Consider the following 64357-nt stretch of genomic DNA (forward strand, 5'->3'; position numbering starts at 1 on the left):
TTCATTGAAGATATGAAATGAAGCACAACTGGTCATTCTATTTTATATTCTGGCAACCATACACATAACCAAACTTTTAATTTGTTTATGGGGGAGTGTTCTCTGTGGGGAAGTGCAGGACTATGCAAGTAGCAGTTAATGAGAACGCACGTACTGACATCTCGGGGACGGAAGTTCCGCCTTTCATTTGGGGGGTGGGGCGACACATTCAGAGAGAGAATATTTTCCCTTTTTATTGTTTATTTCCCTTATACTTCCCTTATCTTACATTGTAGTACTTAATGTGAGTAAAGCCTTGGTGTCATTATTATTATTTTATATAAACAACAATTGCCAACTATTAATATAAGACATGATTATGGCTTAAGTCTAGGGTTCTGTTAACCTTATAATATAAATTAATTAATATCACTCTGAACCCGGCCATATGCAATTTAAAAATGAAATATTTCTCCTTAATCCATGTAAGAACTGTCCAGATTGCATGGTGAAGGAAGTCAATTAAGAGGGTTGCAGATTGAGGTTAAATTAAGTTGGAGAAGGAAAAAAGGCACATGAGGATACCCTAATTGGCCCTAACTCATCTATAAAATACTAGGATCGAGTTGCTTACGTTGGTAACCTGAAAATTAGAAACTTATAACTAGACACTTTTAGCCTGGAACCAGATTGCAGAACTAGATTTATATAGTATTAGTTGTCCCAAATTAAGTAGTTGGGAATCTCAAATCTAATTAAGTACTTAAAGTTAAATTAATCTGTTCCATTTTCAGTATAATTAAGATGATCGACCGTTTATTTTATCCTTACTCCTTAGTTGGACAAGATTAGAATGTCCAAAGTCTAGACCCTAAACAAATTTGGGTTAATTATTTACCCAAAAACAGAAAATCTTAATTAATTTTCTTTAGGAGAAAGTTCCCCATGCTGCCATTGGGAGGGAGGGGAATGAAATCTCCCATGCCATATAAATCACAGCAACGAAAATAATTTCATCAATAAGGGCTAGGGGTGCAAGTTTGACATGGCAAGCCTAAGCCCACCCTGAGTCCAACAAGGCCTCTTGGGTTAGGCTTTTCAGCCCACGGGCGGAGTTAGGGTTGAGATTTCCAGACCCGGCCAGTCTGCCCCTATATAAAGCAATAGGTAATTTATAATAATAAATAATAATATCATACATTCGATTAAAAAAAAAAACAGCCAAACAGGGCTAGCTCGACCTAGTTTAGCCCTAAAATGTTAAAAATAGGGACTGTCAGGGTCAATTAGGGTCAACCCAAACCAATAAGGGTCAATCAAGGCTGAGGTAAGTTGGATTGAGCCTGGACTGCAATATCTTAGCCTGACCTAGGGCTGGGCTGTGCCTAGGTTAAGCTAAGGGGACCTAAGGTTGAGTTAGAGTTTCAAAAAATCTGGCCCAACCCAGCCCGACACGTGATCATAGAAAAGATGGAAATTGTTTGTATAGGATCCACATGGTCAATATGTGAAAATCGCGAAAAAACATCTCCATATTTTTGCGTGGGAATCAATATCTTTTTTCTTAATTCATGATCATCAAGTCATCTTCCTTAGTTTACCATTAAAAAAAAATAATCTTCTTCTCTCTATACAGTCTCGTTATTTGTATAAGCCAAGCCTCTTGTTTCAAAGAATGAGTTATGAAGTAAAGGTGGTACCTTGCACATAAAGGATGTGAAGAAGTAAATCACCTAAGACTTTGTTATTCAGTTAGGTCTTAGGTGGCCCTGAACCTAGTTTATGTTTGTAGAAAGCCCACCTTTCTATTTTTAAATTCAAAGGGACCATTCATGAATATAAGGGGGCAAATGAACTTTTTAAATTGGCAAGTTTAGGTCACCAACCTCTAACGAAAGATGGAAAAGGATTCACAAAAAAAGTCAATGGCTTAAAGCTTTGTAAATGATATCTTCCTTTCGACAAGTTTCTACTATCTCCCCTTTGATTAGTAGAGTTTTTAACCTCTGTAACTGTTGGAAATATTACTTGATGGAGGTTAGGCAACGTCCGAATCTTTAGAAGGATCGGATCGATCTCCTCTTAGATACGAACTTTACAAATTAAAAGTAACGGAAAGATACAAGTTATTTTTAGAATCGCAATTGAAGTTCCTCCACGCAAACTTAGCTCTTTTATACTCAAGTAATCGAAGGTACTTGCACGCAAGACTTGCGTTCTTCAGGAAAACTTCAAACAAACACTCTCATCATCTAAGGTTTCAAAACCCTAATTTCACAATCTATGAGAGGGAGAAAGAGAATTAGATGGAAGGGGGGACTGCTAAAATTGTGCTCGAGTCGAGTCTCCTCCCTATTTATTGTCTTTGGTCACCTACTGAGTAGTCAACCTTGTCTGAGTTAGTTTGGGATTTGCAATCCTTGTCTGGCTCAGGTCGGTGAGTCCCTTTAGTGACAAGTGTCATTGTTTCTACTACACTAGTGGGAAGAGATAGGATCCCATTGGGAATATTACCTAATCCAAATACTTTATATTTTTCATTAATCTAATTACTAATAATTATAAAATAACAGTATCTAGATAAGTTAATATCATTATCTCCCCTAAATAATAAACGATTCACAAATTAATCCTTTTAATTGCATATTAATCCCTCCACTAAAACATTATCACATAATGGATTATAGGACATGTAATTGTATAACTGTCAAACCCTAGTCCATTGAACATGTCAATGTAGAAATTTTATGTCAATAATTGCACGAAAACATTTGTTAAATTAATTAATAAAATAATATTAATTTTAAAAGCCATTTGTAAACATTTTACAAAAAGAACACTAGATCCGGGTTTATGTCCAATCATGCACAGACAATTCTCTCTCCTTGATATATATTGTCACGCCCCCATCCCAACAAGGGATAAAATACATTATAAGGGGTGACTAGGACAACGCTTGTCATCCTACTAAGCTGCCAGGATCACTGACACAATGTCCCAACGCACAGTCATAACTAATATTAAAACAATATGATATCAGAGTGCGGAAAGGGAAATATTACATTCCAAATGATCAGTAGTTTTGCGGAAGCGTATAAAATCAATAGTTACAAGATGATCAAAGCCTAGATGATAAATAGTGTAGTTAATCCATTTTTCATTACCATCTAATAATGATTAACAAGGGTATAACAGTAAATGTTTTTACATGGGCCTACGCCCTAAAATAAACAAAAGGGGAACAAGTCCCTAGAGTTCTCACGGCTCGTAGGCGCAATCGTCACAAGGACACCCGTTGCCATGTTCCTCTAACAGACTTAGCTCCTCCTCTGACTGCATCATAATCTAAAAATTGTGTACACGAGGGGTTAGCTCTCCACCGAGCCAGTGAGGGGATGGGGATGCACAAACACACAATTCACATAGTCCAATGATGCATGCATATGTTAAGTAATTTTTCCACCTAACATCACAACTAAGTCAATGGCATATCTTCTTGTGACAACTCGGGAGACACTGTGGGTCACTTAACTTATCGCCACAATGAAACCTCAATTGTCACCTGGGACCTACGCCGATCGAAGCCTCCAAGACCACTCAATGGCGACCCACGATAACCAATACTACCATGATGGCCTCTCCCACCTCCACAGAATCCGGTGTCGATTACCCAACACCTAAACCCCTATTGGTAAGGGTCGTAGCATAACGGTGTAAAATCCTAGCCACAACTACATGCAAGTCCTATCGCCCGAGAGGTAATCCGGCGCATCAACTTTTCATCGGTTTAGTGCCCGGTTACACAGCACGGCACGCGCATCTGATTCAACATGACATTCAACATAATTTCTTTATAAATATATATAGTATCCAGGGTTTAGCACGCACCCACCGCACCGAGACCCATCAAAGTAAAGCATCTCCAATTAACATCATAACATTCATATATAAAAGTATGCAATATGCGCAAGCATGCTTAATAATTTATAATGATGACATAATATACAATGCAATAATAATATCAAACCCAAACAACCAAACCCACTGACAACGTATACGCCAAGCACCAAGATTATCAGTTGTCGTCTCGATCAAGCAATAAGCCACAAGATGAATATATTAACCTAAACAAAGAGTGAAATAAGGTTAAACGAGCGAAGGGAAAGGATCCCCAAAAGGTCTCCCATAATCACTTAAGTATAAGGTTTCAGAAACAAAGTGGTTGCAGGAGTGGTTTCATGCCCAAATTCTCGCAACCACATGTAAATCCTAGGAAACCGGGGTTCGGACGTTTTAGTCAAGGTCTTGCAGATGTGGTTTCAAAACAAAGTAAATCTAGAAACCGGGGTTCGGTGACAGTTTAGTCAAGGTTTAGATGTGGTTTCAAAAACTCGAAACCGAGTGTAAATCCTAGGAAACCAGGGGTTCAGGACAGTTTTAGTCAAGGTCGGTTGCAGATGTGGTTTCAGAAAACTGAAACCGAGTGTAAATCCGAGCTTCACAGGGGCCTTCTCGGGAAGGTAATTTCAGGGTGCTTTCTTGCAGGTCTAAAACCACATGTAAATCCTAGCTAACCAGGGGCTTAGGAAGGTCTCTGCCAAGGGTGGTTGCAGGTGTGGTTTCTCAGGTCTGAAACCACATGTAAAACCACATACCTGCAGAATCGAAAATTGAAGGGTTTCTTGCTAGGGATTCATTTTCCAAGGGGTTTAAAGGTAGGGAGGCTTCAAGAAAGCTTCCTCCTAGGTCCATTAGGGTTCTAAGACCTCATTAGGTCCATGTAATCCCATAGATTTAAGAGGAAAAACAAAGAGAACCTAAATTAGGACATAATAGGGTAGAAACCTTAAATTTCTTAAATGGAAAGAGATTACTTAGGCTTAGGGCTTGTAATGGAGTGAAATAACTCCACCATAGTCTAGGTTTAGAGGTTCCATCGATTCCTTGGGTTCCAAGAGAACCCTAGGTCGAATCTCTCCCATTTCCCAAACCTCAAAACTCAAAATAGATGAAGAGATGTGAGTTTCAATGGCTTACCTTCCCCAATGTAGAAAAGCTCCACGTAGAGGGCTCCACAAGGTGAGGTTCCAAGCCTTCAACCAAGCTTTTCCATTCCTCCTTCTCCTTTTCTCCTTCCTTCTTTCTTCTTTCCTTCTTTCTTCTTTCTTCTTTCTCCTTTCTCTCCTCTTTCTCTCCTCTTTCTCTCCTCCACGATTTAGGTTAGATGGGAGAAGAAATGAAAATGAATGCTTCTCCCCCCCCCTTTGTCTTATTTATAAAAATGGGCTTGGGTCCTTTAAGTTAAATGGGTCAAATAGCTAAATGGGTACTTTAAGTTAAATGGGTCAAATAGCTAAATGGGTGGATCCAAGATAAATGGGTCAAGAGGGCTTAATGGGTTGACCCATGGTCTTATTTAGGGTAAAGGAATGGGTTAACCCATCTTTGGGTCAAATAGAGTCAAATGGGCCCTCAAGTTGAATGGGCCTCTTAACTAAATGGGTCTGCCCACAGGTTTCAAATAGAAAAGAACCCACTTGGGGATGGGTCCATCCACCATGGGATTATAAGCCCATCACACGCTCCCTTAAATAAGTGGGACCCACAAATAGAATATTCTCAACTCAACTAAAATAGCCCGGGCGGTCCAAATCTTGATCCGCACTTCGAGGGCATCGAGGGAAAGGGTAAATAAATAAACTTAAGGGCTAGAACTTACTATTTCCTTGTCATGGTTTGTCCCCCATGACCCCGAATAGTTTCCTCCACAGGTAAACCCGCACTGTGGTCAATAATTTTGTAGCTGGGTTTGACCACTAGTGAGAACAGCTCACCAGCATACGTGGCAGTGATAACCACACGTCACGGGGAAAAACAAAAATTAATTATGATCCGGGGTGCGGGTATAACATCCTCCCCACCTTACAAGAAATTTCGTCCCCGAAATTTGAGGCAGCTAGGGTCTCAAGTGAGAAGGGCTGTTGGATAACAACATCCCAAGTCACCCACATCTTGAACTAAGTCAAAGGTCGGGTCAAGATGAGGCAGTGCCTACGTGGCACAGCAAGTCAGGTTCCACAATTCTCTTTTCCTTACAGGGTCGCATTACCACAGGGGTGTGGTTCACAATAACCCTAGAAAAACAGGGTTCCAACTACTAAGTTAAGTCTCAAGGAACAGAGTTCCCTAAATCTTCCAGATCAGGTGATACCATTCTAGCCTTCACTACTCTGGTCAGTCTTGGGTTACAGGATTTAACCTGTCTATGTCCCAACATAGGGTTCACATTCTGAAGGCTTTCACATCTGGTTGTCTCATTACCTAACCCAACTTTAGAATGATTTGGAATATTGATGGAATCTCCTATTGTTCACTCCCAGTACGGAGGGAACGCATTTGGTGATCCATTACCCCATTCATATCTGTCGTTGGAGAAGGTCTTGTTACATCCTTCAGTTTTAGCTTTCACAACCTTTAAACCTACTACACAGTTATCCCACAGGAAAGAGTCCACATCAGTCCTCTTTCGAGAACCAACAACCTTTACTAGCTTTTGTCCAAGTTAACTCTTCAAGCAGTCTCCTTAATTTAACCTATCCGGTCATTAAATTCATTATTCATTACCCTAAGGTTTGGTCAATCAAGGTCAGCGCTCCAGCTAGTTTCACAGCAAGGTCGAGGTAAGTCATACTTGTAGTACCAGAGAATCACTCGTCACACAAGTCCAAGGTTCTAAGGGATATCTATATATATTTATCACACCAATATGTAGGCATAGATTCAATAATTACATTCAAATCCCTATGGACATATCTGTCATCTAGGTCAATCCACAAGAACAAGAAGTTCTCAGGTACGGTTCACTAAGTCTCTTTTTTTTTTTTTTTTTTTTTTTTTGTTGGAAAGTCAAATCACGGTGTAGGACTTTCTCTATGAGTCTAAACAAGGTTTGGATGGACCAAGTAAAGTTCAAATAGAGTCGTCACTAGCTTGAGGTGTTATGAATGACTTCCAAATACACGTGACCTTCATGGCTTACTCAAATAAACCAGTCTATTACTTTCCTTTCCTACGCACCCCATTGAGGGTCTCTACCCGTATAGGTTTAGGTTTCTCTATCCATAAGGTTCGGGTCTTTAAATTCATAGGATCGAAGGTCTTTATCCTCAAAGGTAACTCTTCTTCCTTTATGTAAGAGAGGAGTCACAGCGGTTACCAATGCCTGCTACTTTTTATTAGCTGGCCCAGTCGGGTACAAGTCCTAACCTCTTTCAATTCAAGGTATTGACTAGACTTAGGTGGTTCCCACAAATGGGTCACACAACGGGGTGTCCGATCTAGGATATAGGCACATAATCATCACATATAAGTGTAGTCAAAGGTCTCCAAAATAAGCTAAAAATCCTAACAGAAATCGGGTGGACTCACGAGCGGTGTCAGTACTCTGGGTCCGTTCGTGGCTCCTCCGCGAAAATAGGGAGAGCAGACTAACGGGCGGATGTGGAATGCGAATCCGTTCGTTTGTCCAATCTCAAAAGTCTCAATGGCCGAGAGGGTTTAAGTCAAACGGATTTACGGACGGATGCATGAGTGTGGATCCGTTCGTTGATCCGCACAGATTTATAATGATAATTTCAAGTTTTATGCGGAGCGGATTCACGATAAGTGGATTCGCTCGTTCGTTCATTTGCAGAAATTTAACATAACAGAGCCGCGAGTTTTAAAACTCACTTTTGGCTCCAAAGAAAGGAACATAACCGCAGGGAGATAAAGCTCTACAGGGACTTCCGTTCAAGCTTCCCTCGGGTGGTTTTCTTGTAATCTTAAGCCTCAAGGTTTAACTCTCACTTGTTCAAGATATGGTTTTCTTCCCATTTCTACTTTCTCTTTTCTTAGATTTGGGATGAATCATCTTAAGTTGTGATCATGTCTTGATTTTGCTTGTAATCCCATAGCCATGTACACCAAATCCATACCAAAATTGATTGGCCGAAACTAGGATTTTTGGGTGTAATCAAGTCCTATTTGATCGATGGCACTAAGTTGTTGGATCCTTGTTTGATTATTGCATCTTTTATAAATTTCAAGTCTTTGCAAGTAGTTTAGAGATTATTGCTAGGTTTATCATATATAGTTGAATTTTACTTGGATTATGTTCAAGTTTTGGTTGTAGTAAAGTCCTCAATTCACAGTATTTTGGGAAAACTCACCAAGTTCAAATCTAATTCTTTTACATGTTATAAAATCTCATAGAAAATTATCACATTGTCTTATCTTCAAGCATATTCTCTTGTATACATGATTGTTGATAAAATCCTTAGAATCTTTCCTCTTTTCCTCAAATAAATAATTCTTGTCTCTTGTTGGGGTATTTTCATCCAATAACTTGCTTGTTTGATATTGGTTGGGATGTAAAGTAGCCAAAAGTATATGTTGTTCACATTGATCTCATTATTCACATCCACGCATTAGGAATCTCACATGGATTTTTACATCTGCATTGATCTTATTCATTTCTCTTCACTCCAAACATCTTCCTATGGTTATCGTGTCTCATTTTCCCTTATATGCTCTTGTCACAATATAATTTTCACATCTTGTAGGCATTTCACTTCTATACTTTTATTTGTCAAGCATAAAGCTTCAATTACCAGGGTAAGATATGCCACAAGAGGGGCGAGGGAAACATCAAATGGAGGTAATAAAAGCCTAACATAGGTTGGTTCATCAAGACAGGGCAAGAAAACCCTTCTGGCTTGGGCGGTTTTAGGTGTGGTTTCAGTAAGTTGCAACCACAGGTAAATCCGAGCTTTTACAGAACCAAATTTTGTTCTCAGAAATTCGTGGATTCTCAATGGGTTTCACAAAATTGAATCCGCGGGTGAAACCGCATGGCCCAAAAATTAAAATTTTAAAACCCGCAACTTAGGGGTTTATTTCCCTCCTTCGAAACACAATCCTAATACATTTGAAGAACCAAAAGCCGTGATCGTTCTTGCTCTCTCTTCCCTCCTCGGTGGATTTTAGTGCTCCAATTTACTCCTTAACTACATCCAATCGCATTCAGGTAAGATCTCTCTTTCTCCCATCGATTTCTCTCAAGGAGAAACCCCAAAATCGATTTCAGGTTTATAAAACTTGGGGTTTTTGTTTCCTTTTTGCTCGGTAGGCTACTCACAGCCTAATCTTAACCATTTTCTCATCATAAGCAACCTATACCAAGGCTTGCATACAATCTTGGCATCTAACTCAAGGATTTAGGTTGGATTTTGGAAAAACCAAAACCTACTCGAATTTTCCTCTTCTCTTTTGCCATGTATGAATCGGTCTTACTAGATAGGGCTTAGCTTACATTCTCTGAGTTGTCACAAACCAACTTTACTTGTTTCTCAATATTCAACTTCCAACCACAAAATCTGAAAATTCTTTTTGAAGCCCAAGGCATGCTCCATGATCGAACAAGTCTACTTCTTGTTTGAACTTACTACTTTGTATAAAATATCATGTCCTAGGCATAATATGACCATGAATCTTCATTATTTATCATGTCATTCACATAATGGCCATGCCTTTCCTTCTTCTTCTTTTTTTTTTTTTTTTTTCTCCAACTTCTTAGATCACAATTGGATAAAAATCAGAATTTTCTAGCCTAAGAATTCTGCTGTAATTTAATTTGCTTTGAAAGAAAAATCAAGGGCTAGGTTTTGAACTTCACAACCTTACATTGATCATCTACTTAGGCCTGAGCATCCAAGGTACTAATTTGCTATCATTCTTGGCTTTTGGATGCAAGTTAAAACAATCAATGGCTCCAAGAACACAGCGTGCATGCGTTAAACAAGTTGCACCAACTGTCCTAGATCCATTATGGTTTCAAAAGATAGAGGACCAAGAGCTTTACCAAGACTACTGCCACTTCAAAAATATAGTGGAAGGGCGGGATGTAGTGTTGGATGATCTCAAAGCTTACATGGGGGGGCAGAGATTCGAGGCATTGGGGTGGACCAACATTCTCAACCTTCCTAAACCATACTACCGAAACTCATTCGCCATTTCTATGCAAATCTGGACATTGGGAACCCGGGCACACAAAACTATCGGGTTGTTTCATGTGTCAAGGGGTTCCTATAGCCTTCATTGCAAGCACGGTTGGCGGCGTTATTCAACGTGTCCATTGGAGGAGCAAGGACCTATTGTTCACTTAGAAGGAATCCTTATACCTTAATCAAGTGGGAGGTATTGACATTCTGACGACCATCAGGCGGCTGAACCTGCTAGTGGTGGATGGCTTCGATGAGGTCACGAAGCAACTCTCCAATCAGACTTGGCGCCTAGAGGGTATCGAGAGAGGGGTAGGTGACATCGACACCTTTCTTGGTCGCGGTGGTGGCGGTGGTGCAAATGACTAGCCCAGCTTTCTCTCAACAAATTGAAGTTATCTCGGATCAGTTCTTCTAGTTTTTGTCTTAGGGTGCACAACTGAGAACTTTTTGAAATGGTAGACTTGTATATTTAATCTGAGATGAACAGAATCAAATGTTTTGAGTTGGAACAGATGAGATCTTGCATTTTGAGTTGGGAAAGACACAGTTATGCCGAAGCAGAGAATCTGGAACAATCATGGTGTTTAGATTAGTATCTTTTGATTGAGCAGGATAGAATCGTATGTTTTTGTTGGAATAGATAAAATCATGAATATTGAAATAAGAAGAATATGGTTGCCTTCTGGGAAGATTTGGAACAACTTGACATTTCTAATTAATCTTATATATATCTTTATGTACTTGCTTAATTCTCTCTTGTTTAAATCATTGTTGATAATTATGCTTGGTTATAATTGGTTCATTATTATTTATGAATTTTAACATATAGTTACTCATTTATGACCTACTTAAGGCTCAACCAAGCAATTTCAAAGTTGTAGCTTAACAGCCTATGGTTCAAGTCCTAAGTGCCATGTTGCCTATTATCTTCTAAGTTCTTGTTTCACCACAATCAGTCTTCTCCTATGTTTGCACCCAATCATTTATGTTCTTGAAGATTTTTAGTTTAGAACCTAATTGTGGAGAGTAAATCAAGAGTCCGCGAGACTGTGGTCGGTGCAGAGCATCATGGCTCTGATACCACTCTGTCACGCCCCTATCCCAACAAGGGATAAAATACATTATAAGGGGTGACTAGGACAACGCTTGTCATCCTACTAAGCTGCCAGGATCACTGACACAGTGTCCCAACGCACAGTCATAACTAATATTAAAACAATATGATATCAGAGTGCGGAAAGGGAAATATTACATTCCAAATGATCAGTAGTTTTGCGAAAGCGTATAAAATCAATAGTTACAAGATGATCAAAGCCTAGATGATAAATAGTGTAGTTAATCCATTTTTCATTACCATCTACTAATGATTAACAAGGGTATAATAGTAAATGTTTTTACATGGGCCTACGCCCTAAAATAAACAAAAGGGGAACAAGTCCCTAGAGTTCTCACGGCTCGTAGGCGCAATCGTCACAAGGACACCCGTTGCCATGTTCCTCTAACACAGCTTCCGGCTCCTCTGTACCTGCATCATAATCTAAAAATTGTGTACACGAGGGGGTTAGCTCTCCACTGAGCCAGTGAGGGGATGGGGATGCACAAACACACAATTCACATAGTCCAATGATGCATGCATATGTTAAGTAATTTTTCCACCTAACATCACAACTAAGTCAATGGCATATGCTGCTGTGACAACTCGGGAGACACTGTGGGTCACTTAACTTATCGCCACAATGAAACCTCAATTGTCACCTGGGACCTACGCCGATCGAAGCCTCGAAGACCACTCAGTGGCAGACCCCTGATAACCAATACTACCATGACTGGCCTCTCCCACCTCCACAGAATCCGATGTACTGATTACCCAACACCTAAACCCCTGTTGGTAAGGGTCGTAGCATAACGGTGTAAAATCCTAGCCACAACTACATGCAAGTCCTATCGTCCCGAGAGGTAATCCGGGCGCATCAACTTTTCATCTGGTTTAGTGCCCGGTTACCAGCACGGCACGGCGCATACAGTTCAACATGACATTCAACATAATTTCTTCATAAATATATATAGTATATGGGGTTTTGACACGGTACCCACCGGCACGAGACCCATCAAAGTAAAGCATCTCCAATTAACATCATAACATTCATATATAAAAGTATGCAATATCATAAGCATGCTTAATAATTTATAATGATGACATAATATACAATGCAATAATAATATCAAACCCAAACAACCAAACCCACTGACAACGTATACGCCAAGCACCAAGATTATCAGTTGTCGTCTCGATCAAGCAATAAGCTACAAGATGAATATATTAACCTAAACAAAGAGTGAAATAAGGTTAAACGAGCGAAGGGAAAGGATCCCCAAAAGGTCTCCCATAATCACTTAAGTATAAGGTTTCGAAACAAAGTGGTTGCAGGAGTGGTTTCATGCCCAAATTCCGCAACCACATGTAAATCCTAGAAACCGGGGTTCAGGACAGTTTTAGTCAAGGTCGGTTGCAGATGTGGTTTCAGAAAATTGAAACCGAGTGTAAATCCTAGGAAACCAGGGGTTCAGGACAGTTTTAGTCAAGGTCGATTGCAGATGTGGTTTCAGAAAACTGAAACCGAGTGTAAATCCGAGCTTCACAGGGGCCTTCTCGGGAAGGTAATTTCAGGGTGCTTTCTTGCAGGTCTAAAACCACATGTAAATCCTAGCTAACCAGGGGCTTAGGAAGGTCTCTGCCAAGGGTGGTTGCAGGTGTGATTTCTTAGGTCTGAAACCACATGTAAAACCACATACCTGCAGAATCGAAAATTGAAGGGTTTCTTGCTAGGGATTCATTTTCCAAGGGGTTTAAAGGTAGGGAGGCTTCAAGAAAGCTTCCTCCTAGGTCCATTAGGGTTCTAAGACCTCATTAGGTCCATGTAATCCCATAGATTTAAGAGGAAAAACAAAGAGAACCTAAATTAGGACATAATAGGGTAGAAACCTTAAATTTCTTAAATGGAAAGAGATTACTTAGGCTTAGGGCTTGTAATGGAGTGAAATAACTCCACCATAGTCTAGGTTTAGAGGTTCCATCGATTCCTTGGGTTCCAAGAGAACCCTAGGTCGAATCTCTCCCATTTCCCAAACCTCAAAACTCAAAATAGATGAAGAGATGTGAGTTTCAATGGCTTACCTTCCCCAATGTAGAAAAGCTCCACGTAGAGGGCTCCACAAGGTGAGGTTCCAAGCCTTCAACCAAGCTTTTCCATTCCTCCTTCTCCTTTTCTCCTTCCTTCTTTCTTCTTTCCTTCTTTCTTCTTTCTTCTTTCTCCTTTCTCTCCTCTTTCTCTCCTCCACGATTTAGGTTAGATGGGAGAAGAAATGAAAATGAATGCTTCTCCCCCCCCCCCCTTTGTCTTATTTATAAAAATGGGCTTGGGTCCTTTAAGTTAAATGGGTCAAATAGCTAAATGGGTACTTTAAGTTAAATGGGTCAAATAGCTAAATGGGTGGATCCAAGATAAATGGGTCAAGAGGGCTTAATGGGTTGACCCATGGTCTTATTTAGGGTAAAGGAATGGGTTAACCCATCTTTGGGTCAAATAGAGTCAAATGGGCCCTCAAGTTGAATGGGCCTCTTAACTAAATGGGTCTGCCCACAGGTTTCAAATAGAAAAGAACCCACTTGGGGATGGGTCCATCCACCATGGGATTATAAGCCCATCACACGCTCCCTTAAATAAGTGGGACCCACAAATAGAATATTCTCAACTCAACTAAAATAGCCCGGGCGGTCCAAATCTTGATCCGCACTTCGAGGGCATCGAGGGAAAGGGTAAATAAATAAACTTAAGGGCTAGAACTTACTATTTCCTTGTCATGGTTTGTCCCCCATGACCCCGAATAGTTTTCTCCACAGGTAAACCCGCACTGTGGTCAATAATTTTGTAGCTGGGTTTGACCACTAGTGAGAACAGCTCACCAGCATACGTGGCAGTGATAACCACACGTCACGGGGAAAAACAAAAATTAATTATGATCCGGGGTGCGGGTATAACATATATTCCCCAGAAGAGCAGTGGATTCCATGTTGAATGACTCTTTTATTCATGATCAAACACCGTGAATTCAGTATATTGATTTATAGTCTGAAAGGCATCAACCATTGGTGCGCCAAAATCTACGTTGTGTAACCGCAATGACAAGGACCTCTTAGGTCAAGAGATCAATCGAATTCTATCAACTGGCACTAATACATTAAAGATTCTCACGTGATCTTGTACAATCCGCACATGCGTACAATGTATTTGCACTCACACATATGTCTTGGAGTCAACATTCCAAAGAACATATATATGATGTAAGAAGAACAAAATTCCAGTCATATCCGTCGAGTACATTTTACTTGAAAACCTAAGGACAACCATAGCCCGTTTAAGATCATACAAATTAAAAGAAATAACTATTAAGATAAATTTCAGATTTGATGGACACATATACAACAATCTTTTACTTGTACATAAAAATCAATCTCCCATATATTTTACATTCATGTTCTCAACATGTTTCTCAAATCAATAGGTGACAAACTCTTTTTCATAGGATTAGATAAGTTATCTAAATGGTATACCTTGGTGACAGCAACATCACCACGTTGATTAATCTCTCTAATGAGATAATACTTGCACTCCACATACATGTTTGTTCTTCTGATGTGTCTTAGGTTCTTTAGATTGCATTATCGCTCTCCTGTTGTCACAATATAATGGTATGGGGTGCTTGACGAACTCAGAAACAACACCCAGATCCGTCAAGAACTTCTCCAGCCAAACTGCTCTTTTGGCTACTTCACCAACTACTAAATACCTAGCCTTTGTAGTAGAGTCAGTAGTTGACTTTTGTTTGGCACCATTCTTCCAAATTATCATTCCGTATACATGCCCAACATAAAGACCATGCCAAACGCAGATTTTTTGTCATCTTTGTGTGTCTGAAAATCTGACTCTGCATAATCCATGATTGCCAATTGGTTTAAATTAATCGTATAAAAGAAAATAAGCATTGGTCCTCCTCCAATACTTAAGGATGTTCGTAAATGCAGTCCAATAATCTTGTCTAGTGTTAGACTGATATTTACTCACAATCCTTACTGCATAGCAAATGTCAGACTTAATATACGAAATGACATATTTGAAGCTCCTTACTGCTGAAGCATAGAAATTCTCTTTATAGTCTCAATATCCTCCGCAATATGAAGACATTGCAACTTTGAGAGGGTAATTCCATGTCTAAGACATTGTAACTTCTCTTAGCTAGGCAAGCATTGATGGGTTAGGGCCTACGTAGAACTTCCCATAGGCTAAGGTCACCTATGTAGGCCATGCTTGGGAGGACCAAGATTGGATACCAAGCAAAGTGCTCATTCTTGACATGATTCCCTTGGACCCTTTCTTTTGAAATTCCTCCATTATACATGGTAGTTTACCATTGAGGTTCCATCTGCTACTTGGTTTTGGTGGCAGTGGGAATTGAGTTCATTCCCTGGAAATTTTCAATACACTTGACCAGGTTACTAGACCAGGTTTATGCCTTGAAGAATTCAAGGTACGTACGTGGCTCAGATTTGAACAAATAGAATCACTTCATCAGATCCTAGGCTTAGTTTACTTTAATTATCTATTAATGGGCAACACAAACACACACACACACACAGATTGATGTAATTAATTAAGAAGGAATATAAAATTCATGAGAGAGAGATGAAAAATTATCTCCTCTAGCTTCCTGCTCGGCCCAGTTTCCGGTTTCTCTAATAGGGGGTGGTGGATCCCACTCGGGCAGAGTGTTGGGGCAGGGGCAGGGTGGTCATTGAATTGTGCCCCCCTTGTTAGGGGGACTGGGGATTTGGGCCGGATAGAAAATGGAGGGGATAAGGATCCGAGAGAGATAGATATAGATGGGATCGATCAAACTCCAGCATAGGTCTCAAGAGCGTTCTTTTAAGATGATGTTGTTGGAGTTGAAATAGTTGACATAATCGAGGTATTTGAAAGGTCGGAAGAGAAGAGAAGAGGGGGAGATCTTCATCCACCAGCTCACTCACTACCCACCTCAATCCCGTCCACCCCCCACCCATCCTTAATTTGGTATTGCAAACAATGCATGATTAGGATTAAAGTTATTGTGACCCATTGGGACTCGAACTCTCCATCATTACAGGGCTGCCCCAAAAAGATTAGTGACTCTCCATATAAGGTAATTTTCGTTTTTCGTCTCCTACTAGGAATCAGAATTCTCCATCACCCATCCTATAAATAAGAAGATAAGGTAAAAACAGGTAAAACACACATGAGTACTCTCTCAAACTCGTGTTCTTTCAGTTTTCCAGTTCTTAGTACTATTGCTCATATATCTTAAGCATCGGAGAGTCATTTCCGACCCTTTTTTTTTTTTTTTTTTTTTTTTTTTTTTTTTAATCTCCAATTCTTCGTTGTTGATGCACAGGTCTCCCCACGGCACGACGATTCAGATTCCAACAGCAATACCCACTAACTCACTCTAGATTGCTAAACCTGGATTTGTTATTTATTTGTGTAATTTTTGGGTCCCCTTCCCTTAACAGGAGGGTATTGGGTCTCCATCCTCTCTACACTAAGAGCCAAAGGTGCCAATTAATTGCTCGTGTTTGTTTAGAGACACGTTTCTAACTTTGGTAATTGAGTTCAGTAGAGGTTTGTCTCATCTCTCTAATTTACTTGCTTTAATACTAATCGTTTTCCTTTTCTTTAATATTGGTGTCCTATCATTGAACAAATAAATTAAAATGAAATGAAGCACAACAACTGGCCGGAGGTTTATATAAAGAAAGAAACATTAATGTCATTAATGCAAATTAAAATTGAGATTCTAGCTAACCATATTGGAACTGTCCAGATTACATGGTGAAGTCAAGGGAATTCCAATCTTTTGGAGTGATATTATCCATTGGTAAGTCATCTCAATAGATACTAATCTGTTAAGTAAATCATCTGCAACCTAATGCACAGATTTGTAATTGAGTCAAGTTTTAGATCCATTTTTCACCAAAAAAAAAAAAAAAAAAAAAAAAAAAAAAAAATTTTGATCTTTGTAATTGTATGGGGATTAATGTTTATAAGGTTTCTTACATATAGTCTCAGGTTCTCTTGAGTGGATGTAGGTATTAGTGTCGAATCACATTAAATTTCTCGTGTTGTGCGTGATTGTTTGTTTGATTTATTCATCGTAATTACGCATTCATACCCAACAAATGGTATCACATAGAGGTTCGGCAGATTGTTGCAAAATGTGCACAAAAATCTAAGAAAAAGGTGATGCTCTAACAGAGCGGAAGAAGGTACAATAATACTTGGATCTTTTTTTCCTTTAGAGGGCGGATCTGATTTTCTTTTATGACGTTTGTTATCATCTAAAAGAGGAAGAAAGAGGTTGCCACGGTGAAGGGGAAAAAAAAGGAGAAGGGGAAGAGTTCGTACAAGGGAGAACGAAGTTTGTGCAGGGAAGAAAAGAAAACGGGGGGAAATGATGAAAAAAAAAGAGGAAGGTGACGTCTGGAGTACGTTTTTTCTCTCTTGGTAAAGGAAACAGGGGGTTTTGGAATTTTTATCACTGTACGTATTTGACCGTCAAGTACATCTAATAGAGGGAGGTGGATCCCACCTCGGGCAGTGTGTTCGGACAGGGGGTAGGATAGTCATTTCTGCCTCCTCTGTTAGATGTACTTGAGTCAAGTACAGGCAGTGTAATTGAGAGGATAAAGATCTTGTACAATACACCTTGATTGAGAGAGAGAGAGAATGTTTCTAAGTCAGTTTTGTATGGGTTTGGGTCTTGTACGAAAAATCTCATTTCATAGAAAAGATGCAGTATGGAGGTTCAACACAAATCTTCTACAGCGCGCTGCCCTGTCTTACCTGTGCTGCGTAGACACAGGGCCACGTGCAATGACCACCTTACCCCCCTCGGGCAAGGCTCTCGGCCAGGGGTAAGACGGTCAATGCATGCCACCTTGTGTCTACGCACGGCAAGATGGGAAGCCTTCATCATAGAAAATCTGGAGGCCTTCTTAAGGTTTTTTGGTGTTTCGGACTTAGTGAAAGAGATGGTTCAGGTACATTTAGCTCTGTTGGTAAAGATCGTGTAGGTTCGTTCAACATCAACAATAATTAGGTAGTTTAAGGTTGATGGCAGGTATGAAGGGCACTGATTGGGTAAATCAAATGATAGTGACAGGTGCAAGCTTCTCCATAAAATGCTTCAATGATCATAGTGACTTCACCTTGTAGCAACAACGGGTGAAGAATATTTTTATGCAGGAGAGGACAATCAAAGCTCTCAAGAAGAAATCGAGAAATTAGAGAAGATGAACGAAGATGAGTGGCAAAAATGAGGGATCCAACAAACAGCGAGATCCAGTTGTATCTTGCGGATGACACTCTTCGTAAGGTAATTGGATTGGCGGATCCATAGAAAGTCTAGGCAAAGCTGGAGAGTAGGTACAACTCAGGTTGTTTATAAACTGGCTGTTTTTTTTTTTAAGAAACAACTATATGGTCTTCGGTTTTCAGAGGGAGCAAAATTTTAGATACACTTAGATGAGTTCAACAAGATATTAACGGAATTGTCGACTCTAAATGCTAAGATTGAATATGAGGACAAGGCACTTCTCATTTTGGCGTCATTACCTCCATTTGATCATATTGTGACTATACTATTTTTTTGGTAAGGATTCTCTTAAACTTGACGAAGTTATTGCTACTTTGTTCATGAATGAGACACTGCGAAAAAATAGAAGTGAGAGGGTGTAAAAGAAGAGTAATGTCTTGGTTGCAAGTGGTGGTTAGGGAAGAGGCAGATCAAATGAAATACTGGAGGAGTTTAGCAAGTACAAGGGTCGCTCCAAGTATAAATGTTGCAAAATGACTTGCATTATTGCGAGAGGCCGGTCATATAAAGAGGAATTGTTCAAGATGTAAGAAGGATAAAAAGGAGGACGAGAAGGAGAATAGAGATAAATCATCAAATGTTATTGTTGTGGAAAGGTCTTCGAATGGTGATGGATATTTTTCTCACTACTTCATCAAGTATAGAAACTTCAGATTGCATTTTAGATTATGTGTTCAGTCAGGGACCAGTTTGCTACATATCATGCATGGTACTGTAGTATTATCAAAATGACAAATAATGTTGAAAACAATGTTTTCGGGAGTAGAACTGTACAGATTCGCATGTTTGATGGGATTATGAAAACTTTGACTAGAGTAAAGAGAAAAACAAGTGTAAGTCTGAAAAGAAACGGGTGTCTTTAACTTTGGATTTGGTGAGTGGAAATAATCTCTCCGGTCAAGTTGCAATAGTAGGAGAGGTGAAACCCCGTCACATCGTACAACGACTGTACGGAACACCTTGGGCAGAGATGTGGGCCATGCCGATTTGAGTATGCAAACAAGCAGAGACAATGGCAGAGGATGCAGAATCATCAAAATCAATCTTCTTCGAGGTGCCTTTCAAAATCCAATCCAATGTGGAAATTGTTGAATTTATGTCTTGTATTTTGTAGTGGTCATCATAATTATTATAGGGTTTGTATTGGTAATTGGTTGGGCATTGGGATCATTACATGTGTAGGGATAATATTGTAATTGTGTGGGGTTTAGGATTTTTAAGGTTTCCTATATATATCATTTTTGTAGAAAAACCCTATACACAAGCACATGAGAGATCAAATTTCTGGTATCCGCATCCATTTAGCTTTTGGACAGATTCGAATATTGCTAAACGGATACGAAAACGGACTTCAACTATTCATTTACACCCTTAGTGTAGAACCACGTTAAATTCTTTGTATTTTGTATAATCATTTGTTTGGTTTCTTCCTCATGGTTAAGCATTCATCCCCAACAAATCCATACTAAAATATTTCAAAATTGTCTTTCCTCCAATCCCAAAAATAAAGTTCCCAAATGAACTTGACCATGCAACATTAGCAAGCATGTGTTTCAAGGAACAAGTTTGGGAGATAAAAAAAGGTACTGAATTTTCCTCCAGCCACGTTGAGAATCCATTTGCCACCGTTTGAAGGATGGGCACGAGTAGGTATCAGGAAGTATTTTGGGAACATACTAAAACACTATCGACGTTTTGTGAACACTAGGATGGTGGCTGAACCTTTATTGGGCGGTGAAGGAAAACTTGGCCCCCAAAAAAAAAACATATAATTCAATTTTTCACTACTTATTTTTAAATTTATAATATTTCCTTACAAGATTTTTAGGGCAACGGTTGGGCACAACACCAGCTCCAAATAAACTAGCGGCTGTGCCCAATGGGAAGGGTGGGATGAGTGGGGAGGGAGCTTATTTCCACATGGGTGTGGTGACAGATAGACACAGGCTGACCACAACGCCCGCCCAGCCTTGAACCAAAATTTTAATATCTTCAGGCACGAATTTTTATCCTATGTTGTAATTGCACGGTGCTGTACTGCATCGTGCAGCATTGCAGAGGCTATGTGCACCATGTGGGGCCCGCTGTGCCACATGGCCTCTACAACACCGCATGATGCAGTACAACACTGTGCTGTAACAGCAGAGGATAATGATTTGGAAGACCAAAGATAATGAGGGAGGCAAATATAAGGTACAAAAAAGACAAGGAAAACTCAACCACAAAAACTTGCACTAAAAGGGCAAAAAGTAAGGTTACGAATTATTTTGAAACCTTAACATGTCAATAAGAAAAGCCCTTTAAAAATGGATAATAGATAGGTAAAGACAGGTGAGGTATGAAATTCATACCGTTCTTATGGTAGGTTGGCTTCCCTTGAAGAAAGGTGCTATGAAAATTGATCTTACTAAGAGGAAGAAGAAAAAACATGAAAACAGTATTGATACACAGTATGGTCCAAATATGAGGGAACTAATCCAGGTAAAGAATGGAACCAGGTGCTGATAATGGCCAGGCAATAAGGGAAACAAACAGAAAAAACATGGCCAACACACCTCCCCAACCCAAGATAATGGCGGGATCTTATCTCTACCACTTGCATTAACTGGCACCATCTACTGGCCTAGCCAACCCAAAAAAAAAGGGGAATCAGCTTGCCAAACCTCGCTGATGCTCCTGGATTCCATATCTTCTATTTGGCAGTCGCTAATAAAATCAGTTGGTACAACCCATCAAGGTCCACCAGTGAAGCAGTTCAACAGAAGGATATGGGTCCAAGGCTTTGACAGGCCAAATAGATCTACATCTACTATAGTAGCACAGTATCTCGAGCAAATTGACATTATGGCACAAATACATCAAGGTGTGTTGGTTTGAGATCAATGCACGAATTTTATAGAGTATGTACATCTGTTAAAACTAATTGAAGTATTTCCAAAGACTCGCATGTTAGCAAGAGAGAGTACCCAAGACAGATTTACTATGTTGCATCCCCCCTCATATTGTAATGGTATAACAGGCTGGTATCACAACTAGCTGACACTACTACGACTACCACGGTGACAATCAAGATGGTTAGTACCTGATGTGATGACTCTTCAGATGTTAGCTGGGGTTTGTAGGACTAAAAAGATGCATGGACAAGGTCTAGCAACCTTTTTCCCTGCTAGACCCACTGCAATCAAAACAACACTAACGTTAGACCTGCCAAGATTTACCAATACACAAGTAGAAGCAGTTTACCCATCAAATTACAGCAATCACTTCCAGAGCTTGACAAACTTGTCATGACTAGCAGAAGCCACCAACCCAGTCACATTTGATACTGCCAACGCAGCAATCAATCCTTCATGAGCAGACAGAGTCATTGTCTGGTTCTCGTTCATGTTCCATAGTTCCAGAGACTGTAGAAAAGGCCACAATTTCACAATATTATCAGTCAATTAATGAAATTGTATGGACCAAATTTTTATTTTTTTCCTCTCTTCAGAGTCCTGCTGGATTTATTTATGAAGCAGGGTGGGGGGGGGGGGGAGTTCAAGAAATTAATTTTTAATCTAGGACATAAAAACACATTACCTGTTTTTACATCTATTAAGAAATTTAATATACCTTTTTCTCTTTTTCTTTTTCCCTTTTTTCCTTGTACTCAAAGGCATTGGTTAAAAATTGTATATAGCAGGCATAATGATCAATCACAAGAAAATAAGACTACAATAATACCCAGAATCAAATTTCTCTTCCATATAACATCGAGGATCCAAGACATTTTTTGGGTATGAAGATCAGTATCAAGAAAACATGCTAAACCATTAAAAGAAATGAGTTACCCAAACCCTATAAATGACCTGTCAACTCTTGGTCAAAGCCCCAAAGTTTGAGTGAAAAATTCAATTTCAAATTTTAATCTGGCCCTAAAGTTTAGGTCAACTCTATATGAACAAATCTGACAAGGGTTAATTATGGACAATCCAGGTCCATCCCAACAAAAAAGAGGGAGAGGGGGAGAAGAAGAATACATTAACGGGACATTTGGTACGTCCCAGCATGGGGAAAATGTAATGTGGATACATGCATGTCTACACAACAAATATTCCTAATAGTGAATTATCAAATACTTTAGCACAGCAACAACATTTTTTCTGTCTCTTTGTAATAAGCAGCAAGAATTTTGAGTTGATAAATTAGCACGGATGGTAATAAAACTGCATGAAATACAAAAGTGGAAGTCACTTGCCTGGTAACAGCCAATCACCAACAAAGAAGGATAATTGGGATGGAAGACGCAGGAATGGAACTTGTTGCCGTTACAGCTCAACTCATGAACACACTCCCCTTCGCTCCCAGTGCCAATGTTCCATACTCTGACTGAGTCCTCACTCACAGATGCCACAAAGTCACCAGAAGGATTCCAGCAAACAGAATGAACTGGTTTTGTATGCCCCTACAATTAAAAATGGGCAAGGAAAAAAGAAAAGATCAGTTTCTCATGAAGGAAGGCAGACAAAAATGATAGCAAGGTGAGATCTACTTAATGTAACAAAAGGGATCTTTATCATATAGCGACAATTTCAGGTTTAACCTTTGGAAGAAAAGTGTTCTAAGCCAACATGAAATAAATACCCTAAATAGGGTTCGGAATCATGTGTTCAAGGGCCAATGGATAAAGGATCAGAGGAAACTGACTAGTTACTAGTCGACTAAAAAATCAACTGATGCGCCTTTCCATGCCGAAAATTTAAGGAATACCTTTTCCACCAAAAAAAAAACCACCATCGGTTCAATTAAAGTTTAAAATGCCATATCTTAGAACCTCCCAATGTAATTATGAAGAGGATAATTACTGCAGGTTTAGCTTAATAAAATGTCTTAAAGCTCCTAAAAAAATCCCCATTTAAAAAGAAATTTTAAAAAGGTATGAACCCAATACAAGCTTATGTGCAGGATATGTCAGGCCATAAGGTCCTCTTGAGAGTCAGAAGGCCAAATTGGAGGTTCACTGACAGGCTATACAGGGCTGCATAGACCAAGCCAATTGCAAAATTACACTTATTTTCTTCTGAAACTTAAGTTGCAGTATCCCAATCAGTTTTCATACTACAACTCTACAAGTGCTTACTTGCTTTCTCATGGAATAAAAGACTCTTGTTCCTCTTCCTATTCAGTGTCAAGGGTTAGCCTCATCAAGAATGAGGATGGTTCTCTCAGGCTAGCCACTAGGACTACTTAATGCATGGAAACAACATAACATAAATGGACCATTTCTATGTGTGGGAGAATTACTCTGATCATGTCCACATTCAATAAACTCCCCATTACAATTTACAAGTCTTTGTTCAGGATCCTCAAGAAAATAGTAAATACCAGCAAGCAAATTATTCACAATTTCTCTAGGAACCAGAAGATTGGAAGACATTAGATGGGAGACTGTCCATGCCATTTGAGCAAGGAGGTTTGGGGATAGGCAACCTGTATATTAGGAATTAGCTTTGCTTGGGAAATGGCCTTGGAGATTCCCAAGGGAAGAACAGGATCTTTGCCACATTATAATTAGATCTATTTATGGTTTGAGCAGCGAGGGGATAGATTCCAAACTCCCTCCTACAGTGACTTTCACAGAGCTGTTGTATAGTATTAATGATGTGCTCCGACTGTTTCTTCCTTGGTTAAGATGGTGATAAGGTCGGTTTGGAAAGAGATGTGTAGAGACTAGCCTGAAGCTCAAGGATAGATAGCCTTGACTTCACTCTATTACATGCTCCAAGAGCAAACCTGTTAGTGAGTGTGTTAATCTCTCAGATGGTGGTGTTACCTTGGATCTGGGTTCAGGCGAGGCTTTGGGAATTATGAGGTTGACCGTGTTAGGTCCCTTGTTGATTGTTTTCAGGAGGGTTTCCTTTCTGAAAATGAGCAGGACAAGAGGATTTGGTATCAGGCTCCTTTTGCGAATAGGCACAAGTTTTGTGGTGTACTTTATTGGCAGTGTGTTGGTCTCTTTAGAACCTGGGTGATCTATCCATGACCAGGCTTAAGCTTGGGTGAAACTAAGTGGAGGTTCAAACCGACTGATGTTGAAGAATCAGCTGATGAGTTGTGGTTAGGGATGAAATGCCACTCGAACCCAGAGCTAGCTGGTTCTCCGTGAAATGCATTGAGGCTTCTCATTCAGAGATGTTTTTTCTTCCCAATAAACAGTAATATGGTGACCAGGTGACCACCAAAACGGTTTATCGGGCTGGAACAAGTTATACTTCCAAGGATGTCCCTCATTGCTATTTAATTAGGGATTGAAGGATGCTTCTTTGTTGAACATTAATGGATGCCTTCAGGGAAACTGTGTCCTTCAGGAATAGGTAGAGTCATTAAAAAGTGTCAGACATGATTGACAAGGCAACTAAGTGACCCAAGGCTTGGAGGGGAGTCTAGGCAACAAGGCACCCGCCTAGGGGTTGGCTAGGTGCCCTAGGCATGCAGTATATGTGATATAGCAATGATGATTTTATATAATTATAATTATATGCATCATTGAAGCCATATCAATGCAATATGCAATAATTTTTCTAGTAATGACCTAATTCGAGAAAACCAACATATAATAAACAAAGTATAGGATATAATATACGATTATTCATTAAAAAAAAATCAAGCAATAAACATAAAGCAACATAAACTTGTGAAGTGTTAAAAAACTGATATAGTATAAGAAGTGGTGTCACAAGGACACAAGGTGAAGCCTAGGCATCCAAGGCGACACAAAGGTGTCCAAGGCGGTAGTCTTGCATCAAATAAGGCGTGTTGTCGCCTTGGACCCAAGAAGGAGCCTGGATGCTTAGACGACGCCTTGACAACTATGGTGCCAGAAGCATCATCTTGATGTACTTTGGTCCAATAGAGGAGTTATTTGGTTACACACCGGTTTAGACATTTCTAACAGGTAAAGTTACTACAATGTTAAGGTAGAGGGTGATTCTGCAATTATCATAGGATAGTTTACAAAAGGAACTGAACAACCTTTGGAGGTTTCGCATCTTAACCTTCTTACTTAGTCATTTGGTCTTATCGGTTGAAGTATCCTTTTCATTAGAAACCGAGGTCAGCTAACTCCTTGGCAGATGAGCTTGGTAGAAAAGGAGTAGTGAAACCTCATATTGTAGTTAGGGAGGATTATCCTTGGTGAGAGCTATTGTTGCTATGGTTTGTTGGCCTTGTTTGGACTTTATTATAATTATTGTTCATGTTAATGTGTTATTAGTCGTTAAGGCATGAGCTCTGAGCTTTGGTGATGTAGATAAGTCACCTAAAGGGTTTATTTTATTGAAAATAAGCTTTGGGTTGGGTCATATGTGTATCATGACTTTGATCCCATGGATTTATTTTGTAATTGGTCAATATAATGGACCTAATGATGCAAATTCATCATCGAAATGGGATTATTTCTTTAGAAATAAGTCTAGGATTGGAATTGTGCTGAAGCCGAGTTCCGTGCAATGGCACAAGGCATTTGTGAACTTCTGTGGCTTAGAGGATTATTGCAGGATATCGGTGTTGCTGTCCATCTTCCTATGATGCTTTATTGTCACAATAAAGCAGCCATTAGCATTGCTCATAACCCTGTCCAGCATGATCGTACTAAACACGTGGAGGTTGACCGACATTTCATCAAGGAGAAGCTTGAAGTTGGCCTCATTTGTATTCCCTTTGTGAAGTCTACTGATCAACTAGCTGATGTGTTCACTAAGGCACTGAGTAGCAAGCTATTTCATCCTATATTAGTCAAGTTGGGCATGCATGATATATATGCTCCAACTTGAGGGGGAGTGTTGAAATAGGTTACTTATCCCCTACCCGATTGGGGTAAGCAGTCCTAATTCTATTAGGACTGCCCCCTAACCGCTTGGGGAAGTACCCCTAGTTAGATTAGGATGTTTCCTCTTTATTCCCTTTTATTTTTCTCTTTTATTTTTCTCCTTTTTTATTGTTTATCTCCCTCAACCGAATCCTAGTTTGGTATTCCTAGTTGCACTAGGAATCCCTAATATGATTAGGACTGAGGTTGATTCCTATTTGTACTTGGATCCTTATCATTCTACTTAATATAAATACAAGGCCTGTGTGATCTAAGGATAATACGAGCCTTACCCTAATTCAATTATCTCTACAGGGATATATATATATATGTTGGACCTTTGATCCCAAGGGTTTTCTATGTAATAGGCCACTTTAATGGGCCTAAACTAGGGGTACATAGGTTGCATACGGGATTAACCCAATACTTAGTCTATTTTTATGTTTTTTAATTGAACCGGTTCAAATTGGTTGTATCCAATTGATTCAATTTAAGTGATTTTAGTTGAGTCTTTTATTTTAAGTTGCTAGGGACAATTAGGTCTTTTTACTGTTTTAAGTTATTAGCTTTTAATTGTAGCCATTCCCTTCCACAATTTATGAAGGAAGGATTTAGTTTGTACTAGGATTTGGCCATTGGCCTTATTATAAATAAAGTTAAATCGTGGGAGGCTCCCCCCCATAGTTGTCACGGCGTCTGAATATTTGAAAAAACAGAATTGTGTGAATTTGTTGCCGCCATAGTTGCTGCTGCTTCTCATTGTGAGATTGCATCCTTGTGGTTCTATCAAAGTGGAAGGGTAGGTGGATTTCCTACGACTCCTTATAAAGTGAAGGCTGGGAGGATCCTCCACAGCTGGAAGGTGGTTCTATCCTTCTATCACAGAGCTGCTGCCTCCATTGAAGACTTGCTGCAACTTCAAGTTTCTTCTTCTATCCCTCCAATCCCAACCCCCAACGATCCCCTTTGTTTTATTTTATTTTTATCACATCTGTCCTATATTAATTCTCAGTTATCCATCATTAAAAGCCATCTCAGACCCCCTCCCATTAAATCCCCCCATTGATGCCCATAAACCCTAGCATTCTTAATTCCAGCCAGCCTTCATCCTTCATCAGTTTTCATCCAAAATTCAACCACAGTCCTTTCTCCTTACCCCTCACACTCGACTGTGAGTTCTGCCCCTAATTATCATTCAAACCCTAAAATCCCCTCATTCATATAAAATCTAAAAAAACCCTAAATTCTGAATAGCCTAATTCAGCCATCAGAATTACACCATATTACAACTGAACACCCTTCCCTATCCCAAATTCCCATCCCAAACCCTAATTTCAACCTAAATTCTAAAACCCGAAACCCTAACCCTAATTTTTGAAATTTCAAATCCTTTTCTAAACCTAATCAAACCTAGCTTATTAAACTCCCTAAAACCTGCCTATCATTACCATATAAGATTTAGCTCCATTCTCATAGACCTAACCCTAATTCTGTCCTAAATTACCCAATTCTGCCCATTCAAACCAGCAGCCCCCTTTTGATCTTGTTGCTTGGCCTCTAGTAGGATCCTCTCCTATCTAGAGCTACATTACCTAAAATATGGGTAGACAATACGAAAACGGAATTTGTTTCATTAGTTTAGTTAGAGTGCTGTTTCGAGTCTGTTTTCTTTGTTATTTCACTTTCCTAATCAATTTAGGATACCTTATTAGTTAAGGGTTGGGTTAGGCATTTCCTTTTTAGTTTTAAGCCTATTTTTCAGTCTTCTATATAAGTTTGTAAGATAGGCCAGCATTGTACACGAATTTGATTAATGAATATTGACGAGCCTTTGTGAAAATCCTGAGATAGGATGGGTGAGATGCCCAGGCTGAGATAGCCGACCCCAACCTTCCCCCATCCCCTTCCATCTGTTCTTGATTCCAAACCCTAGTTTCAGTCAAATCGAGTTCAAGAGTGCTACAAGCTTTAGGGATTTCTTTCAACTGATTGTCACTTCGATTTCTTGAAGAATACCGCATCAAGATCATTGTTGCTTCAACAGGTTATTAATTATGTGGGATTCTTTCTGTTGGTTATCTTTTGAGATCTTATCATTCTTCTCCAACCAATTTTGAGATCCCATTGTTCACTTTGGGATTCCATTGCTTTCTTTCTTGTTCTTATTTTCTATTTGATCCTACCTGGGATTAGACCTATTCTGGGTCTAGTCTTACATTATTTGTCTATGTGTGTTGTTTTATCACCAACAACAACAAGAAGAAGCTCAGCCTTATCCCAAATTAATGGGGTCGGCTACATGGATCCAAACAAACAAAGTAGGTAAAACTGAGGATTATACAAAATAAGAGAATGAAGAGATAAAAAAAAAAGGGGGGGGGGGGGGAGGGAAATGAGATGAAAAGTGAAAAATTGGGAAATGACAGATGAATGATGTAAAAACCAAAGAAAAATGAAAGATAAAAGTAAGAGGAAAGAGGCACAGCCCAGGTGCCCAGCAAGTCAGGAGAATCTCAGCTAAAGAGGGTCTGCTACATGGATCCTTGCCCTCCAATAGGCTCTATCCGAGGTCATACTTGGTACAAGACCTAGAGTATGCATGTCCTTCCTCACAACTTCTTCGATGGTCAATTTAGGCCTGCCCCTTGCTTGTTTAGCTCCTTCAATCGGAATCAAATCACTACCCCTAACTGGAGCGTCTCTAGGCCTCTGTTGAACATGACCATACCCCCTCAAACGACTCTCTCGGAGCTTGTCATTGATCGGAACAACTCCCAAGTCAGCTCTAATATGATCATTCCTTACTCTATCCTTCCTTGTTTTGCCACACATCCATCTTAACATCCTCATCTCTGCCACACATAGCTTCACAATATGACACTTCTTAACTACCTAACATTCTGCCCTGTACATCATAGCTGGTTGTACGACAGTCCTATAGAACTTTCCTTTAAGCTTTAAAGGAATACGTCGGTCACATAGCACTCCGGATGCACCTTTCCACTTCATCCATCCCACTTTAATTTTGTGTGAAACATCATCTTCTATATCCCCTTCTTTATTAATGATTAACCCCAAATATCTAAAATAGTCACTTTGAAGTATCTCTCTTTCCTCAATTCGCACCATGTCAATATCCATCATAGTATGACTAAAATTACCATATCGTATAAAAACCAACAAATAGTCACTTTGTCGTTTTATCACCGTCTTCTAATAAATTTGTGTTACTTATAGCTAAAAAAAACTGCTGAAGAATAAATCAACTTATGGAGTCAAAAATCTAGTACCTATATTGAATCATTAAACTACAAGGGAGTCCGGGAGATTGATGCAGGCAGATTTACAAAACCTACAGGTAATGGCCCCAAATAGAACCATAAACAGAAGAAAAAGAAAGAACAATAGATAGAAGCTTGCTCACTAAGAACAGAGCTCGGACTTTCCCATCAAACCACTTGGAAGAAAATAGCCATGCCCAAAAGTTACCATTCTGCTCCAAATGCTTTATTTAGGAAATAACCAAACCCTTAGTTTCCTACACAAGTTTGAATTTTTGGCTCTTAAAAAATTTCTGGATAAGACTCTAATTACAATTTTTGGCAACTTCAATTGTTTCACCCCTTTCCTAAACAAACCAAAATACAAATTCAAGAAGTAAACTCAAAATAAGATTCCTCATTTGATTAGGCCTTTCTAAAATAGTATATCAGTGCATATTGACACTCCATTAGAAAGTAGAAAGTTGGACATAAGTTTCCAAATATAGCTCAGAATCGCAAGATCTTGGTCTCATTTGAAAGGTGCTTAAATAAGCACCATCAAACAGGACCAAAAACATGCAAAAAAACAAACAAATAAGTTTTGACTGTCCAAAAATAGTCCCAAAAGAAAGTGACTCAAGTCAAACTAAGCCTTATCCAACTCAATGGGATCAGCTGCAGGAATTCTGTTCCCACATTCAACTCTCTTTAAGATCATGTTACCCAAAAGAATGTGACTGCAATAACTAATTTCCGGTAATGTGTTGCTCCCAAACACCAAAACTGATCCAGTGTTCATCAATTTATAGGGATTATCCTCTAGATGCTCCCCCCCAGGCAGAGATAAGATCGAATCTTTGGCAACCTTTGCCAAAAGAAAGGGTGCCACAGGTCCAATTCTATTAATTTGTTTCATGCAAGTTCTCACTTGTGTTCCCTCTGTTCAGGTCTCAAGTGGGCTAGGAAACTAATAACAAACCTGCAGTGAATGCCGGCAAGCTTGAGTCTCAACATCCAATATGGATACAACATTCTCAGCAGCAGCTGCAAGATACCTTCCAACACGAGGTTGAAACCTCATCTGGGTTGTACCACCCTGCATCAAACACACAAAGCTTAAAAGCTAATAGGCACAAAAGTTACCAACAATCTTTTTGCCCTAAACCCCAACAAGCTAACAAGGTGCTGTTCCACGGAATTAAACTCAAAACCACCAGGTCCGCTGTTTCGTACCTTGAACACCCTAGCACAGTTACCATTGTTGATACTCCAGTATCGTATCTCACTATCTCCATCACAAGAGCAGATGAGATCCTCTTTATTCGGGTGGAAGTCCAATGACATGACGGAAGCAGAATGTCCTGTGAAGGTACGAAGTGAATAGCCTGGCTGCACAGTGGAATTATACATCGCATCAAGAGTATATTCACCATGTTACAGATCTGAAAGACACAGAAACAGAAAGGAACCAAAATGTATGTAGCATCACAATTGTTGCATCTAGAGGTAGCTTAACAAGATAATGAGTTTACAATATATAGAAAAACAGAAAGAATTTTGGTTTCAAATCGACTTCTAGAGGCACAGATAGTGTCTTGGAGTGGGGAACAAATGATAGCCCTTACATACTGGGGTCCTCAGCAGGCCTGCAGCCAAAATTAACCTGATGAACTAATAGAATTTTGGTTTCAAATCGACTTCTTGAGGCACAGATAATGTCTTGGAGTCTGAAAATATGGGGTACAAATGATAGCCCTTACATACTGGGGACCTCTGCAGGTCTGCGGCCAAAACTAACCTGATGAAGTAATTCAATAATGCTTTGAGCTATTTGCAAAGGTTTAGAGAATCTTTAACCAGAGAAAGTAAAGGAACAAAACGAGTACTTGAGATCTTTCCTTTATATAATTTTTCTTTTCATTTTCTTTTAAAGATTTCCCACTGTATAATTCAAAAATTGTAGACCGGTCACAGGACCCACTGTGTTTTGGATTCCAGCTCTTCAGATACCAACAAGGTGTCCAATGACATCTACATATCTGTACTCAAGGCAGTTTCACAAGAAGCAGCCTCTACGTCCCCTATAAACTAAGATAGAGAAACGAGTAACCTGTAACCTCTCTTATCAAGAACAATTAAAAAAGAAGAAAGAAGCGACCCCAACCTCAAAGCCAACAGGATAATTCCTCCTTCAGTTATATGCATATAAATAATGAAACGGAAACAGAATAAAGTCTCAACTTTTCCTGAAACAAGCAGAATATGTTCCATTAGGTACAATGGATATAAGCAGACTTAATTATGCCAAATCTATCCAAGCACTCTTTCTTCATCAGAAACTGATACCTCCACCCCCCAAAAAAAAATTTAAGCCTAAGATTCCAGGATCCTGGGACACCCTTTAGGATTTTATTGATTTAGATAAAAATGAACAAACAAGAAGGGATGAACGTTGGCTGACCCATTGGGGGAAAAAATCTATATTCATGACAAAACAAGAATCTTCTTTTAACTATTTAACTGTCCTATACCTAAATTATCTTCAAAAACTATGACTTTCCAATCCGAAGGGATATAAACCCAAAAAAAAACAGCTAGAACATGCTGTATTCATTTCTAAAAATCAATAGGTAGGGTCCTCACCAGAACCTCAACACAAATAAAAGATATAGAGATCTCAGTCTGTTTGAGATATTCCAACCAGATCCAAGATATTGTGCATTTATGGCATTGATCACAAAGAATGCATTAGACAATATATATTCTTCATGGATGTAATACATCAGAAACAAATTACCTGGGACTGTCAATGGAACAGACAGGTCATATACTGAGATAATATATAAATTATGAAAACCTATATGTTGTTGAAATATCAGTGAGAGGATGATTTGCTCATTTATGTGTAATAGGGATACAAGGTAAGGTTGCTCCATTATGACCAAGTGGTCACGGGTTCGAGTCCCTGGAAAAAGCCTCTCTGCGAAGCAGGGGTAAGGTTGCATACATTATGACCCTCCCCAGACCTCGTGCACTGGGTACGCTCTTTAGGGATACGAGGTATGTATTTGAGCCTTTAGGGCCACTTCCATACATTTTAAGAAACATTGTACTGAAGGTGTGTGAATTAATTAAGACTCCTAAGATTTCTCAGTATTCTCTTTCGTCTTCCCTCTTCCCTCTTCTTTTCTGCTTTCTTTCTTCTCCATGTTAGGATACTACTTCTCAAACAACTTATGGTGTCTTATGCTACCAAGGTGGCAGCCCACAAACCCTAAACCTAAACAAAGTAATTAGGGCTAAAATCAGGGAAATAGAACCAGAGCTAACACAAGACAGGTTAAGGATTTTATTAGTAACTCAACAACCAAGGCTCAAATACGGCTGAAACTCAGGTCAAACCACCCTTAAGTAACAGACAAACCAATACGAAAATATGGCTTAAAACCACCTAAGATAAAGGGGGTGGTGTGATTGTCCTGTGAATGGCTTCCTAATGGATTCAATCTAACACCATAGCAGATAGCAGAACCATAGGAACTCAAGCCAGCGGTAGGAGATCTTCAATAACTCCCAAAATAGAACTCAGATCAATCCCAAACTACTACCGAAACTAGGTCTCCCCTAGTACTCCGATCCCCAAAAGTTTGATTCCAATCCAATGGTTAGATACAGAGATATTTACAGATGTACCAATAGAAAAAAGTTTTCAGAATTAGAAGCAAAGCTATAACTTAGCAGCCTCTCATCAGATCAGCACCACAGTAGGGTCGATTCATCCATTCATTAGGTAGAACAAAATAGATGAAGCTCAAGTTAATCCAATGGACAGAAACCTTAGTTCAGCAACTACACATCAGATTTAGCAACTACCCATACATTCCTATCTGCATGTCAGATTAAGTTCATATTGGGGTCGAAGGCAGAGCTTAAATACTACGTAATAACTTCAGAAAATCTCGGCAACCAATAGGCTAGATGTAGAGATATCAGTACCTCGTGGTTGCAGTCCAATAATGGCAGAAACAGAGTACTGTAAGCATGTATTTGATCCACAGAAATTTCAGAAGTAATAAAGATACGTAGCACAGCAGTAACACCTCTTCAACAGTCTTCTAACAGTATTGAATCAAATAGAACAGTTACACTACATCCTCAGATCCACAGGAACAGATTTGAAGAAGGTTAAAACAAGGAGATAGATGAAAAAGATAAGAATGGGGGGGGATACAACAAGAGCTTCTCACTCATGCCTTATTAGTCACTCACCAGCAACCTCTAGCTTCCTACTAGGGTTTTCTGCATCTCATACAAGTTCCTGTTTCACACAAGAAAACAGCATAATAGACAGCTTTTTTAGCAGAATTGTTCGGGTAGTATGATCCCCCCTACTCCTTTATCTATAACTTCGCAACATTACAAAAAAATAGTAACCCGTCATGCACAAGCAAGAGAGTTCTATAGAAAGCTTCTAGACTACTACAAATTAGAAAATAACTACTTAATCCCATATAGGACCCAAATCCCTAATATTGGGCCTTATAGAATTGGCTCATTACAATAGAAAACTCAAAAATACTAAGCCCATAACCCATATAACCCATTGTGCACCCAAAATTAAGCCTAACTTGACCCAAGAAAGCGAATCAAACTCAAAACAACAGGCCCATTTTCTCTTCTTGCTGAAATTCTGCATCACTTCCGGCCAGAACAGAGTACTGTTTTGGTTTGGGAAGTAACAGAGACTGGTAAGGAATTCTAATGATGGGATTCAGTAGGGGTGTGCAGCAGGTGTTGGGGGACAAGATATGGGATGAAACAGGGACCAATAGAGAGAGATATGGGAGAAGTCGACTGAAAACAGGTGTCAAAACAGTACTCACAGGCAACAGAAAAGGGTTCTTGAACTGGCCTATCCATTGCAGAAATAAAATCAGAATAGAAGATAAAAACAACAGCACACAATAGCTTGATAAACCAGAACGTAACTCTGGGAATTTACCCACAAGAATCTCCAACCAAGCTCCATCGAATTGCTATCCTGCAATTCTCCAAATCCTCAGTCTTTCAATTCAAGAACACTGCATTATAATGCTCCTATAAATCCATATTGATAGACTGACTTCCTACTTTCTACTTCTAAGAAATGATTAAACTCGAGAAACTTGCTAAATTCCTACACTTGCAAACCAAGGAATCTGAAAAGTAAAAACAGATACTTTCTAAAGTTTCTAGAACCAGATTCAACAGTTGAAAAAAATAGAAACAGCCAAAAATAGTAAATCAATATGGACTCAATCTACCCTAAATCTTCTAGAAAACTAAAAATAGAAACAAGAAACTAACAATCTCGTGCAAGCATCAGTCTCCTCATACTTGAGCTTATAGAATTGGCTCATTACAATAAAAAACAGCCCATGACGGCATGACCCATACAACCCATTGGACACTCAATATCAAAACCTATACAGGCCCAATCCAATCGGGCTGCCTACATCAACAATTGCCCTCTATAATCTGACAAAAAAAGCTAGTTATAGATAGTGAAATACATGTGCCCCTTATCTGGAAACAGAATAAAAGCTACCATGAACTGTTGATGCTTTCATCTCATCTGATCAACAACTTTAAGAACTATAAGAGCACATTATCTAGGAGAGTAATAGTTAAAAAAATAAGTCAAAGATATAGAGTAATGCTTGACAATAATATTAGATTTCAAAAAAAGAATATCCAGGAAGAGTATTTCAAATAACAACAGCACTTTAAGAAGAAACAAATAATCAATCAATGGATGATCAGGTTGAATGACAAAGAAAACAATTCACTAACATTGTCCACATCCCAAACCCTGACGGTTTTGTCAAAAGAAGATGTAGCAAGACGTGGCATGCTTGGACTGAAACGAACATCAGTTATCAGCAAAGAATGTTCTTCCAGTGTTGCTTTTTGCTTTAAAGAATCTGTGTTCCACAATATGGCCTGCATTAAAAATCATCAGACTAATAGACATTAACCATCTAGAAATGGTAACGTTAAATTTTAACTGGCAATAATTTCCCCCAGCAAAATAAAGAAATACTCTTAGCCACTTCCTTTTGCTAACCACTGTCATTTGCTACATCTCATGCTGCCCCCTTAAAAAATAATACTATGAAATTGAAGGAAACATTCCTCCCACTTCCATACCTTTTTATCATGCCCACCACTAGCAAGCAGTTTTCCATCTGATGAAAAGTGGCAACATACAACCTTACTTGTACTTGCTGGAATATGGGCAACTTCAGTAAATGTGAACCCTGGTTTTCAAAAACAGATCCAATAGTCTCAGTGCAAATTTCATGGGATTACAAACATAATACAGAAACATAAAATAATTTAGGTACAGATTCAGATTAGAATTTTTTATTGACTACTCCTTGAAATCACATGAGAGTAAGAAAAGGGATTATCACACCTTTACTGACATCCATACCACGGCCAACTGTGTCTCTGGGGTCCGTATCGTCATGAGAAAGGAATGACTCAACATTATCATCCAGAGATCCATCCTCCACAAATCGATCCATATCAGCCTGCAATTCAAGATCTTTATCATCCCACTGCCAAAAATGGAGTGCTAATGAGAATTATGAGCAAGTAAATATTTTTTCATTTTTAACACAAATAAAAATCTGCTTACCAGTTGATTCGATGGAGATGTTAGAGTGCCAGTTCCCTCAGAGCCAAACATGATCAAAGGCTTAGAGGAACTTCCACTGTGTTGCAAAGTAGGCATCGAGATCACATCTCCAGGTGTATGAGTCGATGGCGTTGAGGGTGCAGAACTTGGGGAGGGCCCTGCTGTGTTTGCAGTTCCTGAACTGTTGGCAGGCCCTGAAGATGATACAGGTTGCTTTCTCTTTCGCCCACTCTGATTTTTCGAAGCCTGAAAATGCATTATGGACAATTCTGTTAGAAACCAAACTTACAGAAGATGATCAAAGGATGCCAAAGGCTTATCATATACTTATGTAACCACCTAACTGACAAACCTGATCGCCTCGAAATGAATTTGACAAACTTCCATCCACTGTGACACTGCCAGCACCTCCCAGTTTGTCCTGGGGGTGGAGATGATGGTTTGAACTCTGAGATTGCTGAGTTGAAAGTGCATGCTGCTGAAGCTGTTGCTGCTGTTGATTGCTATTGTGCTGTTGTTGTTGCAACTGAACTATTTTCTACAATACAGAACAAAATAATGGAAGGAAGTTGATGGCCTCTAGATGGCAGTAGAAGTATCACAATATTAAAAGATTAAACAACTACAACTCCAAATAAAGAGGTTGGCAGGTGCAAGAATACCTTCATAATCATCTCCGTGTCACCCCCACGTGACAAAACTGGGCATGCAGTTTGCATTGGTGATCCAACATTTGGAACTACTTCATTGGCAGAATTGGAATGGCCATCCTTCCCAAGAGGTATATTCCGATTGTTAAGGAGCATCCTAAGTCTTCTGCTTTCATCACTGGCAGATGGTGAATTCAAATTTTGTTGTGCCTGAAGCAGAACCTGTTGCTGCTGTGGTGTTAATAACTGAAGTTGATGAAAAGGTTGAGGGGATTGCATAAAAGATTTCTGCTGCTGAAGAAGCCCAGAGCGAAGATGATCAAGTCCCTGTAGAAGGAAGAGGAAGAGGTAAAGCAGAAAAATAAGCAATGCTGGATTTCGGTAGTTAATGCACACGCGGTGAAACAGGGGATCAATGAAAACAACTGGTGAAACATATATTGGCAAAACCATATAGCAAAATCCCTAAATGCCATAACAAATTGCATAGATGCCACTACAAGTCTACAACAATATGAACTGTTGTGCAAAGTACGATGCATTGTAATAACAAGCATAAGTTACTGTTCACAGGGGTAAAAGTTTACGGCTTTCAAATGACACCATAAATGAAAAATACAATTAAATGTCAACATTTTTATCCACCATGATTCCATCCTTAGCAGCATAGGCCTAATAAATACAATTAGAGCCAATAGTAGCATAGACCCAATACAAATCAATCCTTTAGCAGTATGAACACAAAGCACAATGAGATGCCCATAATATACAAATTTTCAATTGAAATCTCACACAAGACCAACGATAGAATCCATGCAAATTTGGAGAGAACTAAGGGGGATCATTCCTTTGAAGCATAAAAACAGAGCCATTCAGGTGTCCCGATCATAATTTTGGAATTCCTTTTACTGCTACTCTGCTCACAATTCCTTTTACACCTCCTTTGTTGTGAACGATCCACGTTAAAACAAGGAAAGGGTAATTTCAATTGCGCAATCAGACACAATTCCAACTCAAAACACTGCAAACAGCTGAAGCGCAGAATAGGATACATATTTATAACAGAACTGAAGACTGCATCTTTTGAATATAGGACATATTATAGCAATGATAAGCAACGCAGCACAAAAGACTCACCATCGTGAGTGGCCATCCTTTCAAAGTCAAATTGTTACCTCCTTGATTTGAACCTGAAATAACAAATGTAACATTAGCAACAACTCTTCCCACACAGTCCTCAGGGAGCTAAAGCAACTTACAAACTAAACATGAGCAACAAATCTTCCCAAGTCTTCGGGAAGCTAAAGTAACACATCAAATTTGTCCCCACTTTATATTTAAAGCACCCCAAAAAAATTAAAACCGCAAGAGTTGATTAAATACCAGGAACTCCAATTAATGATCCATCAGGACCTGCAGCTCTGGTGTTCAATACTGGATTCATCTCACTCTTTATGTCCTGTTTCACCATTCCAAGTTACACCAACACATGATAAGAGAAAGGACAAGTAATGGATCACATCTGACAAAACAAACCTGTGTAGATCCAGGCAGCTGCTGGTTGCGAGCTTGAACTTGTTGGAGGGTGCCTGGCATTCCACCAGCTGTACCATGCAATACTTGCCTGAAAAAGAACGAATGAGCTTAACATCTAACAGAAATTACACATCTAAAATAGTAGAAGGTTTCAGATAGTATTCCCAAAACAACGATCAAATATTCTGATAGCAACAGAGATGTAAAGAAAATGTTCCAAAAGTATAAAAAAAATGGTACCCAGACGGCTGGCCAGCAGCTGCAGCTGACTTCAACATTGAAGAATGATTTGGATCCAGAAGCTGACCCACATTGTCACCGAACCTTTGCTGTAAAAGTTTCTGATGATGATCAGAAGCTGTATTAAGAGATACATGATTAGGAGTAACATTTCCTAATACCAACTATAAGAGTAAGGACTAAGGACCTTTATAGCTGCATCATCCAAAGGATCCCTCTGAATTGGTAGCTTCAACCTTTCCTCATACATCTTTGTGGCCAAAGCATTTGCAGTTCCAGGGTTCTGTCGCATAAGTGTGTCATTACCAACAAGCCCATTGGGAGTGCCATTTAGAAGGTGGGGACCCTCTCTCCGCTGCTGCTGCTGCTGCTGCTGTTGTTGTTGTTGTTGCTGCTGCTGCTGCTGCTGCTGCTGCTGCTGCTGCTGCTGCTGCTGCTGCTGCTGCTGCTGCTGATGCTGCTGTTGTTGCTGCTGCTGCTGTTGCTGTTGTTGCGCATGTCTCTGCAATAAAAGCTGCTGCATCTGTAACTGTTGATGTGGATGCTGCTGCTGTTGATGCTGCTGTTGTTGGGGTTGCTGCTGCTGTTGTTGCTGTTGCTGCTCCCGCGCTTTGATTAATTGTGTCTGCAAATCCAAAAATGCCATACATTCATAACACATCGACAAAATTCCAATATAGCTGCTCAAAGGAAATCATAATCAGAACTGCTCTTCAAGAAATACCTAGAGTCTCTGCAGTGAAAAACATGACTATTTCAGCAATTTTTTGTTTTAAACCTAAATTGTGGTTCGAATCATGGTAGCATTCCTAATGATTGGCACTCCCCATCAATTAAACTGTATGCAAGATCAAAGTTGTACAATATGGTAATAAAGCCATCAGATCAGCATCATCATCCTCAAAGAGTGGAAGGGGCCATCTTATTTTAAAACCCAATGAAAATTTCTGAATCAAAATCATAAGGTAAGCAAGGGCAACATCTGCATGCAGCCTAAATGAGAAGACATACATGATACATTTATCCATGCATGTTAGCCAAAACATCCTAACCGTATATTGCCATTCAACACAAAAACAAAAGAAGGCATAAATTTCTCTTTTTTTCTCCTTATGAATTCCAGTAGAATTTTTCTGTCACTAGTTGTCTATTTCCATTGGCTGGGAAAATCCCCCCCCCCCAAAAAAAAAAAGAGGAACTCTAGAAAGGCCAACAAGTTTACACCAAAAAAAAATACAACTAAGCCCAATGAGCCATGCAGAATACGAAGTATACACATACCAAATCCACAAGTGAACAAGAGCCAGAAGCCAAATTAGTAGAGTTGCAAGAAAACTTCCTAGAACATTCAGAGTTGAATGGAGAGTCTCTGATATATTGTAAATAGTCAATTGCAAAAATCTACAGAATTGGAAATATATTGCATGAAGCTAATTTAAGTAGGTCAAAAAGGGGGAAGTTGAGGGCAAATGCTTGTGAAATGTAGATAGCACATGTAGTAAAGAAAATGTTGGAAAATGCTCCTCTCCATATAAGTGTTTTGATGATAACTGTTAATGTGCTTTGGGTACTGTTCACATGAACAGTAACTTGATATAAGAGTTGTTAGTCAGGGGAATTTGGGGGTGTTTATGTTATTTTGTGTTTTGCTTTACCTAATCTAATATATTCGGTGGTAAGGGGGAGTTCAACTAACTTTGGTTGTTCTCCCCAAGGATTGCAGCCTATCTTCTTCTCTTCTCCTCTCTTCTATTTTCTTCTTTGTTCATTCATTGTTATTGACATGGTATCAGAGCTAGGTTCTTAGGAATCGGTTTAATCTCCTAGGACCTTCTCTATTACTCTCAAATTACACACAAGGTATTGCGATTTGAAGATCTCAGTTTTGAAGCTTTTCGTGGTCTCGGTTTGAAGGGGCTGCCGCACTCTATGCTACGTTTTTGTGGAATTATTTGAGACTAGTTCATGAACATATAAAAGAACTAGGTCTCTTTTTTCTCTTTTTTTTTGTGATTTATATCGATTCAGGATCAGAGATTGGGGTTCGATTGCTGCCCCTCTTTTGGAAGAAATTCAGGTTTCGCTTTCAGAAGGAAATTTTCAGGTCTTTTCCTGAATCGATTTTATATTGTTGGAGGATCGGTTTTTGGTTATTTGCTAGCTTGTATTTTTTGTGGATATTTTTGTGGTTCGATTTCTGCTCCTTGGTGGAATTGAAATCGTGATGATTTCTGCTCCTTGGTGGAATTGAAATCGTGATTTCTGTTTTTATTGATTGTGATGGGTGATTCAAACAAGGAATCAAAGGCTGTTGTTGTTGAGGTTGTGTCAGCTTCTTCCAACAGAATTACAAAGAAGTTGGAAGGCATAACAAACTTTCAACAATGGAAGAAAATAGTTTGGTTAGTTTTGACTGGTCATGATCAACAAAAATATCTTACAAGGGCCAAACCAAAAGATGATGAAGCATGGGAAGTTGTAAATGCATGCATCCTGGGACAGATGCCAAATTGTTAACTTGGTGACCCATATAGATACTGTGAAGAAGTTATGGGATTATCTTCATATGCTGTATTCCGGTCAAAATAATCTCTCGCATTTATGAGTTGTCATAGGAGTTTCATCATGCAGACAGAAAGGGTCGTCCATTGACCCAATATTTTGCTGATTATAAACAGATGTATGAACTTTGAAGAGTTAAATGCATTGTTGCCCATTAGTTCTGATGTGCAAAAGATGCAGGACCAGCGAGAATAACTCGCGGTTATGGGGTTCTTGGGAGGACTGGGTCCAGAATATGACTCAGTTCGTTCAAGTATTCTTGGAAGTGATAAGGTAGCCTCTCTTGCAAAGACATTTTCACGTGTTCTTCGAGTCTCCTGTGAAAATTCTCATGAGTCTACACCTGTCACTGCTGATAGTTCAGCCCTTGTTGCCTCAAACCAAGGAAAAGGCAGTGGAGGCCGTCGTGGTGGTCGTGGTGGTGGCCGCGGTGGTGGTGGAAGAGGTAATGGTGGAGGTGTAATGGTGGAAGTTCAGGTTTTAATGGTGGAAGTTCTAATTCAGGTTCACAAAATTCTGACAACTCTGGTTCAGTGAAGACTTGTAACCACTATGGTCGTCCAAGACATATCCAACGCTTTTGTTGGAAGCTTCATGGCAAACCACCACAACAGCAGTATGCTTATTCAACAGCTAGTACCGAATCTTCTGTTCCATCTTCTGAAGGTAAAATGGTGAAACTATCTGATGAGGATTATGCATGATTCATACAGTTTCAGATTTTTCAGTCCTCTACATCCTCCACAGCTACTTTTGTCCAGACAGGTAATGACACTGCATGTTTATCATCTTCTCGCCCCTGGATCATTGATTCAGGTGCATCTAATCATATGTCTGGTGTGTCAGGTAATTTTTCTTCTTTTCAGTCTTCTGAATCTAGTGTTACATTAGCTGATGGTTCCTTAACCAAAGTTAATGGCACTGGTACTGTCTGTCTAAATAAATCTTTATCATCGTCTTCTGTCCTTCATTTACCTGATTTTCCTTTTAACTTGCTTTCTGTCAGTAAGCTTACTAAAGCTTATAATTGTTCAGTGACATTCGATCCTGATTCTTGTGTTATTCAGGATCTTATGACAAAGAAGATGCTTGGTAGGGGATGTGAGAAATGGGGGTTGTATCTACTTGAAGACTCTCCTTCAGTTGCATGTGCCAGTGTTCTGTCTCCACACCAAGTTCACTGTCGGTTGGGACATCCGACTTTGCAGAGCTTACAGAAATTAGATTCTCGCTTTCTTTCTCTTACTCGTTTAGAGTGTGAGTCGTGTCAGTTTGGAAAACTGCACCATGTGAGTTATTCCCTTAAGAGTCAATAAACGGTCTGCATACCCTTTTTCTTTAGTGCATTCTGATGTATGGGACCCTTGTCCTGTCACTTCTAAGTTGGTATTCAAATATTTTGTTACTTTTGTTGATGACTATTCAAGAGTCACATGGATTTATTTAATGAAAAATCATTCTGAGTTACTTTCAATTTTTCGTGCTTTTGTTACTGAAATTCAAACTCAATTCAATATGTCGATTCGTGTTTTACGTAGTGACAATGCAAAGGAATACTATTCAGAACCCTTTAATTCTTTTATGGCTGATCTTGGTATGTTACACCAGTCTTCTTATTCAGACACACCACAACAAAATGGTGTGGCTGAACGGAAGAATAGACATTTGATGGAGGTGACCCGTTCCATTCTTTTTTAAATGAAAGTACCAAAGGTTTTTTGGGTTGATGCTATTTTGACTACCTGCTTTCTTATAAATTGCATGTCGTCTCCTGTGTTAAAGGGTGATTATTCCTCATTCTCTTCTTTTTTCGTCTGAACCACTGTTTGTCTTGTCTCCCCATATTTTTGGTTATGTTTGTTTTATTCGTGATCATCGCCCAACTTTGTTGAAGTTAGATCCCAAGGCCATTAAATGTATTTTTTGGGATATTCGCAAACTCAAAAAGGTTATCGGCGCTATTCCCCCGTACTCAACAAGTATTTTGTCTCCGCCAATGTTGCCTTCTTTGAGTCCACCTCTTATAATGATGAGTCTTTTGTTTTGTCTGAATTGGACGATGATCTTCCTTTATATATTATGCAACAGTCTTTTTCACAGGTTCCACCGACTGCAGTTACGTCTCCACCTCCTCCTGTTCGGCCGGCTCCTCATCCTATTCGGTTCACTTTTGTTCATCGTCCTCGTGTTGATGCAACACCCTCGACCTCTATAGAACCTCCCGCATCTACTTCATCTACAGATCCGGTTACTCAGTTTCGTGTTTCCACTTGATCTTGATATTCCTGTTGCTCTTTGAAAGGGTGTTAGTAGTTGTACCCAACATCCTTTATCTAACTTTGTTTCTTATACTGGTTTGTCTGCTACCTTTCATACTTGTCTTTCTAAAATTGAATCTTATCCTCCACCCAAGTTTGTTTTGGAGGCATTATCTCATTCTAGTTGGAGAACAACTATGGAGGAGGAATTGGCGGCTTTGGAGGCTAATCACACCTGGGATTTGGTCCCCTTACCTACTGGTAAGACAGCTACTGGTTGTCGGTGGGTGTATGTTGTTAAGGTGAACCCTGATGGTTCTTTGGCTCATTTGGTGGCAAAGGGTTATACCCAGGTTTATGGGGTTGATAATTTAGACACTTTTCCCCTATTGCCAAGCTTGCATCTGTTCGTCTTTTGATCTCTCTTGCAGCCTCCCACCACTGGCCATTATATCAATTGGATGTGAAGAATGCTTTTCTTTACGACGATCTTCATGAGGAGGTTTATATGGAGCAACCGAGTCTGGTCTGGTTTGCAAACTCAAGAAGTCATTGCATGGTCTGAAGCAATCTCCTAGAGACTTGTTTGGGAGATTCTCTTATGTTGTTCTGGAATTTGGGCTGTTTCAGTGTGGTAGTGACCATTCGGTGTTCTACCGTCATAGCAAGGCTGGTAGACTATTTTTGGTGGTGTAAGTGGATGATATATTCATCACTGGTGATGATGATGAAGGCATCAAGCAGTTGAAGATGCATATATAGTATAAGTTTCAGACTAAGGACCTTAGCAAATTGAAGTATTTTCTTGGTGTTGAAGTTGCTCAATCAGGCAAAGGTATTTCTCTTTCTCAGAGAAAATATGTTCTAGACCTGCTTACAGAAACAGGTATGCTTGGGTCTAAACCTTTGGATACTCCAATGGACCCTAATTTGAAGCTTACAAGCGATGGTGGGATGCTCTTAAGCATCCAGAAAAGAATCGAGGACTTGTCGACAACTGAATTATCTCACTGTGACTCGACCACACATAGCTTTTCCGGTCAGTGTAGTGAGTCAGTTTCTATCCTCTCCCAGGACATTGCATTGGGATGCTGTGATTCGGACATTGAGATATCTCAAGAAGGATCCAGGTCGTGATTTACTTTACTATGATCACGGTCACGGACGTGTTGAGGGTTTTTGTGATGTTGATTGGGCTGAGTCTCCTGTTGATAGGAGGTCTACAACTGGTTATCATGTCTTTGTGGATGGAAATTTAGTGTCTTGGAAGAGCAAGAAGCAGCCAGTAGTGGCTAGATCAAGTGCAGAGTCGGAATATCGGGCTATGGCACAAGTTACATGTGAGTTGATGTGGGTGAAGCAGTTGTTGGTTGAATTGAAGTTCGTTGACAAGTCTCCTATGCAGTTATGGTGTGACAATCAAGTTGCTATCCATATTGCTTCCAACCCAGTGTTCCATGAGAGGGCAAAGCACATAGAAGTTGACTGTCATTTTATTCAGGAAAAGCTACAACAAGGTCTCATTGCTCCACAACATGTTCGCACAGGAGAACAACTTGCTAATGTTTTTACTAGGTCTTTAGGGAATGGGGGAATTGATTACATTTGTAACAAATTGGGCATGATTAACATCTATGCTCCAGCTTGAGGGAGAGTGTTAATAATGTAATTCCAAATGGATGTCAATCAAACTAAAACAAGAACCAGAATCTGCTTGGGTTTAATGCAATCGGTTAGGGCAGAATGGAGGATTAGATGAACTTAGGGTTAGGGTTTAATGGAGTTAGGGTTTGATGGTACGGATAGGAGAAGGGTTGGGGGTTGGGGGTTGGGATGAAAGCTTACTTGTGTTGGATGGATCCTTGGACTGATAACAAATCTGAGTAACTAATCTTTGAACCTTCACACAATCGGCAGCAACAAACTTGACAAACTTGAATGCACTCGAAGGAGAGAAAACAGTGAACCAGTGAAGGCTATCTCAGCCTCACCTTCATAGCCTATCTCAGGATAGTGAAATGCATTAAAGCAATAATCTTCTTCATTAAATCGTGGGGGGCTCAATGGAGCTCTTTACATTATAGAGCCTACAAGGCTGGACATAAAATAAATCCTAACTATGACTAGGACTCAAAACAGAAATAGGAATGCCAACTAGGACTAGGACTCAAAATAGGAATGCTAACTAGGACTTAGGACTTCTAATTAGGATTCAGATTTGCACTAGGAATCCTAATTAGATTACACCTCAATAAAAATAAAACATAGGACTTCTAATTAGGATTCAGATTTGCACTAGGAATTCTAATTAGATTACAACTCAATAAAAATAAAGCAAATACTAAAAATCCCCACGACTGTTGCTGGTATAGGGATTCATCCCTACACCTACCCGATGGTTACTTAGGCTGGTGTATGGAAGAATCCCTACACCTGCGGCTGGTTTTAAACAGCCAGTTTACATCAGTTAATGTGCTTAAGGTACTGTTCACGTGAACAGTACCGTACACTGTTCACATGAACAGTAACTTGAGATAAGAGTTGTTAGTCAGGGGTATTTTGGGGTGTTTATGTTATTTTGTGTTTTGCTTAACCTAATCTAATATATTCGGTGGTAAAGGGGAGTTCAACTAATTTTGGTTGTTCTCCCCAAGGATTGCAGCCTATCTTCTTCTGTCTTCATCTCTTCTCCAGTCTTCTCTTTTCTTCTTTGTTCATTCATTGCTAATGACAATAACAAACATATGAATCATACTAATGTTTGTCTAAGTATTTGAGATAGCCAAGGCTGCCAAGCCTTTGAAGTAAGAAGAGCTCAAAGACTTGAAGAAATAAAAGATCATTCATGCAAGGACTTAAAGGACTTAAAGGATCATTCTCATAACGATCAAAAGAATGTAGATTGAAGATTGAAGAACTCAATATCAGCACTCTCAAAGCAAATAAGTCATGAAGATGTTCATGTGTACTTAGAACACAAATTCATAATATACTTTGCATTTGCACATCATAAGACATATACATTCCCTAGAGACGTTAGGAGGCTCTCATGATCCCTCACTTGACCTTAGTATAGGTTGGAAAGAAGTCAAAGCAAAAGTCCTAAAAGTCAGTCAATCAAAACAGGCCATAGAAGCTTGCAGGTCGATCCATCGGTCAACCGGTAAACAAGCATTTTCAACCGGAGCTGGCAGAATGGTTGCCGGTACAAACCGGGGATCTGCTCGGGTCGACCGAACATTGACCGACAGACTCTGTTGTCTCTCAACAGTCATATTTTCCCCCAACGGTTAGATTCTCTGGTCGACCGGTAAAACTGGAGATCAACTGGTAGGAGAAAATATAGCCGTTAGAATTATTAACCACGTCTTTTAGAACATTTATTGAGGCCTATAACTACAAAACGTGTCAAATCTTTTCACCATCCACAACAGTCCAAAAGAGTATTTTATTTAGAGTGTTATCAATTTCAAGGTCCCCATTACTATTGAGTCAAGAAGCCATTTTCAATTCCAATCAAGATTGACTCAAGCATTCAAGACTTCCTAATACATCATTAAAAGGAGCTCTAAAAGAAGCTATTGTGCATTCATTTCATATCATTATTCACACTTGCAAAGAGTACGTGTCACACTCCTTGCCTAGGTAATTCTTACTCTTCTATTGTAATGTCTTTGTCGTTGCTCTTGAGTTAGTTGATTCTAGATGAGCAATTAGTTTTTGCATTAGCCTAGACCGCAGTTAGATAGTGCAAAGGATCCTCTTATCCTCAAAAGAGATAAGATCTTCTTATCCTGGTAAAAAAAATTGTAAAGGTGTTCTTCCCCCACCTACTGTACTGAAAGGGAAAACTAGTGGAACTCTCTCAAGGTTGAGAGGAGTGGATGTAGATTTTAGGAGTCCAACCACTATAAAATTTTGTCTCTCTCTCTCTTTAGTGCACATTTAATATTTATTTTGTGTATTGTTTATATTTCATATCATAGTTGTCAAGGCATCGCCTAGGCGGCGCTTAGGCGTCCTGGCGGTATTTTATGGGCTAGGCAGTGCTACGCTTTCCATGAGTCATGGATGGCAGTCGCTCTGACCATATAGGCATCGCCAAGGCGGTCAAAGCGATGCCTTGGTCCGCCATATGGGCTAAGCGACCGCCATCCATGACTCTAGTTATTTTATTTTTATTTTTATTTTTTCATGTTCTGTTTTTTTATTCTTTTTGCTTGCTTTTTATTGGTTTGTGTATAAAGAGTCTAATGTACGCTGCTACATGGGATTATTTAGTTTTAAAATGTTAAATACTTAAAAGTTAAAAATCTATCTAAAAAGTATAAACGAAAAAGTGAAAACCTAAATTTACTCTAAAGCCTTCGTCTCCTTCAACTCTTCGTCTCCTGCAACTCTTTTGAGTCTTCATCTCCTCCAGTTCCGGCAAGCGGCAACAAAGACTCGACTCATCTTCTCTTCTAGTTCCGGTAAGTCTCTAGTCTCTACTCCCCTAATCTTCTTCTTCTTCTACTTCTCTAATCTCTGTAACTCTGTTTTCCCTTTTTTGTTTTTTTTATTTTTTATTTTAACGACCGCTGGCTGCTACTGCTTCCCGCAACACAGCATCTCTACTCTTCCGGTTCCACTTCCGCCAACTGAAACGTGACTCTTCTGGCAAGGTAAGCCCCTAGTTCCCTACTCTTCTTCTCTGTTTGAGTGTTTTGCCTGTTGCTCTTTTTTTTTTAAACACCTGCTGCTTCTCTCTCTTTTTTTTTTACTTTTTATGTTAGCGCATGTTACAGGCCCTGCTTCTCTGTTTTTTTATTTTATTTTGATGCCTGCTAGTCTGCTACAGCCTGCTGCTTCTCTCTCTCTGTTTTTTTTTTTTTTTTTAATGTTAACTCCATTGTTACAGCCTGCTTCTCTGTTATTTTTTTTTTTATTTTAACGCCTGCTAGTCTGCTACAGCCTGCTGCTTCTCTCTCTTCGATGCTTCAATTAATCAATTATGCTTCTTAGTTCTTAGTTCTTACCTTCTTCTTCTTCTCTGTACTCTGTAGTGGCTTAAATTTAATTTTTAATGATATAAGATATGATATGTATTGAGTGTTTTTTTTTTTTTTTTTTGGGGGGGGGGGGGAGGGGGAAAACTAACACTAGAGTGACTAGACCGCCTTTACCGCTTAGGCGGCTGCTTTACCGCCTAAGCGCTTAGACAGGCCTCAACCGCCTTGGACCGCCATGCCGCCGTGACTATTCAAACCCCCCCTCTAGGTTATCCCATAGAAAACATTAGTTTTGGTTTTGGTTTTGGTTTTGGTTTTGGTTATGGTTTTGGTTTTTTCCCCCCCTTCCTTTCTTTTTGTTCCTTTAGTAAGAGGAATTCTCTTCACTTGGCCTTTTTTGCTAGATCTACTAGTATACGAAGTGCATTACTATCAATTTTGACAAGATTCATTCAACACCATGAATCACAGGTTGATTGTTGTGTTTCATTGCTTGACTTCTTTAGATGCAAGGAACAGCCCATCAAAATATTTTCTTTTTATAAATTCTATCAAAATAAGACAAGAAAAGGGTGCAAACAGACGCTGAGACAGGAGAAAAATGAGACCAATCCACCCAGAAAACGAGGGAAGCCAAACAGAAACATCATATACTGAGAGGCTATAAGGACACATAAAACAGCTATCTACTTCCCTTTTAGCAAGCACATCCATCACACTAATAACCCTGGCCCAGGATCAACAAGAATGAGATCTTCAACCTGGATGCTAAATCACAAGCTTCGTAAAGTCATAACAACGCCCAAAGGTCCACTCGAACCCCTAGCCAATAATATTGCTCGCAAGTCTCTTCAACCCTATATATTTGAAATCCACACTATTTTGCAATCTATGACCTGTTCAATCCAAAAGCAAATGAAACTAAGACCTCACAATAGTTCTGAGGCCTCAAGTTTATATGGGACACCTTCACCCAAAAAACTAGAAGATAATAGCTTGAATAAATAAAACTTTAGGCTCCTTAAAATACCTCATTAGTCAAATACCTAACAGGCACAAATGCCTAAGGAGTGCTCATCAGGATTCAGCGTGGTGCACTATGAGGTTAAAGGAGAAAAAGGATTTGAAATCTCAAAAACAAAGAAGATGATGCAATTACATGACAATCCATGGGATCAAATCAATGGATAGGCCCCTGAATTACTATCCAAAGAGACTCAATTAACCATGCTCATTTTCATGCTATCTGTTATTTATCATCCTCTGTATTTTCCAACTATTCTCTTCAAAGATTTTTACGCTCTTTGCAACCCAAAAACCTCAAACAGAAGCCAGGAAAGCATATACTGATTGCAACCACTGACCCTTCCAGGAGGGAGCTAAAGCCCAAATTTTACAAATATCAACCGTAAGGACTAACTCATGGAAGTCCCAAAAACACCACCAAATGATCCTAATGTAGAAGTTCAAGAACCACTCTATAATAGGATCGATGATAGGCCAACAGGCAACAGTAGATTCCAGCAACAATGATCTCTAGTTGAATGATGAACAAATCAATAGTATTCTCCAATTTATAGATCTTCTAACCAGCAGCAACAATGAAGCTTCAATTGTATCAAACATATAGATTAACTCACAGCACAATAAAATAGAAAGTAAGAACGAAACAGAAAAATAGAGAAGGGGAAGAAGAAGGGATAGGTATTGGTCACTAACCCACAGCCTCTCAACGTGCCTCTCTCTCACATGAGCTGTCTCTCACAGCCATTAATGGCTTTAACCAAGCTCACTCTTTTCTCCAACTCAACTTGACTGTTTCAAACCTTTTTTCTTTATTTATAAACTTCAAATCAATTGCATAAAAAGGTACCCTTCCTTCCATGGAAAGGAATCCCTCACAAATTGAACTTTATCCTAAATAGAAACTACTTACAAGGTATCCCAATCTAATTAACAAACTAAAGAGTCCTAGAAAAGGAAACTACTAATTACAATAAACAACCTAATAAATAGAAAATAATCTTTAGCTAATAAACCCCCCACGCAAGGGACTATATCTTCCCTAAAATATAGGATCTTGTAAGCTGTAAAAAAGATATCCAAGCCTCCTCCACAAATTGGCCATGGGGGCACTCGAAATTTGGAAAAATCTTTCATCAGATAAGCAAGGTCGACAGCTGTCCTCCTAGGCCCCCACGAGTTTTGTTAAAATCCCCTGCAAATCAGTAAGTCAATAGCTAATAAATCTGGAAAGTAATCTTCCCTTTAATCTCCACGCAATCTGGACTGGGCTGCCTTATAAGATGCTCCATTGAACCAACAAAAACCTGCCACATCAGCAGACCAATCTGTCTCCCACAGCAGTTGAATCCCACAACAATACTGGACTGATTTTGGGCTTGTTTCTGCCGCTATACATGGACCTGTGATCTACATCAGCTCTCCCCATCTTGAAACAAAACCCATCCACGAGTTTGGTGGAGTTAACGAATCAGACTTGCATGATCAATCTTCAATTGGAAGTAGAATGCAACAACCGTTGATCTTGTCTACCGCCTCTCCTTAGCTTTGATACCAAATAATGTCGAAGAAGTTTCAAGTAAGAACCACTCTACAATAGGATCGATGGTAGGCCAACAGTAGATTTCAGCAACAATGATCTCTAGTTGAATGATGAACAAATCAGTAGTATTCTCCAGTTTATAGATCTTCTAACCAGCAGCAACAATGAAGCTTCGATTGTATCTCAAATATAGATTAACCCACAGCACAATATAATAGAAAGTACGAACGAAACAGAAAAATAGAGAAGGGGGGGGGGAAGAAGAAGGGATAGGGATGGGTCACTCACCCATGGCCTCTCACTGTGCCTGTCTCTCACAACCATTAATGGCTTTAACCAAGTTCATTCTTTTCTCCGACTCAACTTGGCTGTTTCAGCCCTTTTTACTTTATTTATAAACTTCAAACCGATTACATAAAAGGGTGCCTTCCTTGCATGGAAAGGAATCTGATGGGGGGGGGGGGGATCAGGAAAAGTGAAGAAGGAAAGGAGAAGATGAAGGTAGAAGAAGAAACAAAGAGAAGAAAAGAGGAAGAAAGAGAAAAGGTGCTCCAAGCACCAAATGACCAAACGACAATTCATTTTCATTTTTCCATCCTTTCTTTACATGGCTGTTTGCAGCCTTTTAATACAACGAAAATAAACCGTCCGCGGGGGGGGGGGGGGGGAGGAAGAAGTTACATCAACCATTTGTTAGAAGAAAGTTATAACTTCCTACCAACTAACTAACTTCTAAATAAAAAACTAAAACAAACACATTCTAAAAATAAAAGATGATGTCCATCTCATGCGAGGTCCACCGTGGGTCCACCAGTTGGATCGGCCCAGTCCAAGATTCTCCTGCATCAATTCTCCCAGAGTTGAAAAAAAACTCGACTAAGAGTTTTATAGAACGGAAGAATCAAATTAATACCATTGATGTCAATTTTCAGTCCTCAATCAACCTGATGGTAATTTTGTAATCACCAGAATTTTCTAAGGGTTAAGTTGCTAGGTAAAGTGAATAGGACATAATAGGGTTTAGTATTTATTGTATAGGGATGAACTTGGAAGGATTTGTAAAATATGGACTAAGTGGGATAAAGAGAGAAAGGAGGGTTAAGATGGGAAACGTAAAATAAAATAAAACAAAGATGGAATCTTAGAGATAGGTGTTGTCTTCTTTCTTGTGACTCAACAGAACCGACAAAATCCAATGGTAAAATCAGCATAAGGAGTGTTCAATCTCTACCAAATCGACATGTATCGACTCGAAATTTCTGGAAGAAGTCGATTTCCCAATGCTCTACTGAATCCAGCCCACAATACAGTGAACCAGCAGTTGGAGATTTATCTAAAAAAAATGTCTGAAACAGGTTCTGGCATAACAATGGAACCAGATTTGAAGTTCTGGTTAGAACTCCCAGTAGAGGTAAAATCTTGACTCGAAAATCTGCAGGGTGAGTCCTTCCTATTGGAGGGATGAACCCTTAAAACCTCGAACTGGTACGGAGGGTATCAGGAGAGATCAATGTCTACAACTGGGGAATGCAAGTACCGCCCAAAACAGAGTATCGACGGCAAACACAAAGGAAGAGGAATATTAGGAGAAGAAGAAGAAGTAACTAAGGGGGGAAAGAGAGACCGAGACGAAGAAGAATCCAAGAGAGAGAGAGAGAGAGATCGCAAGAGGGTGAGGAAAGCTTCAGCCATGCAGGGGAAAAAGAGAAGAGAGAAAGATTCACCAAAGTTTGGGCTCTGATATCAAATGATGGGGGGGATCAGGAAAAGTGAAGAAGGAAAGGAGAAGATGAAGGTAGAAGAAGAGAAAAAGAGAAGAAAAGGGGAAGAGAGAGAAAAGGTGCTCCAAGCACCAAAAGACCAAATGTCAAATTCATGTTCATTTTTCCATTCTTTCTTTACATGGCTGTTGGCAGCCTTTTAATACAATGAAAATAAATCGTTGGGGGGGGGGGGGGGGGGAAGAAGTTACATCAACCATTTGTTAGAGGGAAGTTATTACTTCCTACCAACTAACTAACTCCTAAATAGAAACTAAAACAAACACATTTTAAAAATAAAAGATAAATAGACTAAAAATAAAAGATGTTGTCTATCTCATGTGGGGTCCACCAATTGGATCAGCCCGGTACAAGATTCTCCTGCATCAGAATCCCTCAAAAATTGAACTTCATCCTAAATAGAAACTACTTACAAGGTATCCCAATCTAATTAACAAACTTAAGAGTCCTAGAAAAGGAAACTACTATTATAATAAACAACCTAATAAATAGAAACTAATCTTTAGCTAATAAACCTCCCCCCACGCAAGGGACTATATCTTCCGTAAAATATAGGACCTTGCAAACAGGAAAAAGATATCCAAGCATCCTCCACGTATTTACCATGGGGCCCACTCAAAATTTGGAAGAATCTTTCATCAAATAAGCAAGGTCGATAGCTGTCTTCCACTACTCCTAGGCCGCCACGAGATTTGTTAAAATCCCCTACAAATCAGCACGTCAATAGCTAACAAATCTGGAAAGTAATCTTCCCTTCAATCTCCATGCAATCTGGACTGGGCTGCCCATATGAAATGCTCCATTGAACCAACAAAAACCTGCCACATTAGCAGACCAAGCTGTCTCCCACAGCAGTCGAATCCCACAACGATACTGGGCTGGTTTTGGGGCTTGTTTCTGCGGCTACACATGAACCTGTGATCTACATCAGATCCCATTGTCCTAAGTGACTTTGAATGACTCCCCTCTCCTCACCATTACGAAAATGCAGGATGAAAGATTTCACACTTTTCCTCTTTCTAAAGCAAGTAAGAACTATGAACATCTTTTATAGCCACTCCACACCAAAAGCTTCAGCATTTTGAAAAGAGATTAGTGTACCATCTTGAAAAGAAAGGTTTCGTGAATCCAAAATCAAAGCAACAAAATATGAGCTACTGGACAAAATTGCCATTTAATTTGAGAATTGAATCCCCATTCTTCATCAGAGGGTGAACAAACATATCCTTCACAAACTGAAGAGGTAGATCAGATCCAGCGTTTCAACCTTTTCAAGAACCTAGAAGAATCCCCATCATCGGCATTACCAAGACATCCAGTTCGCCAGTCCTAGCCACATGTCCAACGTACTGCCCCTTAATCCAAGCTTTGGCTTCACCAGTTATGTTACTACTAATGCACTATCCTACAACAATTTAGTTGCTAATCATCTCCTCACAGAAAAGGACCAGCGAGGCTTACCCCATTTAGCTGGGAAAACGCTCAGTTGAGTTATCTCTTGTTATGAAACCATAAAGCTAACTTCCTCTTATGGATAAGGGGACGAGACTCGTACACGGGAGATTCTCCCATAGAACCTGTCTTTATTAGGGGGGGAGAGGCAGGGGGTTTTGGTCATTTTGGATGGGCATTTATGCCCATTAAATGCCCATCCAACTGTACTCCATGCAGGCCGTGCATGAAAACTATTACCTTTGGATAAATAACAATAAGGCTAAATTAGTAAAAAAATACATGATCACAAAGAGAGAACCTGAAAACAAACAAACACAGAAAAGAGATAACACCAAAGTACTTGAAATACCTCAAAGCAAATACAGTATCATCAAATCTTTCTACCTTATACTCCACATAAGATGATGCACTCCCAGATGAAATACAAATAATCCTGTGCATTACATTCCAACAATCTATGGTAATTCAACATTGACTTATAGAACAGATGGAGTGAAAACTGTAGTTCTAAACCCCTTTCTTTTCATGTCAACTAGTAGTTCTAGACCATCCCTGAGCAAACAACAAAGACAAGACATCATACCGTGAATAGGACCTCTTGGCATCCAAACAGAACAGCATTCAAAAAATATATATATATAACAGAGATAACACCACGAGACCTAAATAGAACATTGAACAAACTAAGCAATGTTAAAGTTGTCATTAATATGATTATGACTCACAAAAGAAGAGAAAGTTTAAGATCAATAAAAAGCAGGAAGAAGAAAACATGCTTACACACACACCTCAATGTAAGATGCCGCAACCTCCGAGTGCTTCTCATTTGTCCTAGCAATAAAGATGTCCCAGAAAACCGACCACCATTCGAAGAGAAATCCACCAGGCGCATCAATAGCTGCAAACAATACAAATTGAAAAATAAAATAAAACAAAATCCATACTTAGAGAGAAAACCACCAGAAGTCAATAGTTGTCCACAGTCTCTCTCCCCTTAAAAGTTTGTTAATAATCATTATTTAAATGAAGAGTTCATAATAATCTTACCCACAGGGTCCGAAGATACTTTCCCTTCTGCTTGAAAGGCCTTTGCAGAAGCCTGCAAATTCCTTTTCACTAGATAATCATAAATGTATACATCCAACCTGTTATCAACAGTAAAAGAACCGAAGCACTGATCAGGGGAAAAAAGATTCAAACTTTACAAATGGAACCTAAGAATGCAGATATAAATCCCATATATAATTTAGTAGCAGAGGAAAACCCAGTTTACATATGCCCAAAACCTAAACTCTAAAACAAAACCAAAAAAAAAAAAAAAAAAACTGGAACTCGACAAAAACAAAATAATATAGAAAACAACAGCAAAAAACTGCGGATAAAAAACCCTAGAAGAAAAGAATAGATACCCAAATGAAAAAAAAAAAAAAAAACAAACAAACAAAGGAACAATACCCCAAAAGGAAAAGAACCCGTAGAAGTTACCACTACAATCATAACTACCCAAAACTCAAGCCCTGTAAAGAAAAGCACCCCAAACCCACAACACAGATGCAGATACACCGAGCTGAAAAACCAACAATAGTGGAACACAATCGAAAATAATGAATACTTACATTTTGTCGGCTTCCCAGTTTGTCTGAGACATGATTCTAAGATCAAACCCGTAATAGCTGCGCGGATATGTCAGAACTCCTTTCCCTCAGATTCCAACAACATAGATTGAGCTTTTTTCATGAGAACTTGATCTCTCTCTCTCCGTTTCTTTCCCTGTCCGAAGCTAATAAACCCCATACAAAACGGAATTTATGTTCCCAGTAGTTTCTTAAACATAGCATAAAAACAAAATCAAAACTTGAAAGAAGAGGGAAAAGAGATTCAGTGAAGAGAAACCAGAGACTGAGCAGATATAGGTAAAAAGAAAGAAAAAATATATAAAAGAAAAAGAAAAATCTGCTCGGCTCAGGGGTGAGGAGGAGTGAAGACTGAACCCCTCTCTATATTTCTCTAAATAAATTATACATTTTTCTAAATAAATAATTTTTAAAATACAAGGGGCAATAATAATAATAAGGTCAATAGACAAGAAAGAATGATAGATTTACCTGCAACTGCAACTGCAAGTGTAAGCCTTTCTTAATTTGTTTTCCTCTTTTCTTATTCCAATCTGAAAATTTTTTGGTAGCTTTTATGGATTGAGTTGTGCAGATGCCATAATAGCATTTCATTGAGTTACCAGAACTACCCTTATGTTCCAAGCCAAATTTCTACCCCAAAGGCCCCTGCGCTTTAACTCTTTTCTTATACTGACCAAACTACCCTTTACATAACAGAAGCTGGGGGAATTGCCATGACCAAGGTCAATGGGAAAGTGGACCCTATCTAGGGGTGTCGATTGATCGGTCCGGTTAATTTTGGTTAAGATGAATTGGTTTTTGGGTGGTCATAACTCATAAGTCAAACCAAAATCAATCCATCAAGTCAAAAGTTTGTTTCGATTCAATTTTAATCAATTTTTTTATCGAGTTGACATATCATTCTGTTATTGGGCTGTTATCAATTTGGTACGTGTTTGGTTTTATTTTTTCTTTTATATATAAGGAAGTAGTTTTCTAAGAGTATAACCTAAGCCAACACTCTCATATGTTTATCTCTCTCTTCCTCAAAATAAGAGGACATAGGTGTCTTTTTATATGAGAAAAAGAGAGATAGACTCATTGGAAGACTTCTAGACACAATTCTTTTTCCCATATATATTTAATAAAGAAAGAAAATAATGACTTTTTATCAACCTTCTTTATTATATGGTCAAGGTGTTGTATCAGTTTAGGTTTCGATCGATCTAGCTCGGTTTCAGTTTCTACTGTTTCATTAACCCCCAATCGAAACCAACTGACAAGGGACCGGTTTGGTTCAACTAAATCAATCAGTTTTGATCGGTCCGATCAGGTCATCCCATACTATCGTCCGATTAAGGTAATGGTTGAAATCCTGATTTTGTTTTGCAAGGGTGTTTTCGTCTTTTGAGAAAAGTAAAGTTGACTCAAATCCAGTAAGTTCTTTAATTTTCTTGCAGCATGAGAATATTGATTTTCGAGCTAATGATGAAACTTGCCATCGTGGCATTACTTGATTAAAGAATGACCAAATTGCCCTGTCTTAGAAGTAGCGCAACCTTTACAGTTGCATTGTCTGTTGCCGAGACGAGAATCACGAGACAACGAAAGCAATGAGTCCTTTTCTGCAAATTTAGACATTTTGTGGGGGCATGATAGTAATTGCAAATTAGAAATCACCTGAAATACTACTTAATTAACCAAACCTAAATTTTGTAATCCGTTTAAGGGATGTTTATGAGGCGTTAAGCAAAGGAAAAATCATGGTCTCACTAAGGTGTCTCTAAATAAAATATGAGAAAGTGCTCTCTATCTAAAGCATGGCCCACGCAGTGCTCTCTATGTTTATCTTCTTTTTTTTTTTTCTTTTTTTTTAGGGGGGGGGGTAAAATAGGGTTATATGTCATTGCATAGAAAGAAGAAGAAAGATAGATACATGGGAACAACGGCATAGGTTACACTCTCGAATAAAAAACAAATTTTCATAAAATATAATGGTTGAAAGGAATAAAAGGAAAAAGAATTTGTTTAGCCATTAAAAGTTAAAACAACTATAGAAGGTATTTCTTGATGAGCCAACTCATTCTACCATGTGTGCAGATAATCTAGCTGGTGGATAAATAAAAAAATATCTTAATTGATTGGATGTCAAATTTAATGACCTATATCAATTTTCAATCATATATAATCTATCATATAAGCAGATTTTTTTCTCATATTTTTAAATCTCAATTCTCAATCATATAATCTATCATATAATCCTTTACCCCCAAAAAAAAAATAAAAATCTATCATATAATCAGGTTTTTCTCTCATATTTCTCACCATCAATTCAGCAGGAGACTGATATGACAATTGAACCATTGGATAATTTACTAAAAGTGTGGATTAGCCATTTATAAAATCTCAAAGGCAACTTTATTCATAGGATTTCCCTTCAACCGTGGTAGAAGAAGAATTAGTGTAATGATGATTCATTAGTCTAAACATAAGGTTGTTTCTCCGATGGAGAAGAAATTCTTATTTTATGGGTAAAGGTTGGTGGACCCATCGGTACTATACCCAGCCTCGGTCTATCTCTCTCTCACCTCCTATGGAAATAGCCCCTTACCCTCCCTGTCCCACCATCTCCATTGGACACAGATATTGACACAACTATTACCTCTAAGAAACCAGCGGTGTGCCCAACATCTCACTCTCCCTATCCCACCATCTCGGTGTCTTTTTATTTAGGTTTATTTTTTTATGAAATTGTCTTTTTATTTAGGTAAAGAAAAACTAAATATAAGTAAACAAATATACATACGATCCACCATGTATTGAATATTTTTAGAATCAATCAAATATTTACTAGAATGTGCCTATCGATGGTGTCACATGTTGTAGTGATTTTAAGTGGAAACATGATACTTGGGCCAAACGATTTGTTTATAAAATTGGAGGGAGAAAAAACGCCATCCAGTCATGCCAAACACGGCACCCTTGTGTCTTGTGTCTTGACACAAGGGCACATGAACTGACCGTCGCACCCCTAACCATTTTTGGGGTTCTAAGGAGTGCAACATCATTTTGCACGTCCTTGTGTCAGGGCGTAGGGGCGGCGTGCAGTGCGTGGCCGGGTGGCGTTCTCTTTCCCATACTAACTAAGTTGTCATGAGGCAAATCAAAGCGAAACCAAGGGTCATTGGTTAGAGTCTTAGAGATGTGTTTAGATCCGAGATCTTAGTTAGTAAAAATGCATTTTAAACGCCCTTTTTTGCCATCTTTTTTTTTTACCTTTTTTTTTTTTTTCCCCGTTTTCCAAATTGATCTCATTATATGGTAAAAATGCCATGAAAAAGGAAATGTTTTAATCACGTTTGCCTGCTTTTTTAGGAAAAAGAACAACACTTTTTAAAAATCTTAATCTATATTTAAAAAAGTAATTATTATTATATAAAATTATAATGAATAATAATATCTAATTAATAAGATATGAGTTGGGGTCCATAATTTATGCTTTTTTTTGGTTCAATATTTTCAAATCCAAATGTTTAAAACCTGTATCAAAAAAAAAAAAAAAAAAATCGTTCCCATTTTAACTACTATGGTCTAGACTATCTTGTCCAGATAAAGTGTCTTTTGAAGAAATTTATGGTTTGCATTTTAAAGGAAATGGTTATCGGAGCTATTGGGTAGATTTCTCTCTTCTTTACATAAAATAACCTTGTTGCCCTTCTGATACCGTTTTGACGTACGTCATTAATGCATTCCCCTATACCGCTTGTTCAGTTAACCTTCTTGATTTCTTTTTTTTTTTAAAGGGATGACATGAGTAAAAAACTGCTATAATCTCACTTGGAGCATTATTAAGGGGTGTTAATCGATCAAGGCAGGTTGGTTTTTGTAGTGCTTAATTTGCCTCTTCCCCATTTTAACACCTCGCACTGTGACCGGTCTGTTTTAGTTTATCGGTCATCATAGGCTAGACATGATCCCATTTATAGATGGTTGGTGGAATACTGGTCTTTAGTCAGCCCAAACAAGGCCTTAAACGGGTTTCTTCCGGGCTAATGAAACATTTACTTCTAAACATACTATAAAAATGGATTTTAAAAGTGTCAGGCTAAAAGCCCGTTTGGTAACACTTCTGTTCAAGAACAGGTGTTTTTTACCTTTATCATTTTTTTCTATTTATGTGCTGGAAACATGTTTCTGGCCTCTAAAATGGTATTTGGTAAACTTGTTCCAAAAACATTTAAAAAACAGAAAAACAACACAAATCCGTTTGGTAAAATTTGGTCTGAAACACCTTTTACCAAATTAATGAGTTATTACAGAAATGTCATTACTTGACTAAACTTACTTAAACTTAAAATGAAAACATCCACCATGATGACAATATCCAGAGGTGCTCTAAGTAACGAACTTTAAACATGTTGGGCTACTAAACGATTGATCTTGGTTGGGTGCCCATTAGGTAGTATCCTTGCACCAAGAACAACCAAATGTTAGTCGACCAACAACAGATGCCTAGCGCAGTTGGTGAGTCGTGGTGCGCTTCATGCCCATGCTCACCATGAGGTTTCGAGTTTGAGCCCCTTAGCTGTTACCTTCCCCCTCCCCCTACTATCTCCCCTTAGTAATAATAATAACATAATCTCCCTTGACAATAAAAAAAAATACATATATGTTAGTCAGCCAAGTTGGTTTCGGGTTTTCCCTGTTAGGCTAAGTTGGACTTACCGGTGTAGGCCTAGAATTGACACCCTGAATTATTATCATGATGATGGTCATCCTAAAACTAAGCTTGAATCTGAAAAGCACTTTGTATTTGTTACCATTGATAAGATCATTTGTTTTTTTGGGTTCTTTCTTACAGGTTGCTCAGGTGGTTTCTCCTGCCTTGAGTTCCTTGTGTAAAGTTTCTTGAGACTTCTTCTACCATCATTCCATCAAATAAACCTTCCCCAAATCGTCCTTCCATCACTTTCATTATCAAATTAATTTTATGGGAAGTTTACCAATATTATATGTATAAAAATAACCCATTTCGCAAAGAATGACACATAAACCCATTTCATAATGAATGTCTTTTGGTTTGTGCTTGTTGACCACAGGTGATAAGAAATTTCGTCTATTCCAAGGATGATGTGGCTACTCCAATCCATCCACCTATGAAATTATCTACCTAAAATATATAGACATGTCGATGGAAACACTCTTGTCTCACAGTCGTCGTGTATGGAAACATTCTTTTGGTCATGATCCTCTCCCATCCGCCCTGCCCTGGTTTATCATATATGTAGTGAAGATAGGTTTTTGTATTGAAACTTATCACATAAGTAGAGATGATCTTAAAGTAAATAAAAAACTCGAAAGATGCCTACTTATAGATTTCTTTGCGGGGTGCTCATGTTGAGAATCCATGAAATTTATCCTTAGAACTCTTGCAAATGTATCTAGGCCATTCATAGGTTATTTGATTGAGATTTGGTCAATTAAAAACTTGAAACAAAGGAGTCAGAGTTTCTACAAACTCCTAGATTTCAACATTGAATGTGTCTGGTTTGATGTCTAATGAAGTTCAGTCAATGCCAAATACACGTTGATGAATTTATGTTCAACGTTGACTCAGCCTCATTAGACGTCGATCCAGATTTGGACGGGAATGAACTCATTTTCAAACCATTTTTTGAATACAATGGTTTTATTCATAGAAATCAACTAATCAAGAAGTTTGGACTAGTATCAAGTTCATTTGACCATTTTCACCCGGTCAACTCTTCCATATGGTTGTTTGGTCATTTTTCATAGGATAATCTCAAACGTGTCTAAGTTTTACAAGGACCTCTAAACCCACAAATTAAACTCTTCTCACTGTTCCAAAGCACTTGTAGTCATCATCATTGTTACATGCCTGCAGGGTGACAAAATGAGGTATAAAAAACATTCCATACTAAATGATTAAAGCCATTTATAACTTGTAATGTTATACATAAATTACAAAGAAAAAAAAAAAACAGTTCTTTTGATTTCATTTAGGATAAACCTATTAATGAGGTGCACAAAATAACATGAAGTATCTAACGAACAAGTCTAGTTTCTCTCTATGGCAAATCTGTAGAAATAGGTGGATGAGCAACTATTTTCTGCCATGTGGTAGGTTAAATGAGATTGAAATTTTATGGACAAAGTAGATCCTAATGTCCCATGCTCACATGTTAAATTTCAGTTCGAAAGGACCCAGCCATATAGAAAACCAAATTATTTAAAAGTTGGATTAGCTACCAAAAGTGTCTGCATAAATTCTTAGATAATCAAAAAGTGCATAGACATCAATGAATAGGTAAATGATTGATTTTGGTGCTAGAATGTTATATGTGGGCAATCCAAACTATCCATGCATACCCAACACTTTAAAATGGTTGAATCACCCTTTGACATGGCACAATTAAGTGTGCCAATTGGGTGAAACTTTTGCACTAACAATAATATATAGAAAATCAAATAAACACCATTTATTACAATACAAGAAAAATAAGGCTGTGTTTGATATGCATTCTTGGATAGATTTTGGATCTATAATGTAGTCTAGACCCAATTCTTCTCTATTTTCTCATTTCAAACTGTTTTCTGAACTAGAATATATTCCGAGAATGCATGCCAAACACAATCTAAGAGTAAAATAGAATTTCATAATGTATGAACGAAACAAAAATGAATCAATTTGCTTTGACAAAGAGTAAAGCTAGAGTAAAATAGAATGTTGGGATGCAACTCAAGTAAAAAAATTGTTGCATTCTTAGAGTAGCTTGTGTAATAGAGGATCTTTATCCTCTCAATTAGACTGTTCGTACTTGATGTTGAGTACATCTAACAGAGGAGGCAGAAATGACTATCCTACTCCCTGCTTGAACATACTGCTCGAGGTGGGGTCCACCTCCCGCTATTAGATGTACTTGACGTCAAGTACGGGCAGTGTAATTGAGAGGATAAATTACAGATGGGCCTCTTATATAATCACTTTGGTCTAGATCAAAGTTTCCTCTCACCTCTTACGTGATCACTTTGGTGTTTATTAAATTTTCCTCTCATTTTTTAGATTCAACTTACTGCGTGAGTATAAACTTATAGGTCATATTGGCAAAATTGCAAAAAATAAAAAAATAAAAAATAAAATTGAGCTTAATTGATTAGTAGATATAGATACCAATAAATTAGCTAAAGAGATCAGATTCCTCATACCCTCTACAAAATGCTGCGTAGAAAATACTCATTCTCTTTAATAAATCAGGTTTAGTAGGTTTATTTCATTTGGGCACTAACCTTTCCTTCTATAGGGGATCCAAATCTTTGACTGCATATGTTGAATACTTTTTACTTACCAAATCCTCATGCAACTCCCTTCTTTCTTTTTCATTTAAATACATTTCTTATCCATAATTGATATGCCTTTCTAAAGCTCCTTTTTTCCATGTCTTTTCCTCTTTATTGGTTATTTAAGGACCAGATGTGCTAGTCACACACTTTAAATAATAGAAAGAGAAATGACTTGCTTGGTTAGTGAGTCAACTTGCATGATTCACGTTTGGAGGTCAATCGAGTTGTATTAAATTAGGGAGAGGGATAGCTGCAGTTTCCCAGCAATGGGAGGGTGGGAAACCGAATCATCCATTAGGAGGTTTTAATAAGGAGAGAGAGTGTGGGGTTCACGGCGGATGTGTGAGGGTATGTACAGGAATCTGCACACTGGCGTCGTAACAATCTTTTTCCTACTAAAATATATTAATGTGGTCAACACATTGACCATCTTTTGGTGTTGCTTTAGTTTTCCATGTAATAGACAGATGTATATCAAGGTATTAAAAAAAAAAAAAAAAGGAATCTGGAGTTGAATCGGGCGCAGTTGATGATCTGATTCGATTCTAGTTTTTCTGCAACTCCCCTAGTTTTATTGTCACATGAATTTGATAATTTGAGAATAATGTTGTTAGATGGATGAGAATTTCACAAATATATCATTTGCTAAATTTGGTAGCCTATCTCAACCGATAGTGTTTGCTTCTTTGGTTATTTAGCCTTGGTCCCATTTCATAGAATGGTTCACTTGGATTTAGTGTGATTATTGGTTTTATATTTCAAGATTTTTTCACAGGTTTAAGATTTTAGGGTTCATTGTACAAGGGTTCCAAATTTCAGGTTTCATGGTTTCAAGTTTTGTTGATTCTAGATTAGATGTTTCCTAAGGTTTAAAGGTGGTTTAATAGTGTTTTCCATCAATCCTTCTTTTCTCTATTGTTTTTGGGTTAGCGTGGCAGAAGCCTTTGTGGGTGAGGACACACCTTTAAGGTAAATTCTTTTGTAAACATAATTTGATCTTGCAGTTGCACATTGTATTTGCCTTTTAGGTACACATGACAATTAAGTGCTGTGTGTACCTA

General features: G+C 38.8%; 1 protein-coding gene across 7 annotated transcripts; it reads right to left on the reverse strand.

Moving 5' to 3' along the window:
• Positions 1–21259: 21259 nt before the first annotated feature.
• On the reverse strand, positions 21260–56233 carry LOC122650336 (transcriptional corepressor LEUNIG). Of its 7 annotated transcripts, XM_043843735.1 has the most exons (20): positions 55935–56233; positions 55366–55463; positions 55107–55216; positions 39307–39330; positions 39249–39276; positions 38893–39080; positions 38706–38806; positions 38466–38553; positions 38313–38388; positions 38070–38119; positions 36942–37256; positions 36632–36817; positions 36280–36525; positions 36055–36199; positions 35787–35896; positions 35430–35579; positions 30831–30986; positions 30577–30693; positions 22726–22932; positions 21260–21892 (listed from the first exon to the last, which is right to left on the reverse strand). In XM_043843735.1, exons 1-20 carry the CDS (start codon positions 55964–55966, stop codon positions 21749–21751), a joined length of 2571 nt encoding a protein of 856 aa, XP_043699670.1. In that variant the 5' UTR covers positions 55967–56233; the 3' UTR covers positions 21260–21748. The 7 variants fall into 7 exon arrangements, with proteins under 7 accessions (XP_043699670.1, XP_043699669.1, XP_043699666.1 ...); XM_043843734.1 differs by having other exon boundaries at positions 39249–39330; XM_043843731.1 differs by having other exon boundaries at positions 36280–36510; positions 38706–38794; positions 38893–39330.
• Positions 56234–64357: the final 8124 nt, after the last annotated feature.

This window comes from Telopea speciosissima, chromosome 2 (assembly GCF_018873765.1).
Source record: "Telopea speciosissima isolate NSW1024214 ecotype Mountain lineage chromosome 2, Tspe_v1, whole genome shotgun sequence".
NCBI lineage: Eukaryota > Viridiplantae > Streptophyta > Magnoliopsida > Proteales > Proteaceae > Telopea > Telopea speciosissima.

What these genes read in the sequence shown, in the direction of transcription:
- LOC122650336 (XM_043843729.1), bottom strand. Translation starts at nt 55,966, where the DNA reads ATGTCTCAGACAAACTGGGAAGCCGACAAAAT. An exon ending in AGTATCTTCGGACCCTGTGG is followed by an intron (nt 55,217 to 55,365) that starts GTAAGATTATTA and finishes TATTGTTTGCAG; the next exon opens with CTATTGATGCGCCTGGTGGA. An exon ending in AGCTGCCTGGATCTACACAG is followed by an intron (nt 38,389 to 38,465) that starts GTTTGTTTTGTC and finishes ATGGTGAAACAG; the next exon opens with GACATAAAGAGTGAGATGAA.